A 65007-nucleotide genomic window follows, 5' to 3' on the forward strand; every position below is an offset into this window, starting at 1 on the left:
TTTTTATAATCAAATGAAACTTGTCGAACTGACTGTTGAACATCTCCATAATTTATAAAAGTGATTGTTGATTACGAATTCTATTTCTAACCTTTAGTAATTTGAAAAAAAGTAATATTCAGTAAAAGTTCGAGTATTTTGTATTTCACTTCTCAACTTGATTGTCGAATCTATAACTGACCGAGCGAAGTGAGGTCTAAGATTCAAGTCGACAGTTTGGCATTTCTCTTAATGTTTAAATGTTTATATGTTGCGCATTTACGGCGAAACGCGGTAATAGATTTTCATGAAATTTGACAGGTATGTTCCTTTTTAAATTGCGCGTCGACGTATATACAAGGTTTTTGGAAATTTTGCATTTCAAGGATAATATAAAAGGAAAAAGGAGCCTCCTTCATACGTCAATATTAGAGTGAAAATCAGAATATAGAATTATTCATCATAAATCAGCTGTCGATTTGACTATAAATTGCATGCCATGATGCATGCAATTCAATATCTCAATGTAACTTGGTAAAAAATTAGCAGCTGTGTAGACTATAAATTGAATGCCTCATTGAATGAAATTTTTATGCACTATTAAATAGGATGCAAAGAACTTATAGCAGCTCGTCTGGGTTCCTAGATGTCTTCTGGTTTTCTAGCGCTAAATTCCGGAAAGCGTTACATGATAATTAAATCTTGTGTAAGCATGATCTGATCAAATAAATAGTAGTATTAGTGTATCAGTGTGGATGTGCTTATGGTTTGGGAGGTCATTATAACTGCGCGAGGTCTACTGTTCACAGAACTACTAGTATGATAAAGGAAAGAATTGGCTTATACTCGTACGGGATAAGAAATTCAGGAATGACGCATCATCACGTCTCAACTACTGGACTGATCTACTTGAAATGTTGCATATTGATTCTCAATTCACCGAGGATGATATAGGCCTGTATAAAATTCTCTAATATTTCATTAGGTCAAGTTTTCAGATTGTCAAGTTTTTAATTGTAGCCTTGCGGAGCACGTGTTACCTGCTAGTCGACAATAAAAAAACAGTTTGCATTTTTCATCCAGTGGAAAAATGAGATTTTTGTGCTATCCTACATTTTGTGCTAGGAGTGACTAACTGGCAGCAGAGAGCACAAGATAGAAAGACGTGGAGGCGACACGTTGAGGAGGCCAAGTGTACCATGGACTGTAGAGCCACATAAAGAAAGTAAGTAAGTATGTATATCCTACATTTTACTGCTTGTACCGTATATTCTCTTCTTATAGAATGAGTTTCTCCTGAAAACTATCGTTTCAATTGAACTGGATTTGTATTTGCGTTCCATAGTGACTTTCTAATTTTTAATTCCCTTGCCCTATTACCATAGGTAAGGGAAGTATTGCTTTCCGAAAAAAAATTAAGGTACCCAAATTTCTAAATTTCTATACGTTTCAAGGTCCCCTGAGTCCAAAAAAGAGGTTTTTGGGTATTGGTCTGTGTGTGTGTGTGTGTGTGTGTGTGTGTGTGTGTGGTGTGTGTGTGTGTGTGTGTTGTGTGTGTTTGTGTGTGTGTTGTGTGTGTGTGTGTGTGTGTGTGTGTGTGTTTGTGTGTGTGTGAGTGTGTGTGTGTGGTGTGTGTGTGTGTGTGTGTGTGTGGTGTGTGTGTGTGTGTGTGTGTGTGTGTGTGTGGTGTGTGTGTGTGTGTGTACACGATATCTCATTTCCCAATTAACGGAATGACTTGAAATTTGGAACGTAAGATCCTTACAATATGAGGATCCGACACTAACAATTTCGATCAAATGCAATTCAAGATGGCGGCTAAAATGGCAAAAATGTTGTCAAAAAAAGTGTTTTTCCCGATTTTCTCGAGAACGGCTTCAACGATTCTGATCAAATTCATACCTAGAATAGTCATTGATAAGCTCTATCAACTGCCTTAAGGCACATATCTGTGAAAATTTCAGGAGCTCCGCCCCATCTATGCAAATTTTGATTTTAGATTCTCAATTATCAGGCTTCAGATACAATTTAAACGAAAAAATTCGAGTGGAAAAGATTGAGCATGAGAATCTCTACAATTAATGTTCAGGAACATTTTCAACTAAAATTAAAAATAAACTTGGAAATCGAGAAAATGTGATTATCCAATTGCAAACTATTGGCAACTGTTGATTCTATTAAATGATTCACTATTAAGAGATAGCAGACCTCGTACCTAGAATACCTAGAATAGTCACTGATAAGCTCTATCAACTGTAAAAATATCCCATATCTGTAAAAATTCCAGGAGCTCCGCCCCATCAAGGCAAAGTTTGATTTTAGATTCCCAATTATCAGGCTTCAGATACAATTTAAACAAAAAATTTCGAGTGGAAAAGATTGAGCATGAGAATCTCTACAATTAATGTTCAGGAACATTTTCACCTAAAATTAAAAATAAACTTGGAAATCGAGAAAATGTGATTATCCAATTGCAAACTATTGGCAACTGTTGATTCTATCAAATGATTCACTATGAAGAGATAGCACACCTCGTGTGTCTTCAGCGATATTGCCCTGTCACCAGCTGGCTCAAATCTTTGAATAGTAGACTTGAGATGCGCGGGAACACTAGCGTCAGGTGATCAATTTTCATAACGGCAAGAAAAGTTGTGTGAGTGCGCCACACCAGATTTTTTACTGCTTGTACCGTATAGAATGAGTTTCTCCTGAAAACTATCGTTTCAATTGAACTGGATTTGTATTTGCGTTCCACAGTAGCTTTCTAATATTTTTTTTTTTTGTTCTCCATTCCATGCGATGCTATCATTCATTCTATCTATGAAGAATAACCTCCAGGCAAATATTGTCAATTCCCCAAGTTAACTGGTGTAAAGAAAAAAGAGGCATGCTCTTCTCTTGATGATCATTTCGAGCTGGGAATTCCCCTGAGGCTTGTTCAATGATAGACGACGAAATATTGTGGAAAGGCAGAGTGAAAACCAGGTGGAAACAATGAGAGGAATCCGGTGTCTACGTGGGTAGCTGCTTGCTCCAATGAATGTGCGAAGCTTTCTCATTGCAGCACTAAAAGGTTACACGGAAAATGTGACGGTGACATACGTTATTATTATGAGACCTGTCACTATACTGGGTCAACATGGCCTTGGGTATGTAAGTATTGTCTGTCATGAGTAAAAAACGCGCAATTTGTGTTAATGAGAGTTTTGCATTCACCCATGAAAAACAAGCGCACTCTATTCTTGCAGTTCCTCCATGAATAACACATAACTGGAATATATGTGTGGCATGCACGACAACCTCACCACATTGGAATATCTCATGAAAGACTAGGCATTATTTCGAATATCAAAGGTGTATTTTGTTCGTATGCAAAGTTAAAATATGATTTCCTATACCTCTGATACTAGCCTATGAGGTCCACGTTATGATGGAAGTATTTGATGAGCATTGGTGTTTCTATGCTTGTCTATTATCCTTGTATAATCACTGTATCATCTTCGTATAGTGAGGACCAAATTATGATGGAAGTATTTGTTAAACATTGGTGTTGCTATCCTAGTCTATCATTCAACCAAGAAGATGTCTCTATCCTTCTCTAGCCCCGCAGCTTTGCCAGTTTATTTTTCAACAATGAAAAAACATTATTAATAAACAAAATATTTCATCAAAATAAATCATTTTATCATTGAAACGTCTAAATATATAAAAGTACTAGCCGCCAAGCTCGCTTCGCTCGCCATATCCGTCTAGCCAGGGGGCTCCACCCCCTGGACCACCTACTGGTTCGTCCAAAAAATGAGATAAGCGCAGGCTCGCCTCGCTCACCTGGATTTTTCATTTCAGCATCCTTCGTTCCATCAGAAGTCAAAGTTTTTCCTCGCTCGATTCGATCACCGATTAGTTTCAAAAAATAAACTGGAAAAACGCAGCTTTTGGGCGTATCTTTGTCGTTATTTCAAATTCCTTTCAACACAAGATCATTACATCCTAGCTCAGCTTCAGTACTAATTTGAACAATTTCTGTTCATTTTTTCTAGATAAATCTGAGGAAAAAGAAAAAAACGCTGGAAAAACGCCAATTTTGGGCGTATATTTGACGTTATTCAAATTCTTTCTAACACAACATTATTTCACCCTAGCTGAGCTTCTGTACCAAATTTGAACAATATCTGTTCATTTTTTCTCGATAAATCTGGAAAAAGCAAAAAAATGCAGATTTTGGGCGTATCTTTGGAAAATTTTCCAAATCCGTTCTTAGTGCGCCTCTAAAGGGCCAACTGAACATACCTACCAGATTTGAATGTTTTTGGTCCGGTAGATTTTTAGTTCTGCGAGTGAGTGAGTCAGTCAGTGAGTGAGTGAGTGAGTGAGTGAGTGAGTGACCACGGGTCACTCCCGTGTTATCGGATGGGCACGTTATATTGTCGGTCCCAGCTGAAGTATGACAGTCGTAAGGCCCATTGACGGCTTAAATGAGGACAGGCGAGATGGAACTTCCAAAAAAGGATCAGTGACAGCTGACGGCATGATTTTTTTGGTTTCCAATTCATGGGGGTGGTTGGCAGCTGGATTTTTGGGGGTATGTTGTTTGTCTAGGATAGAGAAAAGATTGCATATGCTGTCTTTTAACCTTTAACCTCTGGAACATGTTACGCCATTGTGGAGTAGGTCAATTTCAACACAGAAATCACTAAACATGTGGAAGACACAATAAAAGAAATTTCTGAAACTAACTATTGTATTTAAACTATCTAATATTTTCTGTGATTATACTCTGTCCAAATTCGGATGAACGCTGAGAGATTGAGCCGACCCTCGCTCCCCCACGCGCAGGCACACACGCCCTGCGCCATTTATATACTATCTATACTATGTAGTATACAGGTAGGCAGACCGTCCCTTTACTCACACACACAAAAGGAGACTGCGCTTGTGTGTGTGAGTAGTAGGAGGGTCGGCCTAATCCTTCAGAGCTCATGCCAATTTGGATGTAATAGTTTTAGTTTTTGGAAAATATACATTTATTTGTTTCTCTATGATAAAATCCTACAATTTTTGTCATCAGGATGTATATTATTTTTTGTCATACTCAATTGTTTTTTGTGTTGTTGAGAAGTTGATATTGTGATAATTATTCATATTGAATGAAAAAGACTAAGAAATTGTCAAAAAACCTACCGATTTATTGATAATTAGAAATACCGGTTTCGGTTATTACACCATTGTCAATCTCTGATAAACTAAAACTAAATACAAAATTAAATTAAATAAATATAAAATTCTGCTGCTCTTGTATTTAGTTTTAGTTTATCAGAGATTGACAATGGTGTAATGACCGAAACCGGTCTCTCTAATTATCAATAAATCAGTGGTTTTTTGACAATTTCTTAGTCTTTTAAATTCAATATCTACTCAATTGTAGCTGTTTTCCATGCTTCAAATCAAGCCGGTAAACAGCTGTTTCCAGAACAAGAAAACATATGATTTTCATTACATACTATACTGTAAAGAGATCATAATAATATGTTCTCTTTACAGTCGAGTATGTTAGGATTCTACTGAGTCCTAATAACATCTGAGTAATAATATACTAATTCAAATTATTTGAAGAACTCATTTAAAGAGTTTCAAGTTATAAGAACTCATCTGAAATCTTATAATTTAGGCCTTTATTATTTTATCTGAGCTCGCAGGGTCTGTCTGTTGAACTAGGTGCTACGGGTTAGGTCATGTTAAAAGAATGCAGTAGCTCGAGCAGCAGCAGGTAATGGTTTCTGTTTCTCAGCAATATTATTCTTTCTCAGATAAGTATGACATAAAATATTGTACGTATCTTGTACGGAAAAGTATTTACCGCATTCGAATGATAATTCTGCCCTTAACTACGTTTCGGGCAGAAACAATCATACTTACCGGACTTGTGAAGTACTAATAATACTTTTACGTTTTACGTGTAGTCTACATCCGACGCCACATTGAATTGAATTGACATAATTTTAACGATAAAAAAAGGTTGATAAGCAGGAGTGGATGTTGACATGTTGCGCTGCGGTCTGCAATGAAGGTCACATCTGGCTGCAAGTCGTGGGAGCTCTGATTAATCGATACACCACGAAAGTGAGACAAGCGAGCTCTCAAAGATGACAAGGCCACGCGTAAGAAAAATGGTTGAGATCTTCCTCAGAAACGTATATCACTACAGTATGATTAACGTGGAAATTGAGCGTCTATAAAATGTGTGGGGAGGAAAATCTCCCATTCAAAAATATTTATCAATAATGAATTTATCAATGTATACAATTAATCATCAATTACTAGTTGCTCTGTGAACAGTAAACCTCACGCAGTATTCTCATCCACAAGTACCTGATGTCAACTGGTTCAAATGTTTAAACTCAGTTCACGTTTGAATTTGTATTCCTTATGATATAATTCATCCAGTTCCATGATAATCTTTCTATCTGATGGAAATTAATTTTTTAGAATCAAATATATTATAACTTCTCCAGCATTATTTAGTTCATTTGTTCATTTTTATTCGCCTATTAAATTAGTTTTTGCGAATGTGAGAATATTCATACTGATGGGCACGCTTAATAATACCATGACTGCAAAACAAAATATCGAAACCAAAGCCTTAAAGCTGCGATTAGACCAAATTTATTAACAAAATGTTAATAACTCAATCCTTATGTCAAAATGTCAATAACATTTTGTTAATAACTTTGGTGTAAACCCAGCTCTAAGATGCATACCTCTTTATTTGATTGAAACTATAGACCTTATACAAATACAGTAATAGACTGGCTTCTCCACACAGATGTGTAATCATTATTTTGTCAGCTAATTTATGATGAATAATTCTATAGTGTGATTTTTACTCTAATATTGGCGTATAAAGGAGGCTCCTTTTTCCTTTCATATTATCCTTGAAATGCAAAATTTCCAAAAACCTTGTATATACGTCGACGCGCATTTAAAAAAGTAACATACCTGTCAAATTTCATGAAAATCTATTACCGCGTTTCGCCGTAAATGTGCAACATATAAACATTTTAACATTTAAACATTAAGAGATATGCCAAATCTTAGACTTAGATATCTTAGATCAAAAGATAAGACTTGAATCTTAGACCTCACTTCGCTCGGTCAATTATTTAATGTATACAATTAATTATTAATTATTATTAATTTACCAGCGGGCAAGGCTTAATTCCTTTTGCTAGTGATGCCAAATTACACATGAAAAGTATCTAATTATGATTTTGGTATTATTTAAGCTTACTTTCTATTCTATTATTTTATACTTTTGATTATAGAATTATGTATTTTGTTTTATTTGTTTTGAATGTGTATTTATTGTATGGCAAATAAATGATTTGATTTGACTAGTAGTTAAATGTCAAGTTAGTAACTGTCAGTGTCAATGTCAATTAATGGTAGTGTTTGATTAGCAATGGTATTGCTATCCTCGTTTATCATCCGACAAAGCGAATAGAGCTATCTCTTTCTTGCTTTTCTCTGTTACCAGATCGTCTTTCAACAATGTAGAATTGATAATTAATTAACAAAATATTCCATCTCAATTATGGAAATATTGGAAAATATAATTTCTTGCTTAATAAAATATAATTGATTTTTTTTAAACGAGAATGAACCGTTAATATTACATCAATAAACCTGTATCAGCTACCGTCAATAGAAGGCATTGGCAAGACCTCTATCGGCAAGTGGTTTCCCTATCTTTCTCCACTGCAATTATAACGTGGACCTCACTATAGAGGTTGATAATGGTGTAAAAACTGGAATCAGCATCTCAAATTGTTTCAAAAAATAAGAGACTTCTACATTTCATTTTATTTATTATTCTAATTTTTACAAGAAACACTGAATGGGAGGGAAAAATTGAGGATACTCCTTGTACTCTTCCAAATTTAAATAATAATTTAAAAGTCCGAAATGAGGTTATGGTTCCACTTTTCTGAAATTTAGTTCTTTTTCACTCAAAAACAACAGAAACTAAGAATTTTGAAGGTTGAGAAATTGGATGGGAACACAAATATTACACTCAAATCACTAATAATTGAAAAGTTTTCACGTTAACAAGTCGTTTTCATTCAATATACCACAACATGTCACAGGGCTTCTCCCAAGCAGCAATTAACATTGCCATGATGGTAGTCAACCTCCGTTATGAAGAAGGTACCTGAAGATCAAGAGATTCTGTTATCAGTAGGTTTACTTACTCTCAATAAATGTGATATTTTTGCACAAGTGCAATATTAATTTTGTTCATTACTAGTTCTTTTATAATATAATACTAGCAGGTAACCCATACTCCGCAATGGGCTATTTTAAAACTTGACAAACTAAAAACTTGACCTAATGAAATTTTTGAAGAATTGAAAATAGGCCTGTAACAAAATTTACACAAAAAACAAATAAATTGAAAAAAATAAATTTTGTTAACATGGCGATCCTGTTGCTTCAGCCGATATTTTGTCACACCGTTGAGTGGGAGGAGACTCTCTAGCTGGGCCAATGGCAGGCGTTCATGCCCTTGACCAATAGCAGTACTCGCCTACTAGTATAAATTCTGCTGCTCTTGTATTTAGTTCTAGTTTATCAGAGATTGACAATGGTGTAATAACCGAAACCGGTCTTTCTAAGTATCAATAAATCTGTGTTTTTTGACAATTTCTTAGTCTTTTTCATTCAACCGAACACGATTCTTTAAAATGATTGGGAAAGTACTAACAGGCAAAGCCCAAAATTGTTTGTTTCCCGAATTTTGATTTATACACTATAAATAGTCCAGAAAGTAGGTTATGTTCCATACTTTATCTCTTTTCTGAGATGTTCCATACACTTGAATTCAGGTTCAATTTTCTATTCAAACATTTGAAAAAAAAATTTAGATTATGTAAAAACCAAATTGAATACTCAAATTGTACAAACCAAATAACACTCACTAATCACTTGAAATTGTAGAATAATGATCAACTTCGAAAATTATGATATACTCTAGTTCAGGAGGATTATCATGTCATGTCAACAAATCAGATTATGTTGATCGAGTCGATTAAATTGTCTAGCTAGAGTAGCTAGATAAAATTTCTCGCCGATTCATTATGATTTCACAGCTAGAAATAATTATGTCTCTTTCCCACACAGGAACACGCATCATCTGTTATCGAGAGACGATGAAATTATCATCTGTTTTCGAAGGATGAATCATCCTTTTAATGTCATTCAGCGAGTTTTCCAAAGAATGAGACCTAGTGCAATCCAATTTTTATATCATAAACCTACTATGTTGAGAATTTCGTGAAAATTGTTAGAGCCGTTTTCGAGATCCGTTGAACATAAATAACCAGATATAAAAATAGCTAGATATAAAAATGACCAGATATAAATATACAGAAAATTGCTCGCTTAATATAATAGGATATGCAAAATTTCAAGATAATCAGTCCAGTAGTTCAGGCGTGATGATGCGTCAAACATAATTTTCCTATCCCGTACGTACGTATAAGCCAGTTCGGTAGTTCTTTACTTTATTATAGTATAGATGATAAAGGAGAGAATCGGCTAAAACACGCACGGGATAGGAAATTTACGAATGACGCAGCATCACGTCTGACTACTGGACTGATCAAATTTTGCATATTGATTTTTAATTTTCCGAGGATGGTTATAGGCCTATTTAAAAAATCTTCAAGATTTCAGTGGGTCAAGTTTTCAATTGGCCCCTGCAGAGCACGGGTTATCTACTAGTTGCGAATGGAATGGATGTAAACAAATGAACTCTCAGCTTCTTTTACAATTGAAATGGGAAGGATTGACGTTCAAATAATAATTTCATAGTAGGTACACATTGTTTGAAACGTTTTTAATATAAAATAGCAGATCAAAACACAAAAGTAGTATTCAATAGTAAGTGTTTTTAATCTGTTATTTAAAATTAAAAACTTTTCAAAAAAGGGTACTATGATGTTATTTTATAGATAAAAATGAGTAGCCCTGAATGCATACATTTTGAAATGATTGATGTTATATAAATACGGGTTACTGAGAACAACGAACTCTCATTTATTTCACGAACATATCTACTTTCCACTCAATTTATTCATCTTTCAAATGTGAGGCATTCTCAACTGTGAATCATCTATTACAATAACTTTCCACATAGCTGTTTTCCTATGTTCACTATAAAACACTTTTGAAGGAAGTGAAGTAGAGGATAACTCATCATATCTCTTATCACCATCCCTCTTACAATAACTTACCACATAGCTGTTTTCCCACTTTCTCTACAGAACACTTTTGAAGGAAGTGAATCAGAGCCTGTTGGTCCTTTTCTAATCATGTATTTGATTTGTGTAATGTTGAATGTAAATAAATGTAAATAGCTCACCATATCTCCAATCAGCATCCCTTCTAAAATAACTCACCATATAGCTGTTTTCCCACTTCCTCTTGTATCTAGAACACTTGTGAAGGAAGTAAATTAGAGAACTGCCTATCTATCTTGAGAGCATCTCGGTCCCTGACGATATTTAATCGGAACGCTGCTTTGCAACAATGAGTCCTCAGTCCGCACTAAGACGTTTAACAGTGCTTTGTTGGCAACTGAAATGCTATTCCATTATGAAGCATCATCATCCCACCCCCCACCACACAGCAAACGATTCCTTTGTTGTTGGCGAATAATATCAGTGCTTGTGCCCAAGGTATTACAGCCGCTTATCTTATTGTTCGAAATCTCCGAGCAACTGACAGATAATTGAAATGCCCTGTAGTGTCTCCTCCGCTCTAAATGCTGTCAGTGGTTTATGATTTCCCTGGTACTCGATTTTGAACCTGTAGTGAGTGATTGATCATCTTGGGTAACGTTTCATAGATATCTAAACATCACCATCAAAATATATTATAAGTTTCTTCCATCGGAAACATTTTCCACTTTCACTAATTATTTCTCAGTCAAGAAACTGAAAGGAAAATTCTCGCGATTAGCTGAGAACGTTAAGGAATTAAATAACGTCAACTAATCAACTTAAATAACGATCAGAGTGTGGATTGTCTGAATTTCAAGACGTGAAGATGTAGGATAGGATAGGATGACTGCTTTCATTTCTCCAAAAGATCGAAATTGGGACGCAGTTGGCCCTCTCTTACACTCAACTCTCCGTTACATGATAACAATATAAAACATCGAAGTCCAATTTTGTCTAAATCTTCAATGCATCCCATTATATTAAGCGAGCAATTTCTGTATGTCTGTTTACATTTTTTTATTTTTATATCACTGGTTATCTGGTTATTTATGTTCAACGGATCTCGAAAACGGCTCTAACAATTATCAAGAAATTTGGAACATAGTGGGTTTATGATATGAAAATTCGATTGCAGTAGGTCTTATCCTTGAGAAAACTCGCTGAAAGGACAATTCATCCTTGGCTGAATTAGCTGAGACTTTCGTCATCTGTGGATCGTAAAAAGTGAACGAGTGATTCTGTGGAAAATCAAAATATCGCATCTCCGAAATTCATAAGCTGACGTAGAAAATATAAGCTGTAAAATATTTAGCTGTAAGATGTAAGATTAGCTGTAAAATATAAACACGATCATTTTATAGAATTGTGTTCTGTTTATCAATAAATAAAAATCTGGTGTGGCGCACTCACACAACTTTCCTTGCCGTTATGAAAATTGATCACTGACGCTAGTGTTCCCGCGCATCTCAAGTCTACTATTCAAATATTTGAGCCAGCTGGTGACAGGGCAATAACATGAGGTCTGCTATCTCTTCATAGTGAATGATTTAATAGAATCAACAATAATTTGCAATTGAATAATCACATTTTCTAGAATTTAAAGCTTACTTTCAATTTTAGGTGAAAATGTTGCTGAACATTAATTGTAGAGATTTTCATGCTCAATCTACTCCACTTGATTTTCTTTGTTTCAATTGTATCTGAAGCCTGATAATTGGGAATCTATCTGCATTGATGGGGCGGAGCTCCTGAAATTTTTACAGATATGGGACTTGTGGCAGTTGATAGAGCTTATCGATGACTTTTTTAGGTATGAATTTGATCAAAATCGTTGGAGCCGTTTCCGAGAAAATCACGAAAAACCCTGTTTTTGACAACATTTTCGCCATTTTAGCCGCCATCTTGAATTGCATTTGATCGAAATTGTTCGTGTCGGATCCTTATAGTGAAAGGACCTTAAGTTCCAAATTTCAAGTCATTCCGTTAATTGGGAGATGAGATATCGTGTACACACACACACACACACACACACACACACACACACACACACACACACACACACACACACATAAAGACCAATACCCAAAAACCAGTTTTTTGGACTCAGGGGACCTTGAAACGTATAGAAATTGGGGTACCTTAATTTTTTTCGGAAAGCAATACTTTTCTTACCTATGGTAATAGGACAAGGAAACTAAAAATAACGAGCGAAGCTCGGTGCCCCGTTATTGTATATTATTTGACAATGATGTAATGAGACATTTTGGTTTCGGGCATGGGATAAAGGATTGATTGATGGATCACTAACTAAATGCCTTTCTCGCAGACCTTTATTGCTGGGCCAACAATAGTAGTGAGCTTTATTTGCAGCATCCGTCATTGTGTTTATCCATCTCCATCTCCGTCGTTTGACATCAGACTCAACTCTGTTCCATTTGCAGAAATTAGAATGGATGCATGGATCTACTGTAGAAGGAGATCATTCCTACAATTTGGAAGTTTTGTATAAAATTATGGTGTTGTGTATCATATTGTGTTGATACTGTATCATGTTGCAGTGATACTGCATCATATAAGGTGATACAATAGAGAAAAAAACATTAGAAGATATCTCATAGTGGGCGTTTATGTTCCAATTTAATTAATGTTCAGTAACTACATTTAAGCGCTATAGTTTTGTAATCAATTTTATATCACCATCTCAAACAGGTTTAGTACCTCGAGATGCAAATACTCAATTGGCATTGCATTTTATTTTGTAATAGTATTTTCTCATGATGTAAAATGTGTATTGCTTATATTAGCCTATGTATTTCTAAGATGTTGTAATTTTATATTTCTGTCAATAAAACATTTTCAATTTTCAATTTTCAATGTTAACTCAAGCCAGCAAACCTATGATGAGGTCCACATTAATAATAATAATAATAATAACTTTTATTCACTTCATTGTACAATTTTTACAAAGCATAAAACATAAAAAATATCAAGTGCACTCCTCATTAGGCTAGGCCTGCGTCGAGGAGTGGTTCGTCTTATGAATCACGGAAAATATATACAAGTTCAAGTACTATATAGAGCTACTTACATAAATAGTATTATCTTATGCCATTAAGCAATCTAAACAAAAATACAAATCTTCCACAAAAAGAAACAAATTGATTACAATGCTTAGTTTATATAGCCTAGTTTACAGAATAAAGTTAAACATATTTCAATGAAACAAAACGAAACGAAACAATTTATGAAGCCGATAAATAACCTTCTACAGAAAATCGATAAGGAGGACTCTCTAGAAATATCGAAAGGTAAAACATTAAATAAACGAGGACCCTGAAAGGCTGCATGACCAGCCGCAGATGCAGTTACACATCTTGGCCGTTAGAATGGCAGTATTTGATTAACATTAATGTTGTCATCCTTGTCTATCATTCGGCAAAGCAGATAGTGCTATCCTTTTCTAGCTCAGCAAGGCTACTAGATCGTTTCTCAACAATGTTGAATGAAATATCAACAGAATATTAAGGGCAGGTTTTCCAGCTCGGGATTTAGCTAAGCTCTAGACTTTAAACAGCTGGAATCAGAGAATTTGCTTTCTGAAACGGGGCGTAGTCGCAGTTCTTATGATAATCTTTATTTTCTAAATTTCTATAATTGGAAACGTTCTTCCTTGACAAGTTGAAACATTCCTAAATAATTTAAAATAGCTAAAACTTTACACTTTATTCATTTTATCTTGTGATCAATTTTCTAGTTTTTTTAAATTTAATTTGAACTTGAACTAAGACTCCTCCCCGTTTTGGAGAGCCAATTTTCTGACTCCAGCTGTTTAAAGACTAGAAGTCTAGAACTTAGCTAAGGCTGTGTTCACACCAAAGTTATTAACAAAAATCTGGTGTGGAGCACTCACACAACTTTCCTTGCCGTTATGAAAATTGATCAAAGATTGTTCAAAGATTTGAGCCAGCTGGTGACAGGGCAATAACGCTGGTGACACACATGAGGTCTGCTATCTCTTCATAGTGAATGATTTAATAGAATCAACAATAATTTGCAATTGAATAATCACATTTTCTCGAATTTAAAGCTTATTTTCAATTTTAGGTGGAAATGTTACTGAACATTAATTGTAGAGATTTTCATGCTTAATCTTGTTCACTCAAATTTTTTGTATAAATTTTATCTGAAGCCTGATAATTGGGAATCTAAAATCGAACTTTGCATAGATGGTGCGGAGCTTCTGAAATTTTTACAGATATGAGACTTGTGGCAGTTGATAGAGCTTATCAATTTCTATTTTTGGTATAAATTTGATCCAAATCGTTGGAGCCGTTTTTGGGAAAATCTCGAAAAACCCTGTTTTTGACAAGATTTTCGCCATTTCAGCCACCATCTTGATTTGCATTTGATCGAAATTGTTCGTATCGGATCCTCATAAGGGAAGGACCTCCAGTTCCAAATTTCAAGTCATTCCGTTAATTGGGAGATGAGATATCGTGTACACAGATATCGTGTCCTTCCTTATAGATTCTATTAGATAGATGTTCATCATGTGTATGATAAGTTATGTTCAATATTCTAATAGAACCTATAAGGACGGAGAAATAAACATTTTGTTAATAACTTTGGTGTAAACGCAGCTTAAATCCCGAGCTCGGAAACCGGCCCTAAATCTCTATTATGAACATTATTTACTATCCAATCATCGGAGAATGTATTTTCTTGGCGTATTAAATATACGGTAATTAATTATTTTAAAAATATCTGAGAGTTCTTCTAACAATACATTTGACTCACCACTTCATCTATATATATATAAATTCGAAATGGCACTCACTCACTGACTGACTGACTGACTGACTGACTGACTAACTGACTCACTCACTCACTCACTCGCATAACTAAAAATCTACCCGGACCAAAAACGTTCAAATTTGGTAGGTATGTTCAGTTGGCCCTTTAGAGGCGCACTAAGAAATCTTTTGGCAATATTTTAACTCTAAGGGTTGTTTTTAAGGGTTTAAAGTTCGTCTTTTAGCATGTATATTCTTCTTCTCCCAATCTCTTAATTATAATTGAAATTTCCATATCATATGTTACTATAGAACTATAATCTAAATAGAGTACCTCTTCGAAACAGTTGTTAACTGGCAACTAAATTAATAATTTTGTCAGGTTGGCATTAAGTTGAGTTGACTTTGTTAGGTTGGCACCAAGTTGAAGATTTAAATGCATTTATCGCGGAAAAATTGATTGAGCACTGCTACTTCAATCCTGGGAATATTATATTACCAGCCGTCAGGCTCGCTTCGCTCGCCATATCCGTTTAACCAGACGTTTAGTCTGGATCCCCGACTGGATTGTCCTAATATATGATATAAATGCTCAAATGAAAAATGCAGGCGAGCGAAGCGAGCCTGTTCATCCCATTCTTGGACGATCCAGTCGGGGGTCCAGGGGGCGGAGCCCCCTTGCTAGACGGAAATGGCGAGCGAAGCGAGCCTGACGGCTAGCCCTTTATAAGGCTGTTAAGTTTACGTGCTCAATATCACTATTCATATCATGTATGCTATAGATAGAATAAAAAGTGAAAGTCTATGTTGAGCATTATAGACATTATAGTGAATATTGTAAATCGATTCCTACCGAAGATTTCAATAGAGGAGAAGCGATGCCGATTTACTGTCTTGCCAATGCCTTCTATAGAGGATAGCTGATAACAGTACATCTGATGTGATATACTGATCATCATTGTTTATGTATACTATAATAGAGGAAAGAACTGGCTTATACACGTACGGGATAGGAAAATTATGTTTGACGCATCATCTCGTCTGAACTACTGGACTGATTAACTTGAATTTTTGCATATAGATTATTAATTTATCGAGGATTGTTATAGGCCTACTTTAATCTCTTCAAGATTCCACTCGGGAAAGGCTCCAGTTTTTCACCTGCTAGTATGCAATATTTAGATGAGCTTGAAAGCAGAATGTCTCATCGACTCACTAGGGATAGGACATTCTATTCGAAGGTAATTTTTTGTTAAAAAAGGAAACATGTAGTCTCTGGATTTCATTATCCACAGTTATGATCAGATATGAATCTTCCATTGTGAAGTGTATTCAAAATCTAACTGAGATGACAAGAAAACTCTTTTGAAGATTTCTTCACCGTGAAAGAAGAGACGTCTACGGCAGAGCCATGTCTCATTTGAGAAACTGGAAACCAACGGGTTTCTTTTTTCTTCGTGGACGACTTTTCTCTTTGAAAAAGAAAAACACCACTCTGATAAGGGGTTGGAATAGGAAGTAATACAGTGAAATAATACAGGAAAAAAGATAGGTTCTTATTCGAGATACATCGTAATTTGTGATTTTGATTAGGGTCTCACCACATATTAATCTAAATATCGGTGCACCGAGCGTCGCTAATTATTTATTTATTGATAAACGGAACACAATATTCTTTAAAATGATTGGGGAAGGACTAACAGGCACAGCCCAAAACTGTTTCTTCTCGAATTTTGATTTATACACTATAAATAGTCCAGAAAGTAGGTTATGTTCCATACACTTGAATTTAGGTTCAATTTTCTGTTCAAACATTTGGAAAAAAATTATAATTTAGATTATGTACAAACCAGATTGAATAACAAAATAACACTCTCTAATCACTTAAAATTGTCAAATAATGATCAACTTTGAAAATTATGATATACTCTAGTTAGGAGGATTATCATGTCATGTAAACAGAACAGATTATGTTCATCAAGTCGATTAAATTGTCCAGCTAGATAAAATTTCTCGCTGATTCATTATGATTACACAGCTAGAAATAATGATGTCTCTCTCCCAAACAGGCACACGCATCATCTGTTATCGAGAGACGACGAAATTATCATCTGTTTTCCAAGGATGAATCATCCTTTTAATGTCGTTCAGCGAGTTTTCCAAAGAATGAGACCTAGTGCAATCAAATTTTTATATCATAAACCTACTATGTTGCGAATTTCGTGAAAATTGTTAGAGCCGTTTTCGAGATCCGTTGAACATAAATAACCAGATATAAAAATAGCCAGATATAAAAATAACCAGATATATAAATACAGAAATTGCTCGCTTAATGTAATAGGATTAGTTCATGTTTTAAGTACATCGTGTCCCACGAAGAGGTTGTAAAGTATTAAATCTGGGTAGATAAAAAGCCCTAACAGAAACAGTAATAGGTCTGAAAATAAAGTAACTGGCTAATATCGCCAAATAGATAATAACTAAGATTAGATAGCATCGGCTTGTTCTGGCTAAATGGTACAAAAACCTAAAAAGGATTTGAAGGAATTTTATTGCTCATAAATAGATTATTATATAAAATATTTGAAGATTGAGGTTATGTACATGTATTCACGGATCGGTGACCTAGAGATCGATCAAACCGAGAAACGTAGAATCTGACCAAAACCCCTTGGCAGAGCTTTATTGCAATCAGATGGTGTGCAATGTGAAAAAACACCTGATCACGTGGCTAATTATTAGGTAGCATGGAATTAATATTAATGTATAGAATATTAGCTAGCATGTAAAGAGCATAAATAAAAAACCAAATAAAAATAATTAATGTATTCAGGAAATAAGAGGTACCAGGCGCATGAATACCAAATAAAATTTGCATGCACCAATAGTAAAACGGCAGTTAATAGGCGGCAATTGTAGGCCAATTCAAAAATATTTATATATTTCTATAAATGTTCGGAATCTATGTTGAATTGTTATATAGTCTATGTTATCGATATGGCTCGAAAGCAAAGAAATTATTAATCATACAATCTAAGTAATATTTTGGTATTTTTTGTAAGATCTATTTGAACCTAAATGGCGGAGGACTAAGATATTTAAATTTTATGCTAATTTGAAAGTCAGAAATAGGATCTGTAAAACTTGAGAAAGGAGAACCAGCACTCGCCAGCCAAATGCCACCATAAGAGGACCCCAAATATTTTAGAGCGTAGTACCTTACTAATGATTTTGTAAAAGTTAAAGTTAAAGTAAATTATTAAATTTCTTAAAAGACTTCGTGATGCTATTGTGAAGCAGAAGTCATTTTCATTTTTAATTAAATTTATAACCCCTTGGAGGAGACGATTCCGGCTACCATATTCCCGGACCACATGGAGTTGGATCAACATCGGTGGCTTACAAGAAGATTTTCGACACGTGAGTGATAATATTGAATTAGTGATGGGCGCCCTAGTGCTTCGAATTAATCTAATAATCAAAGCTAGCTCGTCGAAAGGGTTTTATTATAAATTAAGAAATTAATAAGAGTAATACTTGCGCAAGTAAAATTAGTATTAAAGGTATTTCATTGAAAGAAAAATATAGATCAATATTTCAGAAATTTCTATTAAATCAAAGAAGTACAAAATCTAGGCTATTAAAACATATGCATATGATATTTAATTTTTTGCAATACAATTGCGATAATTTATTATAGCTCTAATTCACTAGATGAATGGCTCTACTTATTCCGTCAGGTGCCGAATCTTGCACCCTGAGATAAAAATATATATTCGATACAAAGAAATCTACTAAGTACTAGAGATTTTAATATATATATATATTTGGATTATTAGTGGCTAATTTATCAAGCTGATCTTAAAGCACACACTTTTAATTGAATTGTCTAAGTCGACAAGTATTAGCAAGCGCATATCGCAACTACATGCAAAAGAATGCATATGATTTTAAGATAAAGGCACATGGTAATGCTTCGTGCCATAAATCTAGAGTATAAAATTTAGCCTGTGATATTTTTATTGATTTCAATTATTGTTCTATTTTTACATTATATTTTTTATCGCTCTTTATATATTTTTGCCTCGACTTATTTTTTGCATTATTTGTTTAATATATGTATGAAACGTTCATGGTGTGCGATTTATTTTTTATTCCTCAACACTATAGTATAAATATCATATTTATATATATTATTATTTATTGAATTACAAGAGTTATAGGAGAAGCCCATATCTAGGCCTATCAAGATTTTTTAAGACTGAATACTATTAGAAAACCACGACCTAATTATATAATTATATCAAATCTCATGCTTTACCGACTGATGCCAAGCAGGAGGCTAATCGTTATTTAAATATAAAGAATAACGTGACATAAAGACATGCCGTACCAACGTGGGACTGATGATGAGAGCCAAGCTCATTGAATAATTATTTGAAATTAAGTCAATAACCATATTGAAAATTATAGATAACTTATACGAGTTTTGAGGAAAACTGGCGAAGGAAATTTGTATTACTTTTTGGGGAATCAATAGCTTTAAATAAGAGAAATTATATGTTTTAAAGAAAATTTTATATTATTAGTACTGTAAAAAAAAAAATACATGTTTATAGAGAGAGATTATATTTTATAAGCCTAAACTGCTATTACTTTCTAGTCAAAAATATATTATGTGTTTAAGCCGGTTGGAAAACAAGTCACAGCCTGTAAACTAGCCAAGAATAAATTAAAACAAAACATTGGGGGCGCTAGAGCATTATAAAAAACTTAAGTATAAATACCTTGTTGTATGAGTATCCAAACACTTTACACATCACTGTTTCACTGTAAGTCCCGGTTTGTGTCTCTTTTTTAAGCATTTTCGCTTATCATTTTTATCACTTTTTAATTAGCATTTATCATATCTGATATAATGAATCACACTCCCGCAAACTCTGAAGTTTCATATATGTACGGCGGTTGCACAGATCCCACTTTGTCGACTCCAAGCACATCAAACCCCACCACGGTAGATGCCAATACGCCACGAGAAAGGGAACCAGGAAGCGTCGGGTCGATAGTCTTCGATCCACCAGGTCTGCAACCTCTATCATCCACTCGAATCGACGCCGCTGACACACCATTGAATCAACGGATAGTAGAGATCAACTTTGAAGGGGGCGAGGAGCATCCTGCAGAACCCGCATCGCCGGAGGCCGAGTCACACCTGAGCAAACAAAGTATATTTTCAATCACAGAGTTAGATCCGCTTCAAAAGGTAATAATGGAACAAACTAGCAGTACTTTCAACATTATGTTACAAAAAACAATGGATAATATGATGCAGGAGATTAAAAAAGAGATTGCTACAGTAAAAGAGGAAAATAAACAAACAGTGGAACAGGGCATGAAAGAGACCGCAGGCGCTATAAAATCAGTAGAACAACGGTTAGATAATATTGAAACTAAAGTAGAGAATCATAGGGAAGAATTAAAAGCAATGATAACCCTACAAAATGAAAGTCAGGATAAAGTTACGGCAGGATTATCGGAAAGGTTGGATACGGTTACATGTGAACTCAATGAAAGGATAGATAACCTAACCACACAAATCACTACACCCGTTCAGGATATAACAAATAACATTAAGGCCGATTGCCACCAAGAAATCCACAAACAAATTACCGTTGCCAATCAAACCTTAACAACCACAGTTGACAAAAATATTAACAGTATTAAAGAAATACAAAATAAACAGATTAATATGTCCACAAAAATGAACCAACTGCAAGGTAGCATAAATCAAAATACAGAAACCTGTAAAGCTTTAAACGGAACTCTACTAATTCAAAAATCCACTCTGACTCAATTAAATCAAGAAATAAACGCAAATAAAATTACACATAATAGTCAATGGCAGATAACACAGGAAAAAATAATAGCATTAGAAAATCATATTCAACAACGACCTCAAGGGATTCAAACAGACAACCTCAACGTACATAGTATATTACAAGGACTGGGAAAGTTTGATAATACTGATCGCCATTTGCAACCTCAACCATTCATTGATCAGATAAAATTAGTACAAACTCTTGCACCTACCTCTTGGAATTTTTGGCGTCTTCGTTTGACTAATTTATTGATTGGCGAACCCCTGATGTTCTTTCGGAGTAGAGCCCATGAATTTACATCATTGGATGAGTTTGTAGCTGTCTTCCTGGAACAGTATTGGAGCAGAAGTAAACAGTTGGACGTGCTAGCGGACATTATATCATGCGATTTCAACCCTAACTTAGACGGTGCATGTACCACTTTCGTCACTGCCCTACAGTTTAAAAATTCTCAATTGAGCGAGCCCATTAATGAATCGGCATTAGCAAGTATTATTTTAAAGAAGCTACCGTATCAAGTTAGAATGGCACTCGCCACACAACCCATTACTGATTGCAAGCAGCTGATAAATCATTTATATGGCATACAGTCTGTGATGGCAATATCAAACCACCGTTCAGACCAGAGATACGCACCAAATCCACATAACTCAAAATTTAATCAGTATAACAGCCAAAATTATGAACCGGTATCATATGATCGCTACCGATCTGCTCCTCAATTTGAACGCCGCTATGAGCACAGGCAAAATGGTAACTGGAATAATGAAAAATTTCAAAATCGCACAACCAACCACTATGCCCAGCAGAGCAATCGTAAGAATCACTATGATGGCTGTGATCGATTAAACTCACATAATAATCACACACAAAACAATTACAACAGAAATTATAAACCGCCACCTCAACAAGTAAGTACAAATTATACATTAGCACATGCAATAGGAATGAATCAACAAAAAACCCGGAACCCAACACCCAACGACCCGCCACCAGATATACAGAAAACTACAGCTAATAAACCAGGACTATATGATACCCCCAATATCCAACCACAAAAAACCGCCGCCCACCATGCACTTAAAGCGCCCTGTAAGCATCAACCCCTCTTGAGCCTTATATTCCCCGCCGACGATCCATCACCGCAGGTAGAGCAGCCCGCACATCAAGAGACCGCCACCGCACCCGTGCATCATTCGAACCCACCAAGGCACCCCAAGGAACCCAGGATAGAGGACCAAGAGGACGGACTACCGGATAAGAGGAGCGACCACCGCAAGGCCCGGAGACGGAGGCGCCCGAAGACACCCGACCGGCATCAGGACGAGGAGAACGGACTACATGACAAAAGGAGCATGCATCGTAAGGCCCGGAGGCGGAAGAAACGGAGGAACCGCGCGCACCGATGGAGGCCGCATGCACGGTTCAAACGCCCGAAGAGGACACCGGACCGACACCGTGGAAGACAGGAGCGGACCGACGGCGTGCATCCGCGGCACATACGTTTTAAAAGCCATGATCGACGATGTGACCGGCAAAATGGAAGTAATAATTGGAACAAAACCGGAGCTGCTTACGAAACTACAATGGATTCATGTTGGAATAAAAACGGAACTGATAGGAAAGCTATGATTGATTCGTGCATGGGCAACAAGGAAATGGAAGATGGACTAATGAAGAATGGAAAGTGGTTAATAAGAGTGAAAGAAATAAGGAATTATATTGATAAAATGGAAGTACCGGGCTATTATATGTGGAAAGATTATATTATTAAAGAACTAATTAGTGTTTTGATTTATTGTATTGTGTGGATTACCATGTCTGTGATAATATTGAAAAGTGATGCTATTGAGGTTATAATTAAGACCATGTTAGTGTTGAAGGAATTTGTTGAATGTTGGAAATCTTGTATGGTGAAATTATTTGTTATTAAGGCCGTGATGTTTGCTAAAAATTGTGATGTTAAGGAAAATAATGAAGAGGATAATATTATTGAAGAAGTTTATGGCCTATGAAAAATCTTGCTTTACGAAACTGTTTCCTGATATGATTAAGGTTGTTTATAAAGAAACTATGTGGATAGTATTGAAAGAAAATAAATGGAAGACTTTGGATCAATTAAAAGAAATAATTAGTAAAGGAACAAGGAGTTGTTGGAAGAAAGAGTATACAAGATACAAAGGCTTTAAATTTATGGTGAAAAATTATCAATTAGGACAGCCTCACCAACGGATAGCAGATAACCGAACGGCCTACAGCAACAATCTACAAACAGAATGCAAGAAGATGCAAGTAAATCACAACATTTCCACATGCAATATCGTCGAATTTAAAATAAATATGATAAGAAATCAAGGAAAACATTATTATCAAACCGATTACTAACCTTCCTTAATAATTTTAATCTTGGCATAGGACCGCGTGGCAACAATCCAGTATTTTAATTCCTTCCAGCCGTTAGAAGCCTGCAATAAGAAAAAGAATAATTTTTAAATGTGTAATTAAATTAGCTACATCCACTAAAAAAGGACACAAGCGGGGATAGTATATTTAAAATTTGTAAATTACCTTTAAAGAGAAAAAAATGCAGCAGTTAGGTTAATTATGAAATTCGACAGCAAATTCTGTAGAATCAGTGACCAGCTGGGCAAGGCCACCTGAATCAAATATGTAATGCCTGCAAACATATGATTATAAAAAAGTATGGTTACCCCGAAAATTGTTATTTATCATTGTTATTTATTATTGTTATTTATCATAATTATTAATGTCGGTATATTTATTTATATGTTTTATATTTATTACTTTTAATTATGCCACGTTTGTTACCTGAAAAGACTTAAAGTGAATACAAGCTACCAAAAAACCAAAGAGCCATTAGCAAAGGAAAAGTATTGTACCTGATGTATAAAAAATTATTTATATTAAGACCTAAGAAATACTATAAGATATAAGCCCAGAAGTTTTGTGAATCGAAATTATTGTCTAAAAGGAATCATTTATGAGAATTATGAAATGTGTGTAGTTAGGTTGGCGGCCCTGCAAGCGGCGAATTTAAAAATTACTATGTTTTAAGTGTTGTCAGGAGGAGTGCGTTTAGAAGTTTATATTTATGATATTTTATGTGTGTTGAGGAGGAGAATTTGTTATTGTATTTGATAAAGGTATAAAGGAGATGCAGCAAATATGTCTGCGAACTGTGATAGAAGTATGAGAGTATAATTTATAAATAAAGTATAGTGTATATCGATGTATTGAAGGGTGGGTTTTCATTAAAAACATTGTGATTCTCAAATATTTTGAATTCAAACCCAGGGGCGCGTGTAAAGTATTAAATCTGGGTAGATAAAAAGCCCTAACAGAAACAGTAATAGGTCTGAAAATAAAGTAACTGGCTAATATCGCCAAATAGATAATAACTAAGATTAGATAGCATCGGCTTGTTCTGGCTAAATGGTACAAAAACCTAAAAAGGATTTGAAGGAATTTTATTGCTCATAAATAGATTATTATATAAAATATTTGAAGATTGAGGTTATGTACATGTATTCACGGATCGGTGACCTAGAGATCAATCAAACCGAGAAACATAGAATCTGACCAAAACCCCTTGGCAGAGCTTTATTGCAATCAGATGGTGTGCAATGTGAAAAAACACCTGATCACGTGGCTAATTATTAGGTAGCATGGAATTAATATTAATGTATAGAATATTAGCTAGCATGTAAAGAGCATAAATGAAAAACCAAATAAAAATAATTTAATGTATTCAGGAAATAAGAGGTACCAGGCGCATGAATACCAAATAAAATTTGCATGCACCAATAGTAAAACGGCAGTTAATAGGCGGCAATTGTAGGCCAATTCAAAAATATTTATATATATTTCTATAAATGTTCGGAATCTATGTTGAATTGTTATATAGTCTATGTTATCGATATGGCTCGAAAGCAAAGAAATTATTAATCATACAATCTAAGTAATATTTTGGTATTTTTTGTAAGATCTATTTGAACCTAAATGGCGGAGGACTAAGATATTTAAATTTTATGCTAATTTGAAAGTCAGAAATAGGATCTGTAAAACTTGAGAAAGGAGAACCAGCACTCGCCAGCCAAATGCCACCATAAGAGGACCCCAAATATTTTAGAGCGTAGTACCTTACTAATGATTTTGTAAAAGTTAAAGTTAAAGTAAATTATTAAATTTCTTAAAAGACTTCGTGATGCTATTGTGAAGCAGAAGTCATTTTCATTTTTAATTAAATTTATAACCCCTTGGAGGAGACGATTCCGGCTACCATATTCCCGGACCACATGGAGTTGGATCAACATCGGCGGCTTACAAGAAGATTTTCGACACGTGAGTGATAATATTGAATTAGTGATGGGCGCCCTAGTGCTTCGAATTAATCTAATAATCAAAGCTAGCTCGTCGAAAGGGTTTTTATTATAAATTAAGAAATTAATAAGAGTAATACTTGCGCAAGTAAAATTAGTATTAAAGGTATTTCATTGAAAGAAAAATATAGATCAATATTTCAGAAATTTCTATTAAATCAAAGAAGTACAAAATCTAGGCTATTAAAACATATGCATATGATATTTAATTTTTTGCAATACAATTTGCGATAATTTATTATAGCTCTAATTCACTAGATGAATGGCTCTACTTATTCCGTCAGGTGCCGAATCTTGCACCCTGAGATAAAAATATATATTCGATACAAAGAAATCTACTAAGTACTAGAGATTTTAATATATATATATATTTGGATTATTAGTGGCTAATTTATCAAGCTGATCTTAAAGCACACACTTTTAATTGAATTGTCTAAGTCGACAAGTATTAGCAAGCGCATATCGCAACTACATGCAAAAGAATGCATATGATTTTAAGATAAAGGCACATGGTAATGCTTCGTGCCATAAATCTAGAGTATAAAATTTAGCCTGTGATATTTTTATTGATTTCAATTATTGTTCTATTTTTACATTATATTTTTTATCGCTCTTTATATATTTTTGCCTCGACTTATTTTTTGCATTATTTGTTTAATATATGTATGAAACGTTCATGGTGTGCGATTTATTTTTTATTCCTCAACACTATAGTATAAATATCATATTTAAATATATTTATTATTTATTGAATTACAAGAGTTATAGGAGAAGCCCATATCTAGGCCTATCAAGATTTTTTAAGACTGAATACTATTAGAAAACCACGACCTAATTATATAATTATATCAAATCTCATGCTTTACCGACTGATGCCAAGCAGGAGGCTAATCGTTATTTAAATATAAAGAATAACGTGACAAGGTTTACACGTTTAATTCTATAATTACATGCCCATCCATGTACCAAACTTTTTCAAATTTTACACAGTTTACAAAGTAGGTTCTTAAAGTATTCTGGGAAAATTTCAGCTCCCCAGCCTAGAAACAAAAGGCGGCATATTGAAAATTTTACCAATTCGTTTCCTATAAAAACTACTTTCATGAATAATCTGATTTGTTTACTTCGTTGTGGTAGTCTTGGCTCATTTGATGGTACCAGAAATGGATCAAGCAATCTTCCAACAAGATGGTGCTGAACCTCATTTCGCAAATCTTTACTTTTGACCTTTAACTTTCCTGTTTGAGCCACAACAACTGGTTTATATGGTCAATAATCTCTTTCAACTTTAATTGTTTTGTCTTTCCAATAAATAAACTCCAGTCTCATTTCTTCAGTAGTAAAGACGTTTGAGCAGAAGTGAATAATTTATAGTAATTTGCATATTGATGACAGCAGTAATCTGCTTTGATGGAGGAAAACACTAGTCCTAGACCCTGAAAAAACTACAAGGAAATAGCATTAGCGGGATCGTCTTTAACACCAACGATAACGTGGTGGGGATATCCCATTGTTATTGTCTTTTTTATGAGTCGTTCTCATTGTGTGAGGAGTGGATCTAAAGCAAGTTTCCACAATCTGATAGATCTCTGAACATTCCACAGTGATTTCAGACTTTTGTGTTTCATTTTCAGGAGTGATTGTAGATTCTTCAGGAGTTGAGAATTGAAGTGAGTTGATATTATTTTCCCACTGATAACATAGTTATTATCAATCATTATCATAGCGCCGTTTGCACAGTATAGATTTCTAATTCTTTAAGTTAATCCGAAAGTTTAAACTTGAATCGCTTTTATCAGTGCACTTACTAATCCAGTTCAAGTTAAACTAGTTTAGCGTTAAGTTGGTAATAGAATGTTATCGATATGGCTCGAAAGCAAAGAAATTATTAATCATACAATCTAAGTAATATTTTGGTATTTTTTGTAAGATCTATTTGAACCTAAATGGCGGAGGACTAAGATATTTAAATTTTATGCTAATTTGAAAGTCAGAAATAGGATCTGTAAAACTTGAGAAAGGAGAACCAGCACTCGCCAGCCAAATGCCACCATAAGAGGACCCCAAATATTTTAGAGCGTAGTACCTTACTAATGATTTTGTAAAAGTTAAAGTTAAAGTAAATTATTAAATTTCTTAAAAGACTTCGTGATGCTATTGTGAAGCAGAAGTCATTTTCATTTTTAATTAAATTTATAACCCCTTGGAGGAGACGATTCCGGCTACCATATTCCCGGACCACATGGAGTTGGATCAACATCGGCGGCTTACAAGAAGATTTTCGACACGTGAGTGATAATATTGAATTAGTGATGGGCGCCCTAGTGCTTCGAATTAATCTAATAATCAAAGCTAGCTCGTCGAAAGGGTTTTTATTATAAATTAAGAAATTAATAAGAGTAATACTTGCGCAAGTAAAATTAGTATTAAAGGTATTTCATTGAAAGAAAAATATAGATCAATATTTCAGAAATTTCTATTAAATCAAAGAAGTACAAAATCTAGGCTATTAAAACATATGCATATGATATTTAATTTTTTGCAATACAATTTGCGATAATTTATTATAGCTCTAATTCACTAGATGAATGGCTCTACTTATTCCGTCAGGTGCCGAATCTTGCACCCTGAGATAAAAATATAATATATTCGATACAAAGAAATCTACTAAGTACTAGAGATTTTAATATATATATATATTTGGATTATTAGTGGCTAATTTATCAAGCTGATCTTAAAGCACACACTTTTAATTGAATTGTCTAAGTCGACAAGTATTAGCAAGCGCATATCGCAACTACATGCAAAAGAATGCATATGATTTTAAGATAAAGGCACATGGTAATGCTTCGTGCCATAAATCTAGAGTATAAAATTTAGCCTGTGATATTTTATTGATTTCAATTATTGTTCTATTTTTACATTATATTTTTTATCGCTCTTTATATATTTTTGCCTCGACTTATTTTTTGCATTATTTGTTTAATATATGTATGAAACGTTCATGGTGTGCGATTTATTTTTTATTCCTCAACACTATAGTATAAATATCATATTTAAATATATTTATTATTTATTGAATTACAAGAGTTATAGGAGAAGCCCATATCTAGGCCTATCAAGATTTTTTAAGACTGAATACTATTAGAAAACCACGACCTAATTATATAATTATATCAAATCTCATGCTTTACCGACTGATGCCAAGCAGGAGGCTAATCGTTATTTAAATATAAAGAATAACGTGACAAGGTTTACACGTTTAATTCTATAATTACATGCCCATCCATGTACCAAACTTTTTCAAATTTTACACAGTTTACAAAGTAGGTCTTAAAGTATTCTGGGAAAATTTCAGCTCCCCAGCCTAGAAACAAAAGGCGGCATATTGAAAATTTTACCAATTCGTTTCCTATAAAAACTACTTTCATGAATAATCTGATTTGTTACTTCGTTGTGGTAGTCTTGGCTCATTTGATGGTACCAGAAATGGATCAAGCAATCTTCCAACAAGATGGTGCTGAACCTCATTTCGCAAATCTTTACTTTTGACCTTTAACTTTCCTGTTGAGCCACAACAACTGGTTTATATGGTCAATAATCTCTTTCAACTTTAATTGTTTTGTCTTTCCAATAAATAAACTCCAGTCTCATTTCTTCAGTAGTAAAGACGTTTGAGCAGAAGTGAATAATTTATAGTAATTTGCATATTGATGACAGCAGTAATCTGCTTTGATGGAGGAAAACACTAGTCCTAGACCCTGAAAAAACTACAAGGAAATAGCATTAGCGGGATCGTCTTTAACACCAACGATAACGTGGTGGGGATATCCCATTGTTATTGTCTTTTTTATGAGTCGTTCTCATTGTGTGAGGAGTGGATCTAAAGCAAGTTTCCACAATCTGATAGATCTCTGAACATTCCACAGTGATTTCAGACTTTTGTGTTTCATTTTCAGGAGTGATTGTAGATTCTTCAGGAGTTGAGAATTGAAGTGAGTTGATATTATTTTCCCACTGATAACATAATTATTATCATTACCATAGGGCCGTTTGCACAGTATAGATTTCTAACTCTTTAAGTTAATCCGAAAGTTTAAACTTGAATCGCTTTTATCAGTGCACTTACTAATCCAGTTCAAGTTAAACTAGTTTAGCGTTAAGTTGGTAATAGAATGTCATCGTTTATAATATCAGGAAGGCTGATTTTTACAGGAAATTTGTTATTTGTTTACAAATCATCAGTAATTTGAGGTTATGTAGCTGCTATTGCAGTATTTTCTTGTTCTTGTTGAAAATCCACAGAGCTGTAAGCTGTACGGTTTTAAAAGTGAAAAGCGATCGAGAAACTCTTTAAAAACTTATGTTTAGTTGGCACCAGAAAATTTATTTTAGAATATAAGATAAAAAAGTTATTTTGTTACGCTTGAATCTACTATGGTCTTCCTCGTTTATTAGAAATCTCTCGAAAGCAATATATCTCTTATAATGTGTTATTAAAAACATGTTTTCTAATCGAAGACCACTGTTGAAAATAATTGTCTTAAATTCTATCAAGTGGTTTATTCAATAAAAATACTAAATTGGCAGTTGCTGTACTCAAGAAAACCCGTTAAAAAAATTTTCTATCCCAGAATTTTAAATTATTTGTTTTTTGCCCAGTTTTTCTCAATTTCAAAATTTCTTCGCAGTCATCTTAATCAATCGCATTAGAAACTTCTATCAATTCCTCCATTACAATTATTTTTACATTCAAATAATGATTCACTATATCCTAAATTAATAATAATTATCGTCTACAGAAGCATTAAAAACAACCGTCGAAAAATAATTTACTATAAGCTGTTTCCCCATCAAATCTTTACAGATGTCAAATTAATCGAAATTATTTGGTTTAAACCTCCTGCTTTGGAGGTTCAAACTTTCCCAGAGTTTAAACTCAATACAGAGTTTAAACTGATACTGTGCAAACGGAATTTTAGTTTAAACAAAAAAAAAACCAGATTTGGTTTAAGTTTTAGCTTAAACTTACACTGTCCAAACGGCCCATAGTGTCTCAAATCTGCAATTGAACAGTTAAAGCATTAAACACTTTAAAAATATAGTAATTTGCCTTAGGATGACTATTTGGTCTTTATATTATACTCTCACATCACAGAGGAATGTACAATTTCTCATTCCAAAAAACTGATTCTTATCCTTCAGATACTGTTGTTGGAGAGATGTTGTGATATCTATCCATAATAAAAACACTGGGATTTTGTCGAAAAAGAGATATTTTTGACAAAATCACAGGACTTTTTTTTCTCTGTGCTCACTTTGACATACTAAATGAAAGAACCATAGAGAATATTAACCGGCTAAATCATTCCACAGTAATTTATGAAAAATCTTACAAAAAAGTAATATAAATTATAAGAGTAAGGAATGGAATTTCATGTGTTACAGTGATAAAATATATTCATTCTTTGATAAAAAAATCTGGTGTGGTACACTCACACAACTTTCCTTGCTCATATTCGAAACTACGATCAGACTTTTGTATATGTGTATATATAATTGTTTTCAGAGTACTTTTTCCTTTGTGTAAATTGTGAAATTCAATGATTTTTTTAGTCGTCATTTTTTTAAAGTCGTCAAAACAGCTGTTCTACAGATGAAATATCTCGACTATGTGTTCTTTTTATGAACTGCTCTACCTATCTACCTCATGCACGAGAAGGAGGTTACAAAGTCCATTTCTCAAGGATGGGGTGGACCCCCCATTAGTTTCCCAGAAAGGAGACTCATGCCAGTTGATAGAGCTGATAAATAACTATACAGAGTATGAATTTGAAAAAAATCGGTCAAGTTATTTTGAAAAAATCGTGAAAAACATGGTTTTTTAGTAATTATCTGCCATTTTTCTCAAGAATATTACGGAGCTCCTGCAATTTTCCAAGGAAAAAACTCATGTCATTTGATAGGACTTATGAATAGCTACCCATGGCTTGAATTTGAAGAAAATCGTTAGAGCCGTTTTCGAGAAAACCGTGAAAAACCTGGTTTTTGGTCATTATCCGCCATTTTTCTCAAGAATATTACGGAGCTCCTGAAATTTTCCCAGGAATGAAACTTGTGCCAGTTGATAGGGCTTATAAATAGCTATCCATGATATAAATTTGAAGAAAAACGTTAGAGCCATTTTCGAGAAAAACGTGAAAAACATGGTTTTTTAGTAATTATCCGCCATTTTTTCCGCCATCTTGAATTGAATTTTATTGAATTTCTTATCGTCGGGTCCTCATGGTATAGGGACCTTAAGTTTAAAATTTCAAGTCGATCGGTTAATTAGGAATGGAGTTATCGTGTTCACAGACATACACACACACACACATACACACATACACACACACAGACCAATACCCAAAAATCATGTTTTTGGACTCAGGGAACCTTGAAACGTATAGAAAACTTGGAATTGGGGTACCTTAATTTTTTTTGGAAAGCAATACTTTCCTTACCTATGGTAGTAGGGCCAACCTGACAACCTCCATTCCTCCCTCTTACAATAACTTACCACATAGCTGTTTTCCCACTTTCTCTACAGAACACTTTTGAAGGAAGTCAATCAGAGCCGGTTGGTCCTTTTCTAATCATGTATTTGATTTGTGTATTGTTGAATGTAAATAGCTCACCATATCTCCAATCAGCATCCCTTCTAAAATAACTCACCATATAGCTGTTTTCCCACTTCCTCTTGTATCTAGAACACTTGTGAAGGAAGTAAATTAGAGAACTGCCTATCTATCTTGAGAGCATCTCGGTCCCTGACGATATTATTTAATCGGAACGATGCTTTGCAACAATGAGTCCTCAGTCCGCACTAAGACGTTTAACAGTGCTTTGTTGGCAACTGAAATGCTATTCCATTATGAAGCATCATCATCCCACCCCCCACCACACAGCAAACGATTCATTTGTTGTTGGCGAATAATATCAGTGCTTGTGCCCAAGGTATTACAGCCGCTTATCTTATTGTTCGAAATCTCCGAGCAACTGACAGATAATTGAAATGCCCTGTAGTGTCTCCTCCGCTCTAAATGCTGTCAGTGGTTTATGATTTCCCTGGTACTCGATTTTGAACCTGTAGCGAGTGATTGATCATCTTGGGTAACGTTTCATAGATATCTAAACATCTCCATCAAAATATATGTAATAAGCTTCTTCAATCGGAAATATTTTCCACTTTCACTAATTATTTCTCAGTCAAGAAACTGAAAGGAAAATTCTCGCGATTAGCTGAGAACGTTAAGGAATTAAATAACGTCAACTAATCAACTTAAATAACGATCAGAGTGTGGATTGTCTGAATTTCAAAATGTGAAGATAAGAATAGGATAGAATGACTGCTTTCATTTCCCCAAAAGATCGAAATTGGGACGCAGCTGGCCCTCTCTTACACTCAACTCTCTCTTACATGATAACAATATAAAACATCAAAGTCCAATTTTGTCTAAATCTTCAATGCATCCCATTATATCAAGCGAGCAATTTCTGTATGTCTGTATACATTTTTTTATTTTTATATCTGGTTATTTATGTTCAACGGATCTCGAAAACGGCTCTAACGATTTTCACGAAATTTGGAACATAGTAGGTTTATGATATAAAAATTCGATTGCAGTAGGTCTTATCCTTGGGAAAACTCGCTGAAATGACATTATGACATTAAAAGGACAATATTCATCCTTGGCTGAAAAAGCTGAGATTTTCGTCATCTGTGGATAGTAAAAAGTGAACGAGTGATTCTGTGGAAAATCAAAATATCGCATCCCTGAAATTCATAAGCTGACGTATAGCCAGCTGTGAAATATAAACACGATCATTTTATAGAATTGTGTTCTGTTTATCTATATATCAAAGCGAAATGGCACTCACTCAATGACTGACTCACTCACTCACTCGCAGAACTGCCAACCACCCCCGTGAATTGGAAACCAAAAAAATCATGCCGTCAGTTGTCAAAGTTAGTAGACAGTCAGTAGAAGTCAGTCAGTAGACTCTCTGTCTACTAACGTTGGTCAGTTGTCACTGATCTTTTTTTGGAAGCTCCATCTCGCCTGACCTCATTCAAGCCGTCAATGGGCCTTACGACTGTCATACTTCAGCTGGGCCCTACAATATAACGTGCCATCCGATAACACGGGAGTGAGCTGATCAAAAAATTTTGGCTTTGAGCGGGTTTGAACAGGGTATTCATCTTCATCTATATATATAAAAGCGAAATGGCACTCACTCACTCACTGACTGACTCACTCACTCGCAGAACTAAAAATCAACCGGACCAAAAACATTCAAATTTGGTAGGTATGTTCAGTTGGCCCTTTAAAGGCTCACTAAGAATTTTTTTTGCGATATTTTAACTCTAAGGGTGGTTTTTAAGGGTTTAAAATTCTCTTAGCATGTATATTCTTCTTATTCCAATATCTCAAAATTATAATAGAAATGTCCATACCATATGTCAATATAGAATTATAATCTAGAGAGAGTACCTCTTCGAAACAGTTGTTCTGGTAACTAAATTAAAAATTTTGTCAGGTTGGCATTAAGTTGAGTTGACTTTGTTAGGTTGGCACCAATGAAGATTGAAATGCATTTATCCAGGACCTCCTAAATACCAATTTATCCAGTTAGCCAAAATTAGCGTTTTCTCAGCTTTTCTGTGTTTCCACACTTTTTTCAATAATTGATGGAAGTATATATAAAAAAATTCAGTACACAGGTTTAGCTGAGGTGGAAGAATTTTGTTCGCCAAAGATACGCCGATATAGTAACAAGAGTATTTCGAGATCAAATTGACATAATACGTTCAAATTCGGTACAGAGGTTCCGCTGAGGTCTACATGCAGGCGAGCGAAGCGAGCCCGCTGATCTCATTTTTGGACGATCCAGTCGGGGGTCCAGGGGGCGGAGCCCCCTGGCTAGACGGATATGGCGAGCGAAGCGAGCCTGACGGCTAGTCAATAAATAAAAATAACTAGCGAAGCTCGGTGCTCCGATATTGTATATTATTTGACAATGATGTAATGAGACATTTGGGTTTAGGGCATGGGATAAAGGATTGATTGATGGATCACTAACTAAATGCCTTTCTTGCAGACCTTTATTGCTGGGCCAACAGTAGTAGTGAGCTTTATTTGCAGCATCCGTCATTGTGTTTATCCATCTACATCTCCGTCGTTTGACATCAGACTCAACTCTGTTCCATTTGCAGAAATTAGAATGGATGCATGGATCTACTGTAGAAGGAAATCGTTCCTACAATTTGGAAGTTTTGTGTAAAATTATGGTGTTGTGTATCATATTGTGTTGATACTGTTTCATATTGTGTTGATACTGTATCATGTTGCAGTATCACTTCGAAAATAGTTTTTCACCTGCTAGTATATAATATGTAGATGAGCTTGAAAGCAGAATATCTCATCGACTCACAAGGGATAGGACATTCTATTCAAAGGTAATTTTTTGTTAAAAAATGAAACAGGTAGTTTCTGGATTTCATTATCCACAGTTATGATCAGATATGAATCTTTCATTGTGAAGTGTATTCAAAATCTAACTGAGATGACAAGAAAACTCTTTTAAAGATTTCTTCACCGTGAAAGAAGAGACGTCTGCAGCCATGTCTCATTTGAGAAACTGGAAACCAACGGGTTTCTTTTTTCCTCGTGGACGACTTTTCTCTTTGAAAAAGAAAAACACCACTCGGATAAGGGGTTGGAATAGGAAATAATACAGTGAAATAATACAGGAGAAAAGATAGGTTCTCATTTGAGATACATCGTAGTTTGTGATTTTGATTAGGGTCTCACCACATATTAATCTAAATATTGGGGCACCGAGCTTCGCTCGTTATTTATTTATTGACTTTTGATAAACCGAACACAATTCTTTAAAATGATTGGGGAAGGACTAACAGGCACAGCCCAAAACTGTTTCTCCTCGAATTTTGATTTATACACTATAAATAGTCCAGAAAGTAGGTTATGTTCCATACACTTGAATAATTCAGGTTCAATTTTCTGTTCAAACATTTGGAAAAAAAATATAATTTAGATTATGTACAAACCAAATTGGATAACAAAATAACACTCACTAATCACTTAAAATTGTCAAATAATGATCAACTTTTAAAATTATTATATACTCTAGTTCACGAGGATTATCATGTCATGTCAACGAATCAGATAATGATGATCAAATCGATTAAATTGTCCAGCTAGATAAAATTTCTCGCTGATTGATCATGATTACACAGCTAGAAATAATTCTGTCTCTACCCACACAGACACACGCATCTTCTGTTATCGAGAGACGACGAAATTATCATCTGTTTTCCAAGGATGAATCATACTTTTAATCACTATTAAATTTTATAAAACTTTAAAGTGAAAAAGCACTCACATTATTTGATGTGGCGACGTCCATTTCGTGCTGGTATCGCCTCGTTATAAGGCGATACCAGCACGAAACGGACGTCGCCACATCAAATAATGTAAGTGCTTTTTCACTTTAAAGTTTTATAAAATTTAATAGTGATAATTATAGTGGAAACAAGATGGATCACGAACAACAAACATACTTTTAATGTCGTTCAGCGAGTTTTCCAAAGAATGAGACCTAGTGCAATCAAATTTTTATATCATAAACCTACTATGTTGCGAATTTCGTGAAAATTTTCAGAGCCGTTTTCGAGATCCGTAAAACATAAATAACCAGATATAAAAATAACCAGATATATAAATACAGAAAATGCTCGCTTAATGTAATAGGATTAGTTCATGTTCCAAGAACACCATGTCCCATGAAGAGGTTAACACGTTTAATTCTTTAATTACATGTCCATCCCTGTACCAAACTTTTTCAAATTTTACACTGTTTACAAAGTAGGTTCTTGAAGTATTCTGGGAAAATTTCAGCTCCCTAGCCTAGAAACAAAAGGCGGCATATTGAAAATTTTACCAATTCGTTTCCTATAAAAACGACTTTCATGAGTTATTATCTGATTTGTTTACTTCGTTGTGGTAGTCTTGGCTCATTTTATGGTACCAGAAATGGATCAAGCAATCTTCCAACAAGATGGTGCTGAACCTCATTTCGCAAATCTTTACTTTTGACCTTTAACTTTCCTGTTTGAGCCACAACAACTGGTTTATATGGTCAATAATCTCTTTCAACTTTAATTGTTTTGTCTTTCCAATAAATAAATTCCAGTCTCATTTCTTCAGTAGTAAAGACGTTTGAGCAGAAGTGAATGATTTATAGTAATTTGCATATTGATGACAGCAGTAATCTGCTTTAATGGAGGAAAACACTAGTCCTAGACCCTGAAAAAACTACAAGAAAATAGCATTAGCAGGATCGTCTCTAACACCAACGATAATGTGGTGGGGATATCCCATTGTTATTGTCTTTTTTCTGAGTCGTTCTCATATCTCATTGTGTGAGGAGCGGATCTGAAGCAAGTTTCCACAATCTGATAGATCTCTGAACATTCCACATTGATTTCAGACTTTGGTGTTTCATTTTCAGTATTAGTGAAGTGTATGTTAATCAAGCGTATAGGAGTGATTGTAGATTTTGCAGTAGTTGAGCTTTAAGTGAGTTGATATTATTTTCCCACTGATAACATTATTATTATCATTATCATAGCGCCGTTTGCACAGTATAGATTTCTAATTCTTTAAGTTAATCCGAAAGTTTTAACTTGACTCGCTTTTCTCAGTGCATTTACTAATCCAGTTTAAGTTAAACTAGTTTAGCGTTAAGTTAGTAATAGAATGTCATCGTTTATAATATCAGGAAGGCTGATTTTTACAGGAAATTTGTTATTTGTTTACAAACCATCAGTAATTTGAGGTTATGTAGCTACTATTGCAGTATTTTCTTGTTCTTGTTGAAAATCCACAGAGCTGTAAGCTGTACGGTTATAAAAGTGAAAAGCGATCGAGGAATTCTTTAAAAACTTATGTTTATTTGGCACCAGAAAATTTATTTTAGAATATAAGATAAAAAAGTTATATTGTTACGCTTGTATCTACTACGGTCTTCCTCGTTTATTAGAAATCTCTCGAAAGCAATATATCTCTTATAATGTGTTATTAAAAACATGTTTTCTAATCGAAGACCACTGTTGAAAATAATTGTCTTAATTTCTATCAAGTGGTTTATTCAATCAAAATACTAAATTGGCAGTTGCTGTACTCAAGAAGAACCGTTAAAAAAATGCTCTATCCCAGAAATTTAAATTATTTGTTTTTTGTCCAGTTTTTCTCAATTTCAAAATTTCTTCGCAGTCATCTTAATCAATCGGATTAAAAACTTCTATCAATTCCTCCATTACAATTATTTTTACATTCAAATAATGATTCACTATATCCTAAATTAATAATAATTACCGTCTACAGAAGCATTAAAAATCAAATCAACAGCTCCAGCTTTGGAGGTTTAAACTTTCCCAGAGTTTAAACTCAATACAGAGTTTAAACTGATACTGTGCAAACGGAATTTTAGTTTAAACCGAAAAAAATCCAGATTTGGGATAAGCTTTAGCTTAAACTTACACTGTGCAAACGGTCCATAGTGTCTCAAATCTGCAATTGAACAGTTAAAGCAATAAACACTTTGAAATAGAGTAATTTGCCGTAGGATGACTACTTGGTATTTATTATTATACTCTCACATCACAGAGGAATGTACAATTTCTCATTCCAAAAAACGGATTCTTATCCTTCAGATACTGTTGTTGGAGAGATGTTGTGATATCTATCCATAATAAAAACACTGGAATTTTGTCAAAAAAGAGATATTTTTGACAAAATCACAGGACTTTTTTTCTTTTCTGTGCTCACTTTGACATACTAAATGAAAGAAGCATAGAGAATATTAACCAGCTAAATCATTCCACAGTAATTTATGAAAATGTTACAAAAAAGTAATATAATTATGAAAGTAAGGGATGGAATTTCATGTGTTACAGTGATGAAATATATTCATTCTTTGATAAAAAAAAATCAATATCGTGGCACCGAGCTTCGCTCGTTATTTTTATTATTGATAAACAGAACACAATCTCTAAAATGATCGTGTTTATATTTCACAGCTGGCTATACGTCATCTTATGAATTTCGGGGATGTGATATTTTGATTTTTTCACATACTCACTTTTCTACTATCCACAGCTGTTTCAGTCAAGGATGAATTATCCTTTAAATGTCGTTCAGCGAGTTTTCTCAAGGATGAGACCTAGAGCAATCGAATCTTAATATCATAAACCTACTATGTTCCAAATTTCGTGAAAATCGTTAGAGCTGTTTTCGAGATCCGTTAAACATAAATAACCAGATATAAAAATAGCCAGATATAAAAATAACCAGATATAAAAATAACCAGATATATGAATACAGGAATTGCTCGCTTAATATAATAGGATAATTAAACTAGAGTAGAGATTTCAGGTTGATGAGTTGAAATCAGGTTGTCAGGAAATCAAAAATCAGGTTGATAAAAAGAGATAGAAGGTTCAGTGATTTTGTTAAGTGAAAGTAAGCCAATAGGGTTCCATAAATTTGATTGATAAGAGAGCATTAATATTGTTGATCAGGATAAATGAGCCAATAGGATTCTAGACACAGAAAATTCAACTAATGAGAAAAAAGAGATTTTTATGATCAAAATAATCCGATAGGATTCCAGATACAGAAATTTCAACCAATCACAAGCTACCCAATGAGAGAGCAGTTCTTTTGTTGATCAAAATAAGCCACTAGGATTCCAAAATTGCGTGAGATTTGGGCACAGTATACATACAGTAAGGGTGTGGGGGTGGTTTAAAGGTACCATTTTTTGGTTTCTCGCATAAAACTAAAAAGAACTATGTATACTAAGGACTTGACTGTCATAAAACAAATTAGAGCTTACATAATTTCCTACAATATTCATTCCACAACTTTTTCTATATCTCCTCTAGTTTTCGAGATATCCGCCCTTAAAGGTGTGACATTTTTGAATAAGAGCAAGAGTTTGTCACCAATTTTTTTCTATTTTTGCTCTTATAACTCTTTAAAAATCGTTGGGAAAAGTCCATATTGATTATGAGCTTATAGAGCATTAAATTCTTCTCAATTTGATGTATAATTCCACACTTTTACAAATTTCCCTACACTTTTTGCAGCAGATTTAGTGTTGAGTGAGAAATCTCCATTTCTGCAACAATAGACCGATTGACAAGGGAATTTCAAGGGAATGTTTCAAACAAAAGTTTTGACTTCGCAGCTTTGTTGAGACTAGTTGAGAGGATAACATATCAAAAGTCCCCATTCCTAACTCATGTGCTAAGGGGATGAAGGTGGTTTAAAAGTTGCATTTTTCAGCCAATTTGTTTTCAAATTTAAGATATTTCAATAAAATTTAGTTTTGATTCGAATTATGTTCGGCAGATGATATGGGCGTGGCTGATAGTTCTTCTGCTCCCTGCAGCAGTGATCGCAAATGAGTCGGAACCTCAGGCTGTAGAACCGGAGCCATTCAGGAAAATCTGTCCTGTGTGCCGATTCGTGTGCAGGAAGCTCAACTGTCCTGCAGGATCAATGGAGACCCAGAATGCTCCAAAGCCATGTACCTGTGACAACTGTCCATTCTGCGCTGTTTATAAAGGCAAGTTCCAACTCACTTCCTCAATTGAAGCACCCAAATTCAAAAATCTACTTTGTTAAAATAATTAAGGACTGAAAGTTATGTGAAGTGTTAGTGAATAACTACAAGACTTAACCTTTTTCGGACCTCATCTAAATTTGGGAGAGGAATAGCACAAGGTTACCTTATTTTTTCTCTCCCTATCATTTTGATAATGTGTTCATTGTATGAATCAACAAAGAATATAGAATTTTCTGAACAACTATTGTGAGGTGAACGTTATAAGATCAGTGTTGAAAGACAGGAGATCTGCGATGCCAATCCTCCCAACGGATGGGGCTCAAGTTTAAACATGAACTTTGTTTTCAAGAGACTCAAATTTGCTCAGTAGTTGTTTTTTATCTTTGAAAGTTACTGATTCAATAATCAATTCATACAAGATTCTTAATACAAGTTTCAATGGTATTCTAGGGAATGAACTATTCACGGATACAGACACAGATGATATATTATACTATAATACTAGAGATATACTAATACTAAAATGTTGTTCCCTTATTTCCAGAGAAGGGAGAAAGCTGTGACTACAATCAACGCTTCCCCTCCAACAGAAGAAGGAAAAGACAAACTTCAGAGGTGAGACATGTATGCCAACAAGGTTTGACATGTCAAGATGGCACGTGCCACTGAGTGAAATGGAAACAATCAATGTGAAATGGCACTTCATCGATTGGGATGATTTGGTCGCTTCCAAAATTGAAATAAAAATGTAGAAAATTATTTCGCGTATTAATACACAAGACCAAAACATAAAGTCTCCTCTCCAATGATTCAGTATTGGAAAATAACAATGATTATGATTACACAACAATCAAAGGAATATTTTTCTTTGAAGAGTTTAATGAGCTTTGAACATAATTCTATACATTTCATGATTCTCTCTTCACTTGGTGAACAACACCTTTCTTTAAGTCTTGCAGTTGAACAATATTGAACATGTTCTCAGTTCTCACATTTTGGTAGTAGGCTATCGTTAATGATCTATGATTTGATTGATTGATTGATTGATTGATTGATTGATTGATTGAGTACTTTATTTATGTAGATTACAATATATACTGGCTTATACACTTATATACAATAGCTTACAATACAGCAAAATTATAGATGAATTTACATAATATAGACTAAGAAAATAATTATTGAACTGTATATGATATGGAAAAGCAGATGGATGATTTGGAGCATGATTTGAAGAACAAGGAAGAATTGAGATCGTGATTGAGGTGCAGACAGTGTCACGTTTCTGTGTATTTATTTGCAGTTTTCTTCAGATTGGTAGAATATTCGACTGAGCTAGGCTCGGACAGAAGAACCTTGAGAAATTTGGCGATTTCTAGTTTAGTCTCCTCGCTCTCTTCTTCATCTTCGTCTTCATCCGTGCCGTATTCGTAGTCGAGGTTGTATTCTTCGTTCTCTCTCTCGTTCACCTCTCCGGGTCCAGGCAGTTCTTTGATTTTAGGAACAATTTTTTCAGCAGCGGATACAGCGATCTCGGTTGAAGTTGGAAACATTTTTGCTGCACTTTTTTCTGAAAACATAGAGTCAGAGATAAACATAAAACATGCAGGAGTAGAGAAACAAAACATCTTTGCTGCATTCTTTTGTAAAAACATAGAGTCAAATATAGAAATATAAAACATGCTGGAGTAGAGAAACAATAGTTATTTGTATATCTAGAGTGAAAAATACTGTTTTTTCTCCCTGAGAGAAAAGTTTGAATCCCGAGGCAAAGCTGAGGGCAACGATTTTCCTGAGGGAGAAAAAACATTTTTCACTCGTGATATACACAACATTTTTCCTCCACCTACCTACATTTTTATAAGAAACTGCATATAAAATAATTTTAAAAAATTTACGTGATCAGTAAAATGTGTCACAACATAACCTAAAAATTAAACAGCTGGCTTGTCATCAGACAGTCTGTTCACCTCCGACAGCACTATGCGCTATCTGTCGGCAAGTTGTAGCAACAATGGCCGACTCGACTACTATGATGAAGTTCCCGTTTCAAATTTGATTAGTTGATGAGGAATATTAGTTGACTGGTATTTTGAATAACATGGAATATAAAAAAAAATATTTATACATTTTTATAGTATACTGATATGAAGTTTGTTATAATTCTAGCATGAAACATATATTTCATATATTGATCGAATGTATGTTTGAGGTATTGAATTTAGTTGGTTTAATGACTACTCTATATGCTTCCTCATCTGAGCTTAGACCTTCCAACCTATTTCAAATGTAATTTTTTTAAATAGAGATGCTTTCCATGTTGTTTAAATGGAGATACTTTTACGCTCTTGGAAGTTTTTCTGTTTTTTCCTCCTGAGAGCGAAAAAGTGACACTTTAGTATTATGTTTCAGGGAGTAAAGTAGGCTCTTTAGACAGTAGGTGGAGGAAATAGTTATTTGTATATCTAGAGTGAAAAGTACGACTTTTTCTCCCTGTGGGAAAAAGTTTGAAGCCCGAGGCGAAGCCGAGGGCAGCAATTTTCCTGAGGGAAAAAAAGTATTTTCCGCTCATGATGTACACAACATTCTTCCTCCATCTACATTTTTTTATAGAAACTGCAAATAAAATCATTCTAATAACTTACGTATTGGTGACAATGATTCCTAACAACATAACCTAAATCTAAAACCTAAAAACCGGTCATTTGATTGGCACTGCCGATTGCGGCAAAAGTTGTAAGAATTATATCAGCTGAGCAGCTACCAAAAATGGCTGACTCCAGATCACGCGGTTCAGATTTGAATTGCAGATCAAAAATATTTGTTGGCTGGTATTTTGAATAGAATAAAATATTTTTAAAATTGTATAAATTTTTATCGTCTACTAATATTAAGAATATAATATCATACAAACATATATTTCATGAGTTGATCAAATTTCTGGTTGTGGTATTGAATTCAGTGGACTCAATGACAGACACCTCTATTATGCTTTCTCATCTGAGCTTAGACCTTCTAACCTATTACAATGTAAGTTTCAAAATAGAGATGCTCCCCATGTTATTTAAATGGAGTCACTTTTACTCCCTAGGGAGTTTTTCTGTTTTTTACTACCGAGAGCGGAAAAGTGACACTTTAGTATTAGGTTACAGAGAGTGAAGTAAGTACTTTAGACAGTAGGTGGAGGAAAAACCTATTCACTGCACTCTTTTCTGAAAACATGAGGTCAGAGATAAACATAAAACATGCAGGAGTAGAGAAACAAAACATCTTTGCTGCACTCTTTTCTGAAAACATGAGGTCGAGGATGAAACATGGAGGGAGAGAGAAGAATCATCATTAAAATATCGTGCGGTATGTACAGGCTAATACTTGAGCACTGGGGCCATTAATCACGTGATGCCAGCCTTGCAATACAATGCTCCACTAAATTCCTCTGTGTTGCTGGGAAGTGATTCATCATTCTCCCGTTGGTCATTCAACTCGAGTATCATTTTTCGAATGATTTATATTTTTCAGTTGCTCAATTTCAAGTATTGACGGAATGCCAATTATTATTACCCGTTATTATTATGCAAAAACTATAGTGAGGTCTACGATAAAATGTCAGTGTTTAATTAAAGTGGGAGAGAAATTACTTTTAACACGGCTCTTTCTCGAAGATGGAGGGGTCCGATGCTCTATCCTCCACTAATCACTCCCACTACCTAGCAGCATTCTCCTTCTTTTGTGTCTGTGTGAGAGAGCTTTCCAACGCGACACACAAACACTCCCCTTCCAGCTATTGCTGGCAATGTTCCGAGTCATATACTGGTCAGCAGGTATAATATTGTTTTCATCACAAGAGCATGAAGCAAAATGACACGGCGCATCCAATTGTGCGCAGGATGTCAGTCTGTGTCTACGCTACAAACTGTGGAGGGAGAAATGAGTTTCTCCTCTTCATGTTAAAAGTAATATATCTCAGACTTTAGCAACTGTATTGCTATCCTTGTCTATCATTCAATAAAGCGGATAGCGCTATCTCTTTCTCGCTTTGCTCTGTTGCCAGATTGTTTTTTAACAAAATAGAAGTATAATTAACAAAATATTTAATCTTGATTATGAGAATTCATTATGAAATCATTGAAAAATATAATGTCTTGCTTGATAAAATATAAATAATTAACGAGAATGAACAGTTAATATTAAATCAATAAACCGGTATCAGATAGTCCACACTCCATAGAAGGAATTGACAAGACAGAGGATCGGAAAAGTTGTTCTCCTATCTTTCACCACTTCCATTATAACGTGGACCTCACTATATCCTATAGTGATATAGTGAGGTCCACGTTATAATGACAGTATTTGATCAACTTTGATGTTGCTATCCTGTCTATTATTCGACAAAGCAGGTAGTACTATCCTTTTCTAGCTCCGCAACGATGCCAAATCTGTTTTTGACAATGCAGAAATATAATTTATTAAGGCAGAGAATCAGCAACGCTGTTCTTCTATCTTTATTCACTGCCATTATAACGTGGACCTCACTATAGAACAAATTATAGTGAGGTCCTCGTTGAAACGGCAGTATTTGATGAACATAGGTGCTGCTATTATCATTTCATTTCACAAAGCAGATAACGATATCCTTTTCTAGCTCCGCAACTTTGCAAGGTCGTTTTTTAGAAATTAATGCAGAAATATAATCAATAAACAGAGAATTATATCTCAATCAAGAAATAATGTTATATAATCGTTGAGAAAGATATATATTATCTTGGGCTTGAAGCATAAAATATAATTGATTGTTTCAAACATTGATTGTTTGTATTTCATCAGATATTATGGTATGAGCTATGCTCCATAGAAGGCAATGACAAAGCTCAAAATCGGCAATGCTTCAAAACAGGGGTCTCCAACTTTTTTATTCTAGGGCCACATTGTTAATTCTTGGGAGGCTTAGAGGGCCAATAACAAGGATGTACATGGAATTTGACTTGTGGGGACACACACGACGGGAATTTGTAGGGTGTAAAATTATTATATTTCCATTTAAAATAATATGAGGAGTTTCAAGTAGGTTTAATCAAAACACATGAAGAAACGAACCAATTCATTTCATTTCAATGCAAAGTCCAATTTATTGAGTGTAGAAAGGTTATAAGAAGACTTGACAATGCATAAATTTAGCAGGTTAAACAAATGATAATTTTTTTGATAGTAATAAGACAACTTGACAATACACGAATTTACAGAAAGTTACCAAGCTAAAAGAGAATACTTATTTTTAGTGAGAAGATTGCATTTCTTTTCCACTTAGAATGTCCGCCCATTTAGGATCAAACTTTGTGGTTCCGATCATTAAAATTGTTTTCAAATGTTCATCTGACAAGGAAGATTTGTAATTGGATTTAACAAACTTCATTTTTGAAAATGTCTGCTCACACTTGTAGGTAGATCCAAAAAGAGAAAACATAGCTTGAGCATGGTTTTTTATGTTTTTTAAAGTCTTTTACTGGGAGAGACATGTACAGTCCTTGCAGACCATTTGCTAATATCTCGCAATGGTTGATCGCTGCTTGTTTACAGCTTATTTTTACACTTATTAAGAAATGGAGTGGCTAGTAAAAGAAGAGTACTGAACTCACAGTTGTTGTCAAAAATGTGTATAGATATATATTTTTAAAAAATCTGCAGCAATAACTCTCGGCGGGCCGGACAAAATCTATCCGCGGGCCGGATGTGGCCCGCGGGCCGTAGGTTGAAGAGCCCTGCTTTAAAACAGCATTTTTTCTCCTACATAACATAGATCTCACTATTAATAATTCTAATTGTATTCCATGAATAATTTCGCCTTCTACTAAACATTTCCGTGAGAGGAAAACTCATATTATGTCTAAACTTGATTCACCAGAAACTAAAACGAGATAGATGAGTAAATGGTGATAGATAGTGAAGTAGATGAGTATTTAAACGAGCATGACAGTAGAAGGTTGACCTCCCTGTTGAAACTGCAATTCACGTTCCGAAGTTTGCACCTGATTGATATTGGTTGTACTGTAATACTTGTTTGTCCTCAGACAAAGCAGATAGCTCTATCGTTTCACGGGAAGTCTGCAACTTGCGCCCAGCGGTCAGTTGATGAGTGGTAGGACGGGAATGTACAACTTGCGCCCAGCGGTCAGTTGATGAGTGGTAGGACGGGAATGTACAACTTGCGCCCAGCGGTCAGTTGATGAGTGGTAGGACGGGAATGTACAACTTGCGCCCAGCGGTCATAATGTGTTTGGCCACTCACAGATTGTACGTAACAAAGTGAACGTCCGTGACGTCATCACGAGTGATGCCATTCCACTCTCACTAGCAACCGACATTTCGTTCCCCGACTGCAGGAGCGAAATTCAAATTCACTACAGTATCTTAAGGAAGCTTCAAGCAAAACACTACTGTATTATGACAACATATTAGCCAAGTTAATGAGATACATATTTCTATCCTATTCCATTCTAATTGATATTGAAAGAGTGGGCTAGAATCATGATTGTACGAACAATAATTCATTAAGATACAGTCATCTTGAATCTGTCAAATTGGTTCTAGCAAACACATTGTCTTAATTTTCGTCTTATTCATTCTAATGTTTTGACTTTTCATTTCTGAATTTTGTTTTAATGACAAAGACAATATGGGTGATAGATGAAGATATATTTTTTGAATATTCGAAACCTTCAAACACTAATAACTTTGAACCTACGTCACTCAGCGTAGCAAACATATCAACACTGTTCATTTTCTAACTTATGGTGACGACAGCCTGAAAGAGTCAATATGTGCTAGTTATCGAAAAGTTGATGGGGCTGTGTGGTTTTGACAAACCGGGGGATTCCCGGTCGTCAACCTTTTCAACATACTGTCAGATCTGGAAATTCGATGTATTCATGATTTCAAAATTCGTCACAAGTCGGGTTGAATTAATAAATGGGTTGAAAAAACACTTTTGGAATCAAATAGGAAGGAATGGTCGTTATAAAACAACTGGTTGTCGGAAAGTTTATATACCTTTTTCACTTCCAGAGAGAGTGAGTGAGAGGAAGTGTGTGAGAGAGAGGGAGACATACAAGAAATGTGACTTCCGTGATGACGTCACGACGTAAACAGTGTACGTGTGTATAGGAGCCATGTATCAATCTTATTTGACCGCTGGGCGCTACGGTAGCATGCCAAATGACCGATTCCCATTTGGTCGAAATTATTATTTTGTCGCAAAAGATCGAAAATTGAAGAATCCAAAATGGTAGAATTGAAACTTGTACTTTCCCAAATGGTCGAATCCCAAATGATCGAAAAGTTTTAATAGCAATCCCATCTGGTCGAAAATCGCAAAAGGTTGAAGATTTGATTTTCCCAACTGACCGACTCCTAAATGGTCGATTCCTATTTGGTAGAAAAGTTTAGTTGTGAGTCGCAAATGATCGAATCACATCGGCTAGAAGGGATTCGACCATATGGGAAAGTATACTTTTCGACCTTTTGAGATTCGACTATTTGCGACAAACTACAAAACGTTTCTACCTAATAGGATTCGACCATTTGCGACGAACTAAAAATTTTTTCTATCAAATGGGATTCAACTGTTTGAGAATCGGTCAGATGGGAAAATCAAATCTTAGGCCTTTTGCGATAGTTGAGATTTTCGGCCAAATGAGATTACTATTGGAACCTTTCGTTCATTTGGGAAAGTATAAGTTTCAATTCTACCATTTGGGATTCTTCAATTTTCGATCTTTTGCGACAAAATAATAATTTCGACCAAATGGGAATCGGTCATTTGGCATGCCACCAAACTTGTACTTTCCCAAATGGTCGAATCCCAAATGATCGAAAAGTTAGTTGGGATTTAGTAATCCCATTTGGCCGAAAATCTCAAGTGTCGCAAAAGGTCGAAAATTTGATTTTCCCATCTGACCGATTCTCAAACAGTCGAATCCCATTTAATAGAAAAATGTTGTAGTTCGTCGCAATTGATCGAATCTCATCGGCTAGATGGGATTCGACCATATGGGAAAGTATACTCTTCGACCTTTTGGGATTCGGTCAGATGGGACCCCACGGGCGCTACTTGTGTATGTCCGTTTCACGACCACAGTTAATACGTCCATAGTTCTTCGTTCGTACGACTCCGTAGCTATTTAGTAATTACGATACCGTAGTAATTCGTCTATTGTAGGCTTTAAAGAAGTCCCTAATGAACCATCTAACAGGATATTCAATCTCAATGGAGGAAATTCTCTCAATAAATCATGAAAAGATTTTATGAATCATAAAAGATTCTAAGCGTAGGAGCGCATTAATAATAATACGTTTTAAATGACTAAGGCCCGGTTCCACAAATGCCGGTTAAATTTTATCCGTGATTAATTCCATAAGAACCAATGAGAGAGGGCGTTTTTGAAAAGACGGCTTCTCTGATTGGTTCTCGTAGAATTAATCACGGTTAGAATTTAACCGGCTGTTCTGCAACCGGGCCTAAGGGCCGGTTTCCGAGCTCGTGATTAAGCTAAGTTCTAGACAGATGGAGTTGGAAAATTGTCTTTCCGAAACGGGGCGTGGTCGCAGTTTTTATGATAATCTTTATTTTCTCATTTCTATAATTGGAAACGTTTTCCTTGACAAAATGAAACATTCCTAAATAATTCAAAATAGCTAATACTTTGCACTACTTTCTCTTCATTCATGTTGTGTTCAATTTTCTAGTTTCTCGAAATTTAGATGACTACGCCCCGTTTTGGAAAGCCAATTCTCTTACTCCAGCTGTTTAAAGTCTAGAGCTTAGCTAAATACCGAGCTCGGTAACCGGCCCTTAAAGTATGAAAACTAGTGGAATTGGAAAGTAATTGAATCAATAAATGACGATCTCTCAATGGAAACAGTCAATAGAATCAGTCATTAACAGTTCGACCAATCAGAGGACAATACAGTTGAACGGCTTTCTCCTCATAACAGGATTGGTCGACTCTCTAGGCTTATCGTCCATTCAGCCACTCCCACAACCAATCACAAGCGAGCAATCCGGAACAGATATTCCTCGGTTGATTACCTATTCTGCCGATAGATGGCATTCGATTCCGTATTATTTTCGTTATTTCATGAAGTGAACTCTATATAATAGGAAAGGAAGGACTGGCTATAGGAAAGAAAGACAGGTAAATAAGCTGTATTTCAGATGGAACTGATCAATATTATCAGGAATCAACAATGATTGATATCACCGGGATAACTTGAGTTTAAGCCATCTACTATATAGAAAGTGGTGGAAGAAACTGTACAATCGGAAAGAAAGGACTTGCTATGAGAAAGAATAGGGGAAATAGACAGGTGAATAAGCTATCATTTATTTCTGATAGAACTGATCATCATTATCAGGAATCAACGATGATTGATAACTGCCATCGGGATAACTTGAATCAAAGCTATATAGAAGGCAGTGGAAGAAGAAACGTGATACCGTACTAATCTGTGGTATTATCATCTCAATTAAATTTAAGACGTGAATCTCACTATAAACTAGTAGTTCTGTGAACAGTAGACCTCGCGCGGTTATAACGACGTCCCAAACCATAAGCACAACCACACTGATACACCAACTATCTATTCGATCAGATCATGCTTACACAAGATTTACTTATTATCATAATAACGCTTTCCAGAATTTAGCGCGACAAAACCAGAAGACATCTAGGCGCCCAGACGAGCTGTGTTATAAGTTCTTTGCATCCTATTTAATAGTGCATAAAAATTGCATTCAAATGAGGCATGCAATTTATAGTCTACACAGCTGCTAATTTTTTACCAAGTTACATTGAGATATTGAATTGCATGCGTCATAGCATGCAATTTATAGTTAACTCGACAGGTAATTTATGATGAATAATTCTATAGCCTGATTTTTACTCTAATATTGACATATGAAGGAGGCTCGTTTCTCCTTGTATATTATCCTTGAAATGCAAAATTTCCAAAAACCTTTTATATACGTCAACGCGCAATTTAAAAAGGAACATACCTGTTGAATTTCATGAAAATCTATTACCGCGTTTCGCCGTAAATGCGCAACATATAAACATTCAAACATTAATTTAAACATTAAGAGAAATGCCAAACCGTCGACTTGAATCTTGGACCACACTTCGCTCGGTCAATAATTCCTTATCGATATCTTATCAATACAGCTATCAGGAATATGTTGAAGTTGCTGAAACTGATATAGAACTATTCATAGATTTTATTCATTCACAATGCAAATGACACTAATGAACTGTAATAACATTGGTAGATAAAATAATGAGGTAGTCCTTATGCTATTTTTCTTCCAAATTTATAGGTGACAAAGGTCCAAGATAAGGTTAGAATTTTACGTGTACAATTTTTATAAAATGTTAGTCCAATACAAACATGAAAACTATAAATAATTTTGGATTTAGATGCCTTGGATTGATGAATTGATTGGATATATTCCACTCAATTACCACTTGTAACGAATAATATTGAGTTATTTAAGAAGATTTGGAACCATTGAAGAAACACAAAATTGAGAAAAATCTGGTGTGGCGCACTGAAAATTGATCACCTAACGCTGGTGTTCCCGCGCATACTAGTTTACTATTCAATGATCTTTGTCAGCTGGTGACAGGACAATAACGCTGGATACACACGAGATTTGCTATCTCTTCATAGTGAATGATTTAAAAGAATCAACAATTGCTAACAGTTTGGAATTGAATAATCACATTTTCTCAAATTTCAAGCTTATTTTCAATTTTAGGTGTAAATGTTACAAGACATTAATTGAAGAGATTTTCATGCTCAATCTTTTCCACTCGAAATTTTTCATTTAAATTATATCTGAGACCTGATAATTGGAAATCTAAAATCGAACTTTGCATAGATGTGGCGGAGCTCCTGAAATTTATACAGATATGGCAGTTGATATAGCTTATCAATATATGATAATGTATGATAGTCATACATAAAATGACCATTTTATGTATGAATTTGATCAAAATCGTTGGAGCCATTTTCGAATCGCGAAAAACACTGTTTTTGACAACATTTTCGCCATTTTAGCCGCCATCTTGAATTGCATTGGATCGAAATTGTTCGTGTCGGATCCTTATAGTGTAAGGACCTTAAGTTCCAAATTTCAAGTCATTCCGTTGATTGGGACATGAGATATCGTGTACACAGACGCACATACACTCATACACACACACACGCACACATACAGACGAATACCCAAAAACCACTTTTTTGGACTCAGAGGACCTTCAAACGTATAGAAATTTAGAAATCTGGGTACCTTGATTTTTTTCGGAAAGCACTAAAGGTCAGATTATAGCGGGATATACAACTCAATACAGTAAATGCCGGTTTCCGAGCTCAGGATTTAGCTAAAAGAAGCTCTAGAGCTCTATTAGCTCTACACATCAAACAGCTGGAGTCAGTAAATTGGCGTAGTCGCAGGTCTTATGATAATCTTTATTTTATCATTCCTGTAATTGGAAACGTTTTCTTTGACGAAATGAAACATCCCTAGATAATTCAAAATAGCTTAAACTCTTCACTATTTTCTCTTTATATTACTTTGTGCTCAATTTTCTAGTTTTTAGAAATTTAATTTAAACGTGGACTGCGACAACGCCCCGTTTCGGACAGCCAATTTTCTGACTCCAGCTGTTTAAAGTCTGGAACTTAGCTGAATCCTGAGCTCGGTAACCGGCCCTAAATATGCTAATTTGAACTAGTAAGAACTGATTACAGTTATGATTGGAGTTGTCGAATTCAAAGTATCGACTTTAGTATTCTTGGGTGTAAAATATTTTAAGAAACTGGGAGATTTGTGAAGATGATGAATTCCACATTTTCTAACACAAACATTCTCTTCAGAATGTTTCTGAAATGCAGTCCATGAAAGCCTGACTCCAGACTGAATGAATATTTGATTAGACACAACTTTATTTCCGTTCCAACTAAATCTTCATCAAATTCGACGAGAACTAAGAAATGGCAGCCGAGCTGAGCTCGAAACTCCAAAGTAAACTGCTTGGCTATTAGGAGACTCTCGTCAGCAAAAATGATAGACCTCTTTAATATTCAAGAGTGTTACGAGCACTTAGCGGGTTCTGTTTTTAAGCTTTGGCCAAAGGACTCAAACAACAGATTCAACGTGATTAGGCCCATTTTTATTTATGTTTGCACTCTCAAAACTGTCTGCTTTTGTCACTTTTCGTTTGGGATGAAGAAACTGCTGACTGTGTTTGAAAACATACAGATTTTGGGATAAAGTTGGAACTTTCGGCTGAAAATGTCAGTCTCCAATGCCAACAATGTAATACAGCGTCTCCAATGCCAACAAATCAGACGTTCTTCTCTCTCATCGGAAACACTCACATGAAGCTATACAAAATTATAAGGAGTAAAAAGAAATGAATTGAACAAATAACACAAATAGATCTAATATACACTTCACAAAACTCACTATATGCAGACATCAACTTCCGTACTATTGTAATTACTTAATCAACAAAATACCAATAGGCTTTGTTTACAGAAATATAACCAAATCATTACTCTCAGATATAGAGAGTTGGGTTGATAGGAACATTTTCTTTAGGCTGACTTAGACCTGAAAACTAAGTTTTGTTTCAGTTGGACGACCGTTACCATGTCACTGATTTTGCTTTTTTGTCATATTCATAATGATCGAATAGCTTGGATCATCATAATCTCTTTTGTTGCCTTTCTCAGTACCGAGAAATCTTTTGTCACCATTTATTTCCATCTAACAATTTCACATCTGCATCTATTGATGATTTTCTTCCTTTTTATGTTTTCTTCTTTCGTTCGCCTTTTCTTTTAATCTATTAAGCGTTAGCCTACATGGAAAGTTATAGTTTTCTTTCTCTTCAATATCTTTCTTCTCTGACCTTGCTTACTGATAAGATTTTTCTTTCGTATTATTATTATTATTATTATTATCTTTCATATATATAAATAGATATATTATACTTATTATTATTTTATTTTAGGCTACTTCTTGTACTGTTACTCATTCCCCACACACAGATCCGTCTATGTGGGGAAAATATTCACAAATCTGTTTTTAGATATGTTGTCTATGTATCTTGTGCTTTGTATTGTGAATTGAATTGAACTTTAAAATTCTGTTGTTCAAGAAATAACATCTTACAATTTAACAATTGTGGAAAGAATGATTCAAAAGATACAGGTAACTCAGAATCATTCATTCACAATAAATTGATTCCATAGAAAAATTTTAATTTGTGTCAAAAAAATGATGGTGCTAAATGAATCTGAAAACATAAGCGATGTTATCTAAATCTAGTATCGTGGAATCAAAGTGCCTCACATAGACGCACGTGGAACTATCTCCTGACCGGGAGACAATAATTTTGCTAATCCTTTTGCAGATTCGAGTTACTCGCTTCAAGAAGCATAAGAGGGCAGAGTTGATAATGATCATAATTCTCCCGCAAAAATGAGAAAAATAATGTTCTGATCGATTTGCGTTTTTCACTATATTCAAGGGGTCATAACTCCTGAACGGGGAAGAATTTTGCTAATCCGTTTGCAGATTCAGATTCCTCGCATTGAAGAGCATAAGGAGGCATAGTTGATAATGTTATTATATCTCATGAGAAAAATCATGTTCTGACCGATTTGCGTTTTTCAGTATATTTAAGGGGTCATATCTTCTGAGAGAATAGGGATTTTGCTAATCAGTTTGCAGATTCGGATTACTCGCATCGAGGAGCATAAGAAGGTATAGTTGATAGTGCTATTATTCCTCCCAAAAAATGAGAAAAATAATGTACTGACCAATTTGCGTTTTTGATTATATTCAAGGGTTCATAGTTCCTGAACGAGAAAGGATTTTGGTAATCCGTTTGCAAATTTGGATTCCTCGCATTTAGGAGCATAAGAAGGCATAGTTGATAATGATTCTACTCCCCCCGAAAAAATGCGAAAGATTATATAAATTCGAGTGGTCATTTCATGTTTACCATTGAAAAAAGGTTGAAATCGGGATATACAAATATTGCTTGACATAGAGAAAAGTTAGCATAACTAGATATAACATGGTATAGGTTGTTTATGTTCCAAATTTCAAGCCGATTTTCTTTTCACTCAAGCCGATTACTACTGAGTAACTACAATGTATTAACTACAATGTGGTGATAACTACAATGGACTACTGTTCATTGTTAGGCCTACTGTTTTGGCTGGGTGAGAGTGTGTGAACGGCACAGTATGTTTATGTTCCAAATTTCAAGCCGATTTTCTTTTCACTCAAGCCGATTACTACTGAGTAACTACAATGTATTAACTACAATGTGGTGATAACTACAATGGACTACTGTTCATTGTTAGGCCTACTGTTTTGGCTGGGTGAGAGTGTGTGAACGGCACAGTATGTTTATGTTCAAATTTCAAGCCGATTTTCTTTTCACTGAAGCCGATTACTACTGAGTAACTACAATGTATTAACTACAATGTGGTGATAACTACAATGGACTACTGTTCATTGTTAGGCCTACTGTTTTGGCTGGGTGAGAGTGTGTGAACGGCACAGTATGTTTATGTTCCAAATTTCAAGCCGATTTTCTTTTCACTCAAGCCGATTACTACTGAGTAACTACAATGTATTAACTACAATGTGGTGATAACTACAATGGATACTGTTCATTGTTAGGCCTACTGTTTTGGCTGGGTGAGAGTGTGTGAACGGCACAGTATGTTATGTTCCAAATTTCAAGCCGATTTTCTTTTCACTCAAGCCGATTACTACTGAGTAACTACAATGTATTAACTACAATGTGGTGATAACTACAATGGACTACTGTTCATTGTTAGGCCTACTGTTTTGGCTGGGTGAGAGTGTGTGAACGGCACAGTATGTTTATGTTCCAAATTTCAAGCCGATTTTCTTTTCACTCAAGCCGATTACTACTGAGTAACTACAATGTATTAACTACAATGTGGTGATAACTACAATGGACTACTGTTCATTGTTAGGCCTACTGTTTTGGCTGGGTGAGAGTGTGTGAACGGCACAGTATGTTTATGTTCCAAATTTCAAGCCGATTTTCTTTTCACTCAAGCCGATTACTACTGAGTAACTACAATGTATTAACTACAATGTGGTGATAACTACAATGGACTACTGTTCATTGTTAGGCCTACTGTTTTGGCTGGGTGAGAGTGTGTGAACGGCACAGTATGTTTATGTTCCAAATTTCAAGCCGATTTTCTTTTCACTCAAGCCGATTACTACTGAGTAACTACAATGTATTAACTACAATGTGGTGATAACTACAATGGACTACTGTTCATTGTTAGGCCTACTGTTTTGGCTGGGTGAGAGTGTGTGAACGGCACAGTATGAGAGACTATTAGCGTCACATAGCTTCACAGAAAAACTACTAGGACTGTAGTTGGCTTGAGTTTACTTTGAAAATTGAAACAAAAACGCCATATAACATGGGATATCTTCTTGTACTATCTTTACTCTATGGTACTATACAAGTACTAGCCGTCAAGCTCGCTTCGCTCGCCATATCCGTCTGGACCCCCGACTAGATCGTCCAAAAATGAGATCAGCGGGCTCGCTTCGCTCGCCTGCATTTTTCATTTGAGCATGCTACATTCCATTAGAAAGTCAAAGTACTGAGAAAACGCAGAAAAGCTGAGAAAAACGTTGGAAGAACGCTAATTTTGGGTGTATCTTTGTCGTTATTTCAAATTCCTTCTAACACAACATTATTACACCCCAGCTGAGCTTCTGTAGTAAATTTGAACATTTTCTGTTCATTTTCTGTCGATAAAGCTGAGAAAGCGCAAAAAACGCTGGAAAAACGCAGATTTTGGGTGTATCTTTGGCGTTATTTTAAATTCCTTCTAACACAACATCATTACACCACAGCTTAGCTTTTGTACTAAATTTGAACAATCTCTGTTCTTTTTTTTCTTGATAAATCTGAGAAAAAGCAAAAAACGCTAATTATGGGTGTATCTTTGACGTTATTTCAAATTCCTTCTAACACAACATTATTACACCCTAGCTGAGCTCCTGTACTGAATTTGAACATTTTCTGTTCATTTGTTCTCGATAAGGCTGAGAAAACGCTGGAAAAACGCAGATTTTGGGCGCATCTTTGGATTTTTTTTCAAATCCGTTCTTAGTACGCCTCTAAAGGGACAACTGAACATACCTACCAAATTTGAACGTTTTTGGTCCGGTAAATTTCTAGTTCTGCGAGTGAGTGAGTCGCTTTTATATATATATATATAGATGATACAGTACTATAATATATACTATACTGTACTATATACAACGTACTATGATGATACAGATCATTATAAAATGATACAGTATCGCCACACTTGATACAGTGTAAACACAACATGATACACATTACCATAATTTGCTAAAGAACTTTTAAACTTTGAATCAATTCTACAAACCATGGGATATCTTCTTATGTTATCTTTTCTCTATTATCATCATCATAAAGATGATACAGTATCATTACACAATAATAGAGTATCGCCACACTTATGCAGTATTAACACAATATGATACACAATACCATAATTTGATATAACAGTTTCAAACTTTGAATGAATTCTACAAAGACAAACCATGGGATATGTTCTTGTGCTATCTTTTCTCTGGTATCAACATATAAAAAGTGATATAGTATCACTACAAAATGATTCAGTATCACTACAAAATGATACAGTATCACTTCAATATGATACAGTATCGCTACAAAAATGATACAGTATAATTACAAAATGATACAGTATCACCAAACATGATAAACGACACGATAATTTGATACAAAACTTCCAAACTTTGTTTGAATTCTACAAACCATGGATATCTTCTTGTGCTATGTTTTCTATGTGGCTTGACTCACCCTCGAATCCCACGCAGACAGGACAGCAGTCACATGGTCCTTTCGGCAACAAATAGCCGTGACATTTGCTATCCGAACTATTGCAAGTCAGCTTTTTCATGAGAGCGCTGCTGCACAATTCTGTGTCGCATTTCTCGTTGTAGGAGTCCGGCTTGGCAGTCTCGTCCTCGCCACTGGCAATCCCAATGGATAATAGCAGAGTTATTTGGATGACAATCAACCACATCTAAAACAGAATCGGAACGTTATTCTAATTCATTTATATACAAGTATTTTTTAGCTTCTATTCTTTCATTAGCTTGGTTCTGTTCGTTGTGATAATCATTTTTATTCATTGGTAACTGAACAAGATAAGTAGAAGAAGAAGAACCCTGATAGAGTTACCTGGTGTGGTACAAACAGTATGGGGGAACAAAACTCTTTATACAACAAAAAAATCTGGTGTGGCGCACTCACACAACTTTCCTTGCCGTTTTGAAAATTGATCACCTGACGCTAGTGTTCCCGCGCATCTCAAGTCTACTATTCAAAAGATTTGAGCCAGCTGGTGACAGGGCAATAACGCTGGAGACACACATGAGGTCTGCTATCTCTTCATAGTAAATGATTTAATAGAATCAACAATAATTTGCAATTGAATAATCACATTTTCTCGAATTTAAAGCTTATTTTCAATTTTAGGTGAAAATGTTACTGAACATTAATTATAGAGATTTTCATGCTCAATCTACTCCACTTGATTTTCTTTGTTTCAATTGTATCTGAGGCCTGATAATTGGGAATCTATCTGCATTGACGGGGTGGAGCTCCTGAAATTTTTACAGATATTGGACTTGTGGCAGTTGATAGAGCTTATCAATGATTTTTCAAGGTATGAATTTGATCAAAATCGTTGGAGCCGTTTTCGAGAAAATCGCGAAAAACCCTGTTTTTGACAACATTTTCGCCATTTCAGCCACCATCTTGAATTGCATTTGATCGAAATTGTTCGTGTCGGATCCTTATAGTGTAAGGACCTTAAGTTCCAAATTTCAAGTCATTCCGTTAATTGGGAGATGAGATATCGTGTACACAGACGCACATACACTCATACACATACTCTCATACACACACACACACCACACACACACACCACACACACACACACCACACACACACACACAACACACACACACACACACCACACACACACACCACACACACACACACACACACACACAACACACACACACACACACACACACAACACACACACACACACACACACACACACACACACACACACACACACACACACACACACACACACACACACACTTTTTTGGACTCAGAGGACCTTGAAACGTATAGAAATTTACAAATTGTGGTACCTTAATTTTTTTCGGAAAGCAATACTTTCCTTACCTATGGTAATAGGGCAAGGAAAGTAAAAATGTGAATAATACGGTACTCACCTTTCTTGTTTTACGTGCTTCCACTGTAACTATCACAGACTAAATAAAACACTGATCACAGACAATTGATGGAAACCAGTCCTGGAGATCAAAATAATAGTCGACTAGATGATTTTTTCGAGATTAGAGTATCATTTTCTCAGCTAACAACTGAAACTGAATGGTCTCTATTCCCACATTAAACTCCGCCACAAGGAAACAGCCAGAACAAGGACGTTCTTCAGTGAGGTTCATTTCGATTTGTCAGCATCATTTGAAAGGGGAGCCTGTGTGTTCAGTCTATAAGGAAAGCTGACATAGTGAGTTTGACATCAAAACTCAATGTTTTGATGCAATCTAACCAGACTGTGGCTGAGTTTTTGTTGAATGCTGGCAACATAGCATTGAAAATTGAAGTATGCGAAAAAAGTCCAGCAATTTAACCTTATTAGCTGGGTAATGCTAAACAAGGTAATGATTGCACAAGTTCAAGGAGGTATGCCGTAACTATACAACACACGTGTTGGGCATGCTATAGTGAGGTCCACGTTATAATGGCAGTATTTGATTAACACTGGTGTTGCTATCCTTGTCTATCATCCTTGTATCATCTTTGTATCATCTCTGTATCATCTTTGTATCATCTTCATTGACCGAGCGAAGTGAGGTCTAAAATTCAAGTCGACGGTTTGGCATTTCTCTTAATGTTTAAATGTTTGAATGTTTAAATGTTTATATGTTGCGCATTTACGGCGAAACGCGGTAATAGAATTTCATAAAATTTGTCAGGTATGTTCCTTTTCTAATTGCGCGTCGACGTATATACAAGGTTTTTGGAATTTTTCAAGGATAATATAAAAGGAAAAAGGAGCCTCCTTCATACGTCAATATTAGATTGAAAATAAGACTATATAAATATTTATCATAAATCAGCTGACAAGTAGTGATTACACAGATGTGTGGAGAAGCCAGTGTCTATTGCTGTATTTTCATAGACCTTAGTTTCAATCAGGTACTTGTGGATGAGAATACTGCGTGAGGTCCACTGTTCACAGAACTACTAGTATAGTAAGGTCCACGTTATAATGACAGTATTTGATTAACACTGGTGTTGCTATCCTTGTCTATCATCCTTGTATCATCTCTGTATCATCTTTGTATCATCTTCATATAGTAAGGTCCACGTTATAATGGCAGTATCTGGTTAGCAATGGTATTGCTATCCTTGTCTATCATGCTTGTATCATCTTCGTATCATCTTTGTAGTATTATATTCATAATACTACTACTATTCATAGTAATACTACTCGCTTCGCTCACACACACACACACACACACACACACACACACACACACACACACACACACACATACCAATACCCCAAAACCACTTTTTTGGACTCAGGGTCCTTGAAACGTATAGAAATTTACAAATTGTGGTACCTCAATTTTTTTCGGAAAGCAATACTTTCCTTACCTATGGTAATAGGGCAAGGAAAGTAAAAATGTGAATAATCCAATACGGTACTCACCTTTCTTGTTTTACGTGTTTCCACTACAACTATCACAGACTAAATAAAACACTGATCACAGACAATTGATGGAAACCAGTCCTGGAGATCAAAATAATAGTCGACTAGATGATTTTTTCAAAGATTAGAGTATCATTTTATATCCGCCATATCCGTCTAGCCAGAGGGCTCCGCCCCCTGGACCCCCGACTGGATCGACCAAAAATGAGATCAGCGGCTCGCTACACTCACCTGCATAATGTAAGCATTATTGTCTATTACTTGATGAAAGAACTGAGAAAACGCAAAATTTTGGGCGTATCTTTGGCGTTATTTCAAATTCCTTCTAACACAACATTATTACACCCTAGCTGAGCTTCTGTACTAAATTTGAGCATTTTCTGTTCATTTGTTCTCGATAATACTGAGTAAGCACAAAAAACGCTGGAAATACGCAGATTTTGAGCGTATCTTTGGCGTTATTTCAAATTCCTTCTAACACAACATTATTACACCCTAGCTGAGCTTCTGTATTAAATTTGAACATTTTCTGTTCATTTGTTCTAGATAAAGCTGAGAAAACGCTAAATACGCTGAAAAATCGCAGATTTTGGGCGTATCTTTGAACATTTTTCCAAATCCGTTCTTAGCGTGCCTATAAAGGGCCAACTGCACATACCTACCAAATTTGAACGTGTTTGGTCCGGTAGATTTTTAGTTCTGCAAGTGAGTGAGTCAATCAGTCAGTCAGTGAGTGAGTGCCATTTCGCTTATATATATATATATATATATATATATATATATATATATATATATATATTCCGCGTATAATGGCAGTATTCGATTAACGATGGTGTTTCCATCCTTGTATCATCATCGTATCACCTTTGTATCATATTCGTATACTGAGGTCCACGTTATAATGGCAGTATTCGATTAACGATGGTGTTTCCATCCTTGTATCATCATCGTATCACCTTTGTATCATATTCGTATACTGAGGTCCACGTTATAATGGCAGTATTCGATTAACGATGGTGTTTCCATCCTTGTATCATCATCGTATCACCTTTGTATCATATTCGTATACTGAGGTCCACGTTATAATGGCAGTATTTGATTAACAATGGTGTTTCTATCCTTTTATCATATTGTATCATCTTTGTATTATCTCTGTATCATCTTCGTATAGTGAGGTCCACGTTATAATGACAGTATTTGATTAACAATGGTGCTGCTACCCTTGTCTATCATGCTTGTAACATATTTGTGTCATCTTATAAACTTTGTGTCTTCTCTGTATCATCTTCGTATAGTAACGTCCACGTTATAATGGCAGTATTTGATTAGCAATGGTGTTGATATCCTTGTCTATCATTCGAAAAAAACAGATTATTGCATTACAGACTATTTTTTATTTCATTCATTGACAATCACAAATCATTATATTATGAGGCAATATGTTTCTTCTTCTGCTAGTGCCTATTTGTTCCGAATATTGGCGATCAGCCTGACTATGGATATCTTATTTACAGCCATCCTGAAAAGCTCTGTTGTAGTCTTGGAGAACCAGGTACGCAGGTTTTTCAGCCATGATATTCTCTTCCTTCCTGGTCCTCTTCTGCCATAGATCTTTCCTTGGAGAACGGATTTCAGCAGGCCGTATTTTTCTTAATTGCGCATGATATGGCCGAAATATGCAAGCTTCCTGCTCTTGATGATCTTCACTTCCAAATCCTTATCCATTCGCTCCAATACAGCTTTGTTGTTCACTCTGTCCATCCATGAAATTCTCAACACTCTTCTTTACAGCCACATCTCAAAAGTCTCGAGTCTTTTTTCAGTTGACTTGGTCAATGTCCATGACTCCATCCCATAGAAGAGTATTGAGAAAATGTAGCAGTGGAGGAGTTTGATTTTGATATGCATATTAAGGTTGTGACTCTTGAACAGTTTTGCCATCTGATTGAATGCAGCCCTCGCTTTTTCTATTCTGCATTTTACCTCTTGAGAATGATCCCATTTTTAATCGATCAAGGATCCCAGATACGTGTACTGTTGCACCCTCTCTATCGGTTTGGTGTTAAGCATCAAGTCACATCCTCCCACTGCTCCCTACTTATCACCATGAACTTTGTTTTGTTTACATTGATTTCCAAGCCATATTGTTCACTGACGCCTCCTATCTTGTTCACAAGCTCCTGCAGGCTGTTCATGCTGTCAGCGGAAATTACAGTATCATCTGCATATCGGATGTTGTTCAAGCGTTCACCATTCAACAAGACTCCCATTTCAGCATTCTCAAGGGCCTCCCTGAAGATTTCCTCTGAATAAAGATAAAATATGATTGTAATATGATTGGAAAAGGATAACAGGCATAGCTCAAAACTGTCTTTCTCCCAAATTTTTATGGGGAGAAACACGGAGTAGAGAGTATGCCGGTTTCCTTATTCCATAGACGAAGTTTCGAGAATAGAGAATAATGATAGTTTGAGTAGTTTTAATAATTATAAATAATATTAATATAATTAATATAATATAATATTAATATATTATTAATATAATATAATATTAATATAATTTAATATTTAATAAAATTTTAATAATAGTTTGAGAACATCTAGAACCAATTTATCACGACTGAGATGCATCCAACACTATCTAATTCTCCAAATCCAACACTAAATATAGAACTACTTATCAATGATCGATTTCTATTCATTAATAATTCATCAATTTAGATGATACTTATTCATTCAATTTCATCAATCATAGTACCGGGATTAAGTTTTCATACTTTCAATAGTGAGACTTATGTTATAAAGTCAGCAACTGATTAACACTGATTATCCTTGTCTGACATTGGACAAAGCAGATAGCTCTATCCTTCCACACTGTTGCCAAATTGTATGTAAGTTCTGAAGAAATATGATAGAGTAACAAAATATTTAACCGCAATACCGCAACTATGAAGTTTTATTATTCTTCATGCACCAGAAAAGGAAATCATCATTAAAACATAGAGATATGTATTAACAATAGCAGAAACAATCAACAATCCCATTCCTGAAACTGAAAGAATTTATATATCTTATAAGAAAAGAAAATATCTCCGCAAAAAGAAGAGCGAAGAGCATACTGAAAGAGTGAGCTCATTTTGTAATTTTCTTTCTGCAGAATTCAAGGCCATGAATTGGATTCACCTCCTTTGAAAACACAGGAATGAAGACTTTCTTAATCTTGTTTGTTTGCATTGTTTTTCTAAATCAGATCTTGGAGAAAGAAATGGCATGAAAGTCAAGATTCTCCTTTATTCAGATCGTCTTCGTGGATAATTCTCGAATCGATAAATCATAATAATGTGATGATTGACATGAATGACAATTGAGAAACTACAAATTGATATACATCACAATCATTTTGTGAGAAGTGAATCAAAAAAATTAATATGATGTAATCCTAAACTATTAAACAAGCAACTTCATTTTATATGTTTGTATTTCACCGGATCTCGAAAACGATTCTCACGAAATTCAGAACATAGTAGGTTTATAATATGAAGATTCGATTGCACTAGGTCTCATCCCTGTGAAAAGTCGCTGAAGGACATTAAAAGGATAATTATTATTCATCCTTGGGAAAACAGCTGAAAATAATTATTTCGTCGTCTGTTGGTGATAAAAGTGAGTGAGCGAGTTCATGTGTGAGGGACTGTGTCAAAATTATGACTCAGCTGTTCAACTTTTGTAATCATTCAATCAGGTACTTGGTGCCGGTTGCAAAAAAGCCGGGTTATTTTCAATCCTGATTAATACCAGTAGATCCATCTTTTTGAATTGATGGTATATTCTCTGATTTGGTTCACGTGAAGTTAATCAGGATCGAAATTTAACCGGCTTTTGTGCAACTAGGCCTTTGTGAGGGAAATTTTTGCATTCCTCTGGGAATTAATCTCAATTTACTGTGATTAGATAGAACATTTCTGTATGAATGTTATTATATTTTCTTCTTTCGTAATAGATTTTTTATGCTTTTGTACTCCAGAGCAAAGCTCGGACCCCCATTTTACAGATAAACTACCAACTCTGGCTGACCCTGCCAATTGAATTTTTGTTATTGCTTTGGAATTGTGATTGTACTTTTTGTTATGAGTATCAATTAATTCTTTATCTATCTATCTATGTTGTGAGAAGTTCTCGAATCATAAAATTAGGAGAATTTTCTTATCAAAATTACAGAACTTTCAATTTCCAAAATTTCCAATTGGCAGCCTACTCCTTATAGTCTTCTATATCTATAGAAGCTCCTCAGCTATAGCTAAAGCCTCCTCATGAATAGTCCTATCAAGAAATAATAAGACACATGCAAAAGAGGTATGGACCGATCTTAAATGTATCTTTGAATCATGAATCTTTTGTTCAGTCTTCAACAAAAAACTCAAACACATACTCAGTCAATGGACGTTTTTCAGGAAACAGACTCGAAAGAATTTTTCTCGACGTTTCTACATGTATTTTGGACGCTGAATTCGAATCTGAAATTTCCTGACACGCCAGAGGGCGGCTCCACCCCACAACCCCCAAAATTTCGGACTTTTTTCAATTTTTCCATCCAATCTCGAAAACTTCAAGGTTTTGGAGAGAAATTATTGTCTACAAAACTAAAGGCAATAAAATTCCAATGAATAGAGTGGTCGCGCAGGACTCTACCATCTATGGTTCCGGAGCTACGAGTTTTCAAATAAAGGGGTATTTTTTAAGGGGTTTTCAAAATTATGCAAACCTACCACTTCTACCCTATACTTGGATCTTTTTACTTTCCTTGCCCTATTACCATAGGTAAGGAAAGTATTGCTTTCCGAAAAAAATTAAGGTACCCCAATTTCTAAATTTCTATACGTTTCAAGGTCCCCTGAGTCCGAAAAAGTGGTTTTTGGGTATTGGTCTGTATATATATATATATATATATATATATATATATATATATATATATATATGTGTGTGTGTGTGTGGTGTGTGTGTGTGTGTGTATGTGCGTCTGTACACGATAT

The 65007-nt window shown here is 35.0% G+C and overlaps 2 protein-coding genes across 7 annotated transcripts; one reads left to right on the top strand and one right to left on the bottom strand.

Annotated features, from left to right (window-relative positions):
- Positions 1-26945: 26945 nt before the first annotated feature.
- On the top strand, positions 26946-40733 carry LOC111056812. Of its 5 annotated transcripts, XM_039419722.1 has the most exons (4): positions 36811-36967; positions 37971-37977; positions 39812-40028; positions 40573-40733. In XM_039419722.1, exons 3-4 carry the CDS (start codon positions 39812-39814, stop codon positions 40695-40697), a joined length of 342 nt encoding a protein of 113 aa, XP_039275656.1. In that variant the 5' UTR covers positions 36811-36967; positions 37971-37977; the 3' UTR covers positions 40698-40733. The 5 variants fall into 5 exon arrangements, with proteins under 5 accessions (XP_039275655.1, XP_039275653.1, XP_039275657.1 ...); XM_039419721.1 differs by lacking the exons at positions 36811-36967; positions 37971-37977 and adding an exon at positions 26946-27001; XM_039419719.1 differs by lacking the exons at positions 36811-36967; positions 37971-37977 and adding an exon at positions 29191-29326.
- Positions 40734-40887: 154 nt separating this feature from the next.
- LOC111056811 lies at positions 40888-60117 on the bottom strand. Of its 2 annotated transcripts, none has more exons than XM_039419718.1 (3): positions 59979-60117; positions 57014-57239; positions 40888-41598 (listed from the first exon to the last, which is right to left on the bottom strand). In XM_039419718.1, the coding sequence occupies exons 2-3, from the start codon at positions 57237-57239 to the stop codon at positions 41306-41308; spliced, it is 519 nt and encodes a 172-aa protein (XP_039275652.1). In that variant the 5' UTR covers positions 59979-60117; the 3' UTR covers positions 40888-41305. The 2 variants fall into 2 exon arrangements, with proteins under 2 accessions (XP_039275652.1, XP_022199910.2); XM_022344218.2 differs by lacking the exon at positions 59979-60117 and adding an exon at positions 58468-58809.
- Positions 60118-65007: the final 4890 nt, after the last annotated feature.

This window comes from Nilaparvata lugens, chromosome 1 (genome assembly GCF_014356525.2).
Source record: "Nilaparvata lugens isolate BPH chromosome 1, ASM1435652v1, whole genome shotgun sequence".
NCBI lineage: Eukaryota > Metazoa > Arthropoda > Insecta > Hemiptera > Delphacidae > Nilaparvata > Nilaparvata lugens.

What these genes read in the sequence shown, in the direction of transcription:
- LOC111056812 (XM_039419721.1), top strand. Translation starts at nt 39,812, where the DNA reads ATGATATGGGCGTGGCTGATAGTTCTTCTGCTCCCTGCAGCAGTGATC. An exon ending in ATTCTGCGCTGTTTATAAAG is followed by an intron (nt 40,029 to 40,572) that starts GCAAGTTCCAAC and finishes CCTTATTTCCAG; the next exon opens with AGAAGGGAGAAAGCTGTGAC.
- LOC111056811 (XM_039419718.1), bottom strand. Translation starts at nt 57,239, where the DNA reads ATGTGGTTGATTGTCATCCAAATAACTCTGCTATTATCCATTGGGATT. An exon ending in TGTCTGCGTGGGATTCGAGG is followed by an intron (nt 41,599 to 57,013) that starts GTGAGTCAAGCC and finishes CTATGTTTTCAG; the next exon opens with AAAAAAGTGCAGCAAAAATG.